General features: G+C 39.8%; 1 protein-coding gene across 2 annotated transcripts; it reads left to right on the top strand.

Moving 5' to 3' along the window:
• The first annotated feature begins 27,333 nt into the window (after positions 1–27,333).
• SLC25A36 (solute carrier family 25 member 36) lies at positions 27,334–60,675 on the top strand. 2 transcript variants are annotated; one of them, XM_084528687.1, is made up of 8 exons: positions 27,334–27,444; positions 35,841–36,011; positions 40,786–40,863; positions 44,155–44,255; positions 50,975–51,019; positions 51,879–51,945; positions 55,258–55,547; positions 56,396–60,675. In XM_084528687.1, exons 1-8 carry the CDS (start codon positions 27,404–27,406, stop codon positions 56,587–56,589), a joined length of 987 nt encoding a protein of 328 aa, XP_084384813.1. In that variant the 5' UTR covers positions 27,334–27,403; the 3' UTR covers positions 56,590–60,675. The 2 variants fall into 2 exon arrangements, with proteins under 2 accessions (XP_084384813.1, XP_084384814.1); XM_084528688.1 differs by lacking the exon at positions 50,975–51,019.
• Positions 60,676–60,948: the final 273 nt, after the last annotated feature.

Below are 60,948 nucleotides of genomic sequence, written 5' to 3' on the forward strand. Positions count from 1 at the left end.
ATACCTTAAACCCTGAGAGACTAAGATAGCCATGATTAATATCATCATGTGGAACCTGTATCTTTGGAAAGTAGGAAGAGAAACAAGGATCAGTCTTCTGGATTAGCATCAAGAATTTGGAAGTGAAGCCAGACTTTATTTAATGGAGAAATGCCATGATCTCTGTTCACCAGAAAGCAGCCTTGAACAGATACAAACACTCCCTTGTGTCTTCGCTAGGCAGTCAACTTGTGTAAAAGGGGAATATGGACTGGTGAGAGTTCAGGGAAAAAATAAAAATAAAAAAAAAAATAAAAAATCAGAAAGCACCTACTCTTAAAGGTGAAAGGGACAGATATCACAGAAGAAATATAGAATAAACCGTAAAAAATAAGGAGAACCTGAAAAATGCAAGAATAAAGTACGAAGTGTGTTCAAACACAGACATTAGGTGGAAGATGGAAAGTAATAAGAAGGCTCACAATATGTATGACCTACATTTTCTGGAAGGGAAAGCAGGAGAGTAGTCAAAGGATTAGTGAATATGAAGTAGCACATTTTTAGCCATACCAATGACAAAGGTAAATCAAATACCTGAAAAATACAGCACTTTGATGAGAAAAACCAAATGTCTTTCTGCTTATTGCAGGGATTTATTATACTAGACAAAGCAGTCCCTTTGAGGCTGAAAGTTTTTCTAGGTTTTAGATGTACCAGGAATTTTTCTACATGACTGCAGGGGGAGCAGGAAGGAAGGACGCCTTGTGCTAGGGGTAATGACGTGAGCATGCCAGGATGCTGCGATGGATCAATGAACAGAAGAGGAGCAGAAGCCTTCCTGCATGATGGCAAGAGAAGGTAGAAACATAGTTGTTATTCTGTGCTGTCGCAGCCTTCCAGACCATTGAATAAGACAGGGTTGGCTCTACATGTTCATAAGTTTGGCAGTGAGTCATTTCTTTAAGTCTTTAAAGCATAAGGTGGATGTGTCTAATATAATTCACTGTCTGCACAGGAAAATAAATTTTGTCCTCCAGACTCTCTCTTTTCCTCAATGGTGTTGGTTTCTAGTGAAGGTTTTGTATTCCTAGAGTACAAAAGGGGTATTTTCCCTGTTTTGGTTATAAGAGATTCTCCGTCACACAGTCCACCTATTGGTGTTAAAGTCCAAAGTATGCAATGAAAATGCCTGGCAGAAGATGTTTTAATTATGAATTAGCATGAAGTTTTAAGATCCTTAGTCTTAAAGACTGTGAAACTGAGTCAGAGAGGGAATACAAAGGTGTTCAAAGAATCAGAACATAACGACTTTGTGCATTATACCAAGCCCTTCCATTTAGACCTCATGTGAACATCGAAAGGAGATGCTGTTCCAAAACTGGTGCTGGCAGAGCAGACAGAACTGTGCTGCAGACAGAAGATACCACACTGAGATCTTCAGAAAGATTGAAGTATAAGCCCAACAAAAACTTGCTTCCCTGAGAAATCAAGATTATGACAAGACAAACAAGCTTATGTCAATAGCTCAGGATTAAGAAAAATCATAAAACTTCAAATTAAGAATATTTTTTTTCTAATGTTCTGTTTGAAGAAGACACGGGAAAGATATTTTACAGAAGACTGGAATAAACAAACCTGCTTTTACTCTAGCATCTAATGATGAGGAAATCAGACTCCAGAGATTGCGGAGCTCCGGAATAAAGCTAAGGACTGCTGGTGAATTCGAATGAAGTTTTAGGCACAGGCAATACATATAGAAGGATGACTGGATTGAGATGAAATCCTATTTAATCCTACTTAGTAAAGTTTTCCATTTAAATTGCTTTCCTTTAACAATGGTAAAGGAAAAACAAAACAACCATGACAATAAGATATACATTACCCCTTTGAAAGGGTTCAACATTTTTCAGAAGCTGCTAAACAACAGGCCCTGCATTAGTAAGAATAAATGGGATAATTTTTTTTGTCTTTAAAAAGCAGTTCCCAAAATAATTCCTCTACCAGTGTTTTTTGAGTGGTACTCTGAACAAACTGGTCTTAACAGGCTTTCACTCATTCAGATAGCCTGCCTCAAGCTTCTCTGGCTATGAGATGGAATAAATCTTTTAATTAAACATTTCTGTTGTTGTTGTTTTGTTTTTATAATTCAGACAGATTTCTCAGTAACTGAGGGTAACAAGCCCTTTCTTGTATCTTATTTATACCTTGATCAGAGAGATTATTGATCCTCACCCCCATCAAGAGGGACTGTGCAAACAGGGATGACTTACAGCTTTAATTGTCCAGAGTACAGTTCTTTGCCATGAGAGCTGGATGCTACTGCAACACCACAAAACAGCCATAAAAGTAAATTTCCTGTTTACATGGGATACTTTCACCAAATAGCATCTATTATTTTTCAGACACCTTGTCAGATGCATGTCTTGAAAGCAAACAGTGAGACAGAAGACATCTCACCACTACCACTCAAGGAATAAGACACTTCAAGAACAGCTGCTATTTCATCTCCTCCTGCCAATTACTGATGTAAGGGGCTATGATACAAGAGGCATAACTGCTGTCTAATTCAATCTGAGTAAATCATTACTGCATCTGAAGTGCATTTTTACTTCCTGTATCTGAATCAAAGGAAAAAAAGCTGTGCAAATAACTGCTTTTCTAGGACTGATTTTGAAATGGAATATAAAGGGAGATAAGATGCAAAGTTTTTTTTTTTTTTTTAAATAAGAGAACCACCTGAAAAGTATCATTTTGCTGCTACATGAATCCTTGTTTTGCCCACATCTTAAGTACAATATTGCAGTTCTGATGTCTGCATCTCAAAGCCATAAGGAAATAAAAAGGAAATCCAATATTGGTTGGATTTTTAAGGGATTAGGCAGGGATGTATGCACTGATATCCCCAATGAAGCAACTGTGGCTGCTGAAGGCATACAAGGGCATGGCTTGCAGCAAGTGGACGGGCTGGTGTGGTCTCCCTAAAAAGGATCTCTTTGCTCCACAGTGAGACAGAAAGCACTGGGCTACATGGACCAGTAAAGTCCAGTTAGTCTGACCAAGCAGGGCATTCTCCTATATTTTTAAGTGTTTTGTTACAGTTAAACAACATTGACAGGAGTGCTGGCTTATCACACTTCCTAACACTGTGAAACATTCAAAATACGTAGCATTTGAAAATACCAGAATGACATCCTTTAGTCCTCGATCTTCAGATTTCTTCCTTCCTGGATCAGAGTCTGGAAATTCAATACAGCAGCAGATTTACCAGCAGAGTTGGATATTGCCTAGATACGTCTGAGACGGTTGCAAGGCCTTCCCAGTGCCTCACGCTTGCATCACTGCCAGCTGCTGTTCCCATTCTTCCACACTGCACACAAGAAGTATGGCTCTTCTCAGAGCTGGCATGAACCCTTCACTGATGAATATTTTCAAAGAAGGGATTGGTTTTGCTGAAGTTCCAACCTTTCTTAAAAATCTATTTCACTATAAGAAATTACAAGAAAGTTTCTGAGATCCACAGGCCAGGTAGCTTCTGCAGGTGATGCAGCTGACTTTCCTCAGGCAGAAGTGATGACTACAATAAATTATCTAAAGTTTTGAGGACTGTACCGATGCAACACGAAAACAAAATGTTGGAAAGCTGCCGTGTGAGTTGTCCAGAGATTCTCCAGCCAGGACTGCATTTATGAACAGCAGAGGAAATTCACCTGTCCCTTAGGCAACAGCTCAAGTGCAAGAAGTGAGATATGAAATCTAATTACCCTGAGCTTGCAGGCCCCATAGCATTAGTCATGAAATTATCCTGCTTTTTGAATATTCATCCTCCTAACTGGATTAATTCCAGTGACCTCACTTTTAAGTTGCTTGTTCAACAGTAACCCAAATTCATATGTACAACTAATGTATTAAATAAGTACGCCAAATTCACCCCTGTGAATTGGGCATCACTCTTTGAAAGTTAGGGGAGATCTACGACTGCTGAAAACAGCTCACTTAACTCCCCCCCCCCCCCCCCCCCATGTTAGCTAGCTTCCTTGCTCTTTCTCCTCTTTATGCAAAGAGGTTCAACAGCGACCTTTGAGATGAAAGTGTTTCCATACAAAGAACTGGGCACCACACCTCAATTAAGCAATAACTCCAATGAGCATCACTGCACAGAGTGCTGAATGGACACTGGCTACTCGGCTGCTCTGGTGTAGCATTCAGCACTAAGCCACTGAGCCACAACTCTGCTAACAGGACTTCACTGCTTCTGATACCCACATTGACTTGCTATCTGCCAAGAGCTGCTATACACACTTATCCAAAAGCATAGCATAGGCTACCTTCATTTATTTTTTTCTCAGTTTCTCAACAGAAATTTCAAAAAAAAAATATCTAATTAGCAGTACCCTGAAATCAATTTCAGCACGGTAGCAGAACATCCCACCCTCAGCATGTGGGGACACTGAAAACTTGCAAATCAAGAAAGTTCAGGGGTTGCACACACATCTTATTTGTCCTAAGTCTAGTGGTTGTTTTCATTCATGTTTTTTATGCCACTGTATCTACTCTGGAAGGAGACTTGTTAATCAGAGCAAGCGAAAACAGAACTTGTCTCCCAGACTAAGCACACTGATTTCTAGTGTTACTGAGCCAGCAATTAAAGTTAAAAGAAAAAAAAAAAAAAAAAAAGAGACTGAAAAAATACAACTGAAAAAGTACCGTTCTCTCCATACATACTTTCTATCAGAGGTTGCTTTCTTTCCAATCTGCTGACTAGGTAACATCATCACAGTAGCACATTTTGCGCAGAAGGTGCTTTTGTGACACGAATAAAACTAGGTAGCAAGGAGAGTAGATTACACCGGGAAGCAGAACTGCTGTTGTCAGAGGAACGGGTGCCCCTGGCTATCAATGAAGCACCAGTGTTTTTCTGTCAACACTCACAGCCAGCTACACTGGTACATTTCCTTCCCTTTTCCATCAAAGAGCACTACCATATACACCTGGGACATTTTCACTGCCTACATAGATCAACAACATAAACTACCTATCCCTCTTTACTTATTCCTCCCAGAACAGAAGGAAAATAACACAACAACTGCAGATCTCTGAATCACCAAAATGGATTTTTTTTTTTTTTTTAACCTTGCCTGCTATTAACTTGTTCCAAGATCTGAGCAAGTCAGATCTGAGTCAAAGGAAGTGTTTGAGTCTGCCTTGGTTCCCATACCTTTGGTTAAACACCTGCAGGAACACCAGTCTTGTAAATGGTGGCATTAATCCTAGAGAAGGCAAAAAATTTGTTCATGTAGTTTTGCTTTGTTTTCAGATGTTTGAAGACTTTCATGCTGTGAGGCATGTTTTGAGTCACAAATTTATGAATATAATGTCTATGAATATAAATTATTTCAAATGACACTTCTAGACTGTCCTGTTTTGCAGAAAGCGGAGGGACAAAGATAAGTTCTTGTAATCAGTTCAGAGTAATTTGTTACACATAGTTGCATTTATCTTCTATAACAGGCTGAACAAACAGTTACAGCTTATAATTTAAATAACAGTCTTATAATTTAATACCAAAGTATTTTTGATCCATTTAACTGTGACCATGGCTGACCTGTTCAAATATAGTATCACGTAGAGTACTGTAAGGCTGCACCATGAGGTAGTGCAGGGCATGGCACATGCATTTTTATATTTCATGTACTTCCTCCGGTGTATGTGCAGCCCTCCCTGGTGATGGAGCTCAATGAGCCTCAATCCTATCTCCACCTCCAGAGATGCAACAAAAAGCTATATCATTAATGCTGGCTTCTCCAGAATGCTGTCACTGGGATTTCTGCTCAGTCCACATTTTCCAGAGACTAGTGACTCTTCTGCTTCCCAAATCTTATTGTAAAATTATTCTGTTCTTCATGATTGGTTTTAGAACAGACTATGAACTACCATCTCTAGTGAAAATGCTTCACGTTCAATGTTGATTATTCTGAAAGCTCTCTTAGATCTAGATTTTAAAAGTGCATACTTATTTATTGCAGCTAACTGGAAAGTTCTCATGATAAGCTGAGCACTACTGCATTGGGTGCAACACAAGACCTAGTCCCTTTCAGCTATGTTTCATGTTCAAACAAGTTTGTTCATTATCATATTATCTTTTCAAATAAGATGAAATGCTAAAGGAGGAGAACAGAAGAGCCATTAAGGTTACACTCAGTGCTACCGATCAATTTTTGTCTACATGTCCGTTATCACAGGGAAATATCTGAGACATTTCAGCTGCAAAGGCAAAGAATCAGGCAAACTAGAAACCTTGTACATACAGCATAAAAATCTGTATTTGTCTCACTAGCTTATGAACTGAATTAAAAAAAAAAAAAAAAAACAACCAACAACAAACAAAAAGCACAACACAAACAAAAAAACTCTCCCACTGATGAAGCACTCCAGAAACCATAGTTTAATTAAACAGAATGTGAGCAACTACAACTACAGCTGCTTGGGTGACTGTGGATTTGGCACCCTGGCAGTCAGTATCAGACAGCTACTCCAGAGCCCTGTGCCAGCACACCTCGCCATTAGGACACAGTGATCACGCTGCTGTCGTCATGCTCTCTGCTGCGCTGGATAAAGACAAGTCAAACAGTCCAATGAGTTGGTTGGGACCCAAATAGGATGCAATTCAAACCCTGGAAATATGAACCAGGCCTAGGCTTCAGAAAAATCATCCATAAAGCTGCACAGCACTCCTTTGTCTTTTTTTTTTTTTCTTGCCAAAACATATTTCATCCCATCTTAACCATTACTGAATCTAGTGGATGTTTAAAGCTCCATGACATCCGATTATTCTGACATCAAGTTAACATTGTGAAAAAATCTGTAGAAAAATATGGGCAGCATGTGAATAGAAGCTTTCTAAACAGGCATTATTTGGAAAATGACAACTCTGGCCCAGATTTCTTTATGACTCACACGACAGGGTTATATAAGTTGTTACTAATATTAGAAATGAACTGTGGCATTATTAAAACAAAACAAAAAAAAACCCTGCCTGTTTCCATCTTTATATAAACAATCATTTAGACTAGACTAATAGAGGGCACATACTTTTTCAAATTCCTTGTAGAGCTAATTCTGTCTAAAGCTTATAAATACACAAACTCCATTTCATATCTGCTGTTACATCAAAGCTCCACAAAGGCAGCAGAAATAATCTTGTCAACTACATGGGCTCCAGCTGGACTTCCGAGAGCAGAGTTTAAGCTGTTTCAAAGGTACCTTGGCTGAAGCAAAGAAGGAAGCTAAAAAGTACTGTTAGAGAGCTTTGGCAAATACCTGCCCAGCAGGTACCTTATGCACCTATCTCAGTGGTGGCGGTGCTTTACACACCGAGTTGCTGAGGACATTGTGCTTTTACACTGCTGCTAGTAAAAGACCTGATTTTCACTAAATGACTGCTAATTGCATTACTGCTTTTAAAAGGGCTCCAGTTCTCAGCTCTGTCTTGCTGGAAAGCAGCATGAGAGCCTAACACTTCCTTGTCTGCTTCTGCTCTTACGTGTCTCTGCTACAACAAATCAGTCCCAGGCCCTTCCTACCCGAGGCTGGGGCTGCTTCCAGCTGAAGCTGGGCCCAAAGGAAGTTGATAAGCACAGATCAAAATGTGGCAGGTAGCAGCTTGAGAGATGGGAGATGAGGATGGGAAATGTTCATAACAATTACATAACAGTGCTAGCCAAAAAGATCAGGATGTCTTTATGCTGATTGCTTTTTAAGCACTTAGGACTACTGCAGGTTAATGACCACGTTCAATACATGTTGTTGTGGGTTTGCTTGTTTTGATGGGAAGCTGCAAGGACTTTGATAACTGGCTGGAAAAGGGAACGTTTTCAGTACAAGTTCCCCTTTGCCTTATCACGAGTTGTCGACACAACAACTTCCTCTGAGCTGTAGCACGTCAGATAGGACGCAGAGCATAAAGGCCAGATCCAAATTCTGCCGGGTGTTAAAAGGAAAGGAAGCCTATGTTATGGCTAATAGTAATTCTGGCCTAGAAGCAATCAGACTCTTAAGGGAACTCATTACCACACCGCAGGGCAATCAAATCCAAGTGCTCAGTCTTAGCCTCAGCTTCATCCATATCAGACTCACACTGCTTCCTTCATCTGCTGTTCTTCTAGTCAGATCATGCTAACTTTCTCTTTCTTCTTCCATTCACAGCAGTGATGTTTTCAGAACAGCTTTTGCCAACCCAGAAGAACACACTGGGCTCATTTTGCACTGCTACCAAGGACTTTCCTCTCAAGGATAACCAGCAGGCTGCTAGTATTCACAAATCCACGTAACTGTCTCTATTGCATTACACACTTAGTTCTCCATAAATTCCTGTTCATTGCTGAAATCAGGCAAGCTAACCAGAACAAAGCCCCCAGCCACTCACTGCATTGGAGAGTTCTCCATTTTCTGAATTTTACTTGTTCTTGAAATTTTTAGCTAAGAAAAGTACTTCAATATATAATCTCTCACATTAGCCATATCTACATAAAACAATTTATACATGTGTGTATATATATATATAATATAAATATATGTAACTTCACCCATTGATTCCCATAAAAATACTTTGTATCTCACATAAGGCAAACAGTGCAAAAATCATTTGCCAATAAGACTAAACTACTGGAAGACAATGCTCATGAACAACAGCAACAAGAAAACAGCATCTTGGGTTTCATGCTGTCTGGCCTTCCACCCATCCACTACTTGACATTTTCACTCTCCCTGTCTGTGTTGCAGAGGCTACTTAAGTTTAGCCAAGCTAGCATCTTCCTTATCATGTGTTTATTACAAGTGACTCTGAACAAGAAAAGTTCAGGCCTCTCAGAAGAGGTAGAACTTGCATAGAAAAAAAATACTGCCTCTTTGAAAAGTGAGGCAGCACAGGCAGCATATAATAAATCTGCAGTGACATCAAGGCAATGACTGTGCATGGCTAAAAGAGGGGAAAGTGGCAAGAGGAGGGAAAATAAATACAGAAGAACTAATCTTTTGTCCATGTCTTGCTGAAAAACTAGCAAGTTTGTTGCCTTCTTTCTCTGAATAAATATAGGGCTAAACTTGTCTAAACTACTTGTCCAGTGGAACAGTACAGAGACTGCTCCTGTGTTGCCGCACACTCTTCCCCCCAAAGCCAGGAAGAAACTGTCTGGCAGGTGTGGGGACAGTCACCCACCACCCACCTGCCCTCGCTCCCTTCCTGCTCAAAGGCTCACCATGGAGGCTGGCTGGTGAGTCACAGCACAGCCGGTCAGCAGCTACACAGGAGAACAAGGCAACAGGGAGGAGAAAAGTCTCACCTCATCTCTCTCACCTTCCTGGAAGTGGAAGCTGGATTCCTTCTTTAAGAGCTTTAAATATCTTTTGGGAAAGCAGGATTTTTAAATCAAACCCAAGCCTCTTGTATTTTGCTGATAAGAACAGCTTTTTACCTTATTAAGTCTTCAAAGTACACCTCAACACAATGGTATAGCACTAATCCTCCTCTCTCAGCACTCATACCCATCAGAGATTTGTTGACAGTGTATTTACATTCAGTACTGCACTACTAAATACAGTAAATTGAAGTACAAACTTGGATTTAGCGTTTTAACATTTTTTATAATCCTATAAGAACCATCATAAGAATACCTGCTTTTAGATTTAAATGTCCCAGTATCAGACTAGCAATTTCAATAGCATGATTATAGATCACTAAGGATTTGTTCTGCTTGGTTTATAAATATATATAATATACATATCACAAATTCAAGCATACTGGATGCAAATGCATGCCTGCAAAAATAAAAGTTTATCACAACCCAGTTGAAAAGCTAGTCTTGGATATTTAGCTGAAAGTTTAGAGACATGCATGGCCATGTCAGTGCCCACAGCACATCTCAGGGAAGGTACAAACTGTCTGCGTCTGCTCTAAGTCTTCAGGAATACCTCACCAAACCTTCCCCAAAAGCATCTACATAGCAATGGCTTTGGGGTCAGCAGGTGAGTTTGAACCACTTCCTTCAAGTTTACTACCAGGAACATTTTAAAAATTAAAAATGGGAAAAATTATCTCTGCTGTTCTCTTCCAATATAGTCACACATTGATACTGCTTTTGCAAGATGCAAATTTCTACTTCTACAGACAATAGCTTAAGCAAACAAATACTATAATTAAAAAACAAAACAACAACAAAAAAAACTCATTCAGTGATTGAATAAGGAGCAGTAGGAGAAGAATCATTTCCAAATTTCACTGAGGCTTTCTCCATAGTCTTGGTTGCAGCTAAGATAGAGCTGAAACCTGGAGCGTGGACAGAGCTCCAAAGACTAGAAAGCCAGCTTGCACTGGTAATTCATTTGGAGGCTTTTCCTCAGGAACAGTTCCATCTTCTGCCATAATATGTTAATATAAATGGATGTGTCAGACATTCAATGCAATCTGCACACTTGCTGTAGGCAGTTCCAGTTCCAAGGCTCTGACAGAAATGCTATTGCAGTGGGACTCCATTTGCTCCAAACCTTTCCTCAGTGCCACTGACTAAACATTGGAACAAGAAGCCTTCTTACTTTGCATACTTGGTGTGAGTTTGGAGGAATGGACAAAGAAACATGGGCATGGAGATCGGAAAGCTTTTATCAGCTTACCACTAATAAAAACAAAGCTGCTTTGCTCCTGCCAGAAGATGGGAAGAAGAGCTACTGCTAACCCCTGCACAGGCAGTATGTTTCCACTCTCTAGCAGCACGGATGTGTTTTTGCCTCCAGGAGGAATGCAAGAGCATCATGTGAATAAGGAGTGGTGCAGAGTCCAAAGGGCTCCAGCAGAGAAACAACCACTGATATTGACAAGAGCAACATACCTAGATACACAAAAAAACATCTTTGAAAGGAAAAGGATTTTGTTATCAAGGCAAACAGGAGGAACAGAACTGTTGTCAAATATAACTGCTCCAGTTCCAGGTCATGGAAGCACTCAGCACTGAGCCACTCCTTGAATCCAGATGGGCTTATCTGAGAACAAACGACAAGAAAGGAGGACAGGCAGTGCCAGGCCTGAACTTAGCTGATTTATTTATTTTTTGTAAACATAGAACCTCTTAAAAAACTGTCATTCTTCTCATATATAACGTGTAGTAACTTCTTTGCTCTTTTATATGGCAAAAGTGGAACTTTAACTGGTTAGGCTCCTAGCACAATATCAAGTCCTCAGTAGCTTTTTGTTGTTATAGCTTCGTGAGAATGATATGAAATGGTTTTGGCAGCCAGCCACTGCAGCCTGTCTCAAACCAGTTATAGATTCGCAATTTCCTACACTGCAGTTCCAATAGGACCAAGAAATTTTCAGCAATACCAGACCAGCAAACACAAAATCTTGCCCAGCAAAACAATCTTGTGCTCAACCAGCCCCCACTATGCAGGTGTATATAGATGTGGCAAATTATATAATCCATATACAAAGGCCAAATTCATTTTTGGGTGATAAGTGACTTATTCCAAAGGTTACTGGTCATTTCCTTCTGATGTTAATATTCAATATTCAATAGCATTAGCAATACCATCCTAACCTGCTGGTCTGAAGCACCGCTAGCAGCTTTACCTCTATGGGCGTCCCTGATGCCCACACTGAACCGCTACCATAGTATTGCAATAAAGCAGTTTGGGTCTTGTTTCTTGAATAAACCATTAGTAACTGAAGATAAGTAATTGTGCATTCCAGTGGTGATTTGAAAGCCTCTCAGCCTTCAGTGCTTTGCCCCAGTGGTGTCACTGACTTTACTAGTCACAGTAAATGCCATCAGACTTGACCAATGACACTCCTGTTTTTAGAGACCCTGTGGTTAAGCTGCAGAGCAAGATCTTTGTGGCAATGTCAAGTTTCACGTAGGTCACTAACTCAATCTAGACGGTTCAGCATCTCACCAGCACGCTCTTGCACAGGCAGCACAGCAAGTTGGCTAAGGTTCAGTTCAGTGGAGATTAAAGTATATTTTTTGGTGTATTGAAAGCTCTATCAAGAGCAGCAGTGTTCTCACAGCTACTAGAGTGTACTAACACAGTGCCTCCTTCCCTCTGTATGTAACATGAAGACTATAAAAGCTCCTGTTTGTTCTGGGCTTTGCCCTAGTTATCTGTAATCAAAAACTGAAGAGCTGCTGGTCAGAGTGGGGTGAGAGTGCACGTATTGAAAACTGTGGGTGGTGACAAGCCAAAGAGACAGTCTGCAGAGAGTTGAGGAGCACACAACATCATGTTACTGGCGTTCTTTGTTGTCAGTGTCTGCACACAAAAAGGACGGATTGATTTCCAAAGTATAGAACTAGATTCTCACACGACATTCAAAAAGTTTGACCACTTAGTTGGCCTTCAAAGCATGGCTCTGTTGAATGCATTTCTGCTGAAGCACTCAAAGCATACCACAGATGACTGCTGATTGGACATCTCCAAGTTGCTTGAATTCAGCTATGTCTTTAAACTCAGTTAAAAGCTCCCAGGACATTGGAGCAAATCAATTGCAACAGAGTTAAGCTGAAATATATTGTTTGGTATTTTGAAGATGTTACTGTGCATCTGGTAGCTCTAGTTCCTCTGCCTTTCCCATCCTTCTGGGCAGGGTACCACCATGAGGACAGCTCAGCGCAGCTACCGTGAAGGCCAAGCAGGAACAAAGGGCAGGTCTTCTAGCTCCTGCTGTCATGGTAAGAGCAGTAACAGAAATGAAGCTCAAAGGGTAGAAACCAAGAACAGAGGTGCCAAAATATCAGATGTTAGTCCCACTACTGTTTTCTTGTGACAAACCAGAATAAAGGAAATCACATATTTCAGGTGAGCAGCTTTTATCTGCTCTTCCTGAAGTAGGCAGAACTTTATGTATCTAGAGAACTTGTAGTGAAATGCCTATCTAATATTCAGTAATTTAAATAGTGTTTGACATATTCTGATCAGAAACCAAGTGAGTTAATCTACTGTAGCAGTAACGCTGTGCTTGTGATACCCACTGAACGATTAAGTACGGTCTCATCCTCAGAATTTGTTAATAAACCATTTTACAGGATACAGCAGAAAAACAAACAAACAAAAAGTCTGGTTATCTAGGACAACACCATAGTAGGAAGCAGGATTTCTACACGTCCCAAGTCATCCAGTACCCAGTGTAACATCACACAGCAGAAACTGTGTTCTCATATTCATTCCTGGGTTGTTGTTTCTAGTACAGCTATGGCTGGAAGGGAACACACAAGTAAACTGGGACACCATAACCTAATTCATCTTCCTGACTTGTCCCCCCATTTTTATTTTTTTTAAACAATGACTCCATAAAAGGCTACATGTGCTGATATTCATGTCCTACCCAAAATCATAGGAATGGAAGCTTCACATGTATGATTACTGACAACATTTGGCTTTGTAACCTTAACTGTCTTCTCACTTATCTGAAGTTCTCCATACTTACTTTACTGTCAATGGTCATTTTTCTTAATTAAAAAAAGGAAGAAATGGCTGTCCGGTACCTTTGACTGGCTGTGAGAGGAAAGGGGGATTTGTCAGGAACATCCAGGTCTTTCTCTGCGAGCTACCTTTGGTGCATTCATTCGGTTCTCCACAGTTCAAGTGCATGCGCTCTGGGAACTTAGCCCTCTATATCATTGTTCTGATTTTATGCTGACATAACAGGCTGTTAATAAGGCTGAAACATGGACTTTAAGTCCTGTTATCTCCAAAATAAAAGATTAAAGGAGGAAGTGATAACAGAGCACAAAAATCTGAATCCTTACTCAAACTTCTTTTGATCTCACACTGAAGGCAGCACTCCTTTCATACATGTTGGGTATATCTGCCTGCATATAGCCTTGACCAGTGCCAAGGGTTATTGCTGACCTGAGATCAAAACACTTGAATAAAGTTTCGTCCCTCTCCATGAGGGTACAGCAAGCAGGCAGGTGCCTGGCTGGAGTTCTGTTTTCCTGCCTCTGGAGCTCTTTCATGCCCTGGCTCACTGATCTATGGGAGAAAAGGTAGCCCCCAAAATAAACAACTCATCTTCACATCCAGCCAGTCCTGAAGGCTCAGCATAGCAGCATCTCTGACCTCATTTTGCAGACATTTTCAGCGGTACAGCAAGAGAGAAAATAGAAGACCACGGCATTGCTCTTCTCACCAGACCTTTTTAGTTAGTGGTGGCAAGGCGCCACTGGTTTTTGGGAGATGGAAGGTCCAGCCACCCCCAGATCCGGATGCACAAGGAATACAACAGTCTTTAATTTGGATTGCTGTCATCACTTCCTAGTACTTCTCCACTCTACTGTTCTATGGACTTCAATGCAAGAAACTATTATAGTCAGAAAGTTAACACAAAAGCCATCATCACCCATACCAAACTGAATTTATCTACAAGTTCAGGCATCTCAGTACGAATGCCCTTTTGTATCATTCACTCAGCCTTATTCCTGATTGTACTTCTGTATGCAAGCCTCCCTCTTGGGTGTGGAAACATATGCAGCTCCATCTGTCTCACAGCTGCCTATACCCTCCTGCATGCTAATCATGCAGTGTCAAAAGCAATGTAAAAAAATCACCGTCAACTACCACAGTGCTGTATTTTGGCTCACTTTTCTGACCAATTGCCTGTAAATGTTCTGAGCCATAACCAAATGACTTTACGTGTTACAGAGCAACACACAACCCCATCAAACCCCCCACGTACCTCTCTCTGCTGCACAAGCCCGAGACTGCAGGCCACTAGAATCAGAAGAGCCAGCTTACTTTCTAGTTTCGTGGACAAACACTGCCAAACCACTTCCATCTCAGACATCCTGACTCAGCAGACACTGTACCTGTTTAACAACAACCTCGTTGATCGCACCTGACTACTGGAGGCATCATTATTTGGGGCCTATAAAACAAGGCTGTGCAAAACAAAATATCCCCCTGCCCTGAATAAAAACAAACAAAACCGAAAAACACCACATAGCAAAAACACATCACGTGGAGGATGACACCATGGTATCTACCAAGTCTACAGAACTACAGGTGGTGGGGGAAAAGGATATTTGCATGAAACAACCTGGATAATAAGAGTGGATAAATACGGTATTTTCACCCCACGGAAGTTACCATTGTTGGCACAGATATTTAGGTGATAGCATACTTGAGTTTGATTTAGAGGCCAAGGAACTTGAATTGTCACACTGTTTGACAATTGCTATGTTTTATTCAAGCAATTATTCCTTCACACACATCCATGCATTGCAACCAACTTTCACTCTGAACGTTGATGACTCCCTGGTAATTAGAACAAAAACTGAAAATAGAGTTTGAAAAAGCCCTGCTTTCTGTAAAGAAGGTTTGGACATGGATGTTTTCACTCAAAATCTACCCTCCGGTTTCTATTAAACAAGTTTGAATGCTGACGTTTTCACTGGCCACGTCTGTGATATTGGATAGAAACATACCCAGTGATTTGGCAGCTGACTCTAAAGCTAAACGCACACTCCCCATTAAGAAAGGAAAAGGCTGTTGCACTGGAAGTCGTCTGATATTTATCCTGCTTTTAATTGATGTCTCTATTATCTGAGCTCTCAAAAAGACTACAAAAGCAAACATCACAGTAAGCATTTCTGACTTTGCTAATCTCTCCTTGTCTAGGTTGATTTATTGATTTCAGCTGAAGATTAGCCAACACTGAACTCTTCACTGATTACATTCACTATGAATTTGAGAAGTTGCTTGGTGTAGTCTAAATCTGTGATGCTTAGTGCCTGGCCAAAGATCATTAAAGTCAATTAAGTCAAGCCTCTGAGACTGCAGCCCAAATCCCAACTACTGAAGTTCTCAAACTGTAATCACAGTGGTAGACATACTTATCTGATCATGTGAAACAAACCTGTCACTTGGTCACCTTTCTTTTTTTCTTTTACACTGCCTATTGTTGCCATCATGGTACACACTTCTTTGAGGCATTATACAGCGTTGCCTAAATGTATGCAAGCAACATATTGCTTAGCCAAAAAAAAAGAAAAAAAAAAAATCTGTCTTCTAAGCAGTGATGTAAATGGGGAAAAATTCAATCTTGTTTTAAGCTATTATTTGTTTCCAGAACTAGACTGAGATTGAAAACTAGCTTCCAAAGCAACCTATTCTGGTATCACACACACACAAAAAAAAATAGCATGTCTCTTAAACGAAATCAGCATAAGGCAGCACTGGAAAATTATTCATATATGGAAGTTTCAGGCTACATTTGCTATCTGATTTTGAAAACACAGGTCCTCCTTTCAGAAGTCTCACTAATAACTAAAAGCAGGAGAACACAGAAAATGGAGAAGAGAATGGTTTTCAAAAGGTACTTGTTAGTTACACTTTGTTAGTTCCTCTATTTGCTGTCTTTCAAAAGAAACACAAGTCTATTTTCATCAATCATCAGTAATCCAGCAGTCTTCATTATTTTCTACCCTTTTTCATTCTGTTTATAGAATTAGGTTCCATATGCATAGCAGATAACTTATTTGTCTTCGATGAAATTTCTGAAGGAATAAATTATAAGAATGTCCTTGAATATCCAGTCCTTCCTAACATGCAACTAGCCACAGGAAGAAAAAAAAAAAAAAAAAAAAAAAAAAAAGTGTCGTGGGCACAATCTAGGGTGAAATTTTGAAAGGCAACTCAAAGGATTAGGAAACAAAAATCCCATCTGTTTGCACTAAATATAAATGAAATTGGAAGTCTCACTTCTAACACTTAACATATGTTCAGATTTCATGATTCCTCCCACCTTACACCCCCTACCTCCCCCACCCAAACAGTTTAAGTGCATCACTGCAATTGGTTTCTTGTATAAAAATGGAATAGCTGTTTCCTGTAAATGCCACCTACCTTTTCTTGCTTTTAATTCTTCCCAGCATATTCTGAACTGCTGTCCACAAATATGTCAAAAAGTGGTTCAGACATGCTCTTTATGAGGTTTATATTAATAGTTCTTTTGCAGGGTTTCAGCCCAATAACTACATGGGAGTTAGATGACAACCTAGAGGTTAGTTGTTTATGTTGTTTTTTGTTGTTGTTCTTTTTAAATGAGAGGCAGTCAATATTCATAACGTGATAAATCCTTGTTACTTACCAAGCTCTGAGAAGAATACATTCTTAAATTAAGTACATTTACCTTAAGGAAGCAGCAGGTGCCACAAACTTAGATCCAACTCACCATTAGCTTATTGCTTTGGAAACAGCTGTTGCAGAACGGCTAGCAATTTGTCTTCTAAACACTATGAATTCAGTTTTGTAAGAAGAAAGAGACAAGTACTTGAGTACTGCTTTTCATTGTAACACAGCAGCAGTACCTGTTTTTAAAATCTTGGTATCACGTACTACTGCAGTATTCCCACATGCTATCTCATTCTAGGGATGATTAGTCTCAGATATGCCTTATACGCAGATCCATGCCACCTCTTCCAGAACCTAATGTTGAAAACTCAAACTCATACTGGATTCTCCACAGCTTTTGTCTTTACCCTGACATTCTCTCCCACCTTCAAAGAAAAAGTTGCAATAGAAAGGCTCTTCTCATTCTCTCTCAGTTACCTCACACTGTTACTACGCTCTGGCTATCCTTTTTTTTTTTCTTTACAATGACAGATGGTGGCTAATAACTAGGGCTTGATTCATAATAACTGTTCCTTATCAAAAATAATTCAAAAGCATCTACCCTAACAGAAGCAAGAGATAAGTCTCAAGTTACACAAACCTTTCAGCAGACTCCATTTCATGTAAAAATGTGGACAGACATCTCAGAACTTTAACCTTGCACTCTAGTCTAGATAAAACACAGGAACAGACAACGCATTCAGCTTCTACTGTTCCGTACTCAGAGCTTGAAGGATAACAGGAAACAAAGTCAGTACAGTACAGCAAAATTGGATTTCAGAACATGTGATTTTCATTTGGAGATACTTAAAGCACATGCAAATTGCATAGCCACACAGATTTGGCTTTGTAAACACATAATAGACTGCTGCTTTGCTCATATGACAAACTTAAGTTGAGATTCAAATGTAACTGGAAGAACATTGTGGGAAAGAATTAAGAATATGTTAGTCAGAAATTCTTGTTTTTTAAAAGATAGAAATTCAAAAGAGTCTTTTTAAAAAGAGATGGAAAATTTTATAGTGTGGTTAAAATAATGGTTTTGAAATGTAGGTCACCAACCACACTGGTTACAGAATTTCTATACATTCACGGGTTGTTAGACATATGTTTCATCACAAAAATCAAGATTATCAGTGAAATCTCATTTTACATCAGATAAAAAATTAAACATAGCTCTTCCCAGCACTTACTAACAACCTAACTTCCAAAGAAAGAATTTTTCAAAACTATCTCCATCAGCTCTCACCCATAATCGCATCAAAACCCAGCGCGGTTTCCAAAGGGCTGATAAGATCAAACTAACCCAAGTGGTGACTTAACCAAGGTTAAGGAACTTATAGCATGGTACGAATCCTTGAGGTTCATTGTGCCTAAGCTTACAGAAAACATGCAAAAGATTTTCCAGAGTATATTCAAAAAACTAAGGGAAGATAACCCATTTAACTGGATTGCATTTAATTAGACAACGGGCTAAAGAAAGTGAGATTGTGCTGCACAGGAGAGGAACCAAGCACCCACAGAAGAGTTATTGGAGCTCTGTACTTGGGGCTGTGATATAACCTCCGAACACTCATGAGCTTGTGTGTACTACAGAAACTACTCCACAACAGGTTGAGGTTTCATCTGTCTGACTTAATGACCTGTCACATAGCTACCAGTAATTGCTCACCATAGTCTTCTTAAGATGTTGCCAAAAGTTGACTTAATCAGTACTCCAAAGTCTTACTTACTTAAGCACATTAACTTAAAAGTTTCCATTTTCCCATTGTTAACCATCTTTCAAACTGGCATCACTTACACTGCAGGCAGGTGCACTCCATTTCTTATAAGTGCCTTTTCTAGGCAAAGGTAGTTCTTCGGATGGGGGAGAAGTCAACTATCATTTTTATGGCCCTTTAAGAAAATATCAGCTTTTTTTTTTTTTTTTTTTTAATTAAAAAAATCTGAAAGTAATGGAAGAGACTTCCAGAAGAATCTGGAACATAGTAAGCAGTTTCCACAGCCTACTGAAAGTAATCAAAGACTTGATAGATTTAAAAAAAATTGGAAACATTTGCCTCATTAGGATAAACAACATATTAATGCTTGACATCCTCCACTCATGGCAGCAGCTTATCCAGCAGTTTCCATTTTAGCTACAGCTGTTACATTTCAAAAGGGAGGCTGAGCATTGTCACATGTGTAACATCCAGGGTACAATCCAGGAAACAAGAACTATACCATACTGCTAGGTATCAAAATTTCGTGTATTATTGGTTGAAAAAAAGCAAAGTTTTCTTTCTATACTTCCTCAAGTGCTTCATTAGCAGTAATGAAGCTTAGCTCCCTAATGTACAGCTGAGTCAGCAAATTCTTTGTCTAGGCTTAGACAAACTAGAGAAGTAACGTCTCCTCCAGATGGAAATTAATTATTTAGCCACATTTATCAAGTGAGAGCAGCAACGTGGCTGACTTCCTAGGCAACTGCTAGTGGCCTGAGAGTACTTCTGGAGTTCACCTGGACATCTAAGATGGCTGGATTTGCTCAATTGTCCAAATTCGGCTGCTTACATTAAACCTGAAAGGCCAGGACACCACAGAGCAGTATGTGTTGCTGTGATCCCTCCCCTCATTTATTCCCAGTCTTCCAAAAGCAACACTGAGGTGCAGTAACTGCAGTTGACAGCAGTCTCAAGCTCTGTGTTTTTGCTTACTCCAGCTGTGCAAAACCAACACAGTCACACATTCACCTTTTCTAAGTAAGGCACTCTTCTTTCTGCCTTTTGATGAAAAGATTTCAAAGAGGTTCTGTTTCATTAAGAAGTGAACAAATTACTGAAATCCTTTAAGTTTTCCACATCAGCAAACTCATTTATGATCCATGGGATATTTTGTTTACCCACAGCTCTCAAAGTAAACTAAGGACAAAAGTCCAGGGTTTAGAGAGTGCCTGAAACAGAACTGCATGACGGATTCATATTTGAGACACCCATCCGACAGCAGGGTGCATTCAGGACTTCAATATTCCATTCCAGACTCCAGGTACTGTAGAAAATAACACCAGAATCACTTTTCACTTCTTTTTTCCCCTCACTTTTTCTTCAACTTGAACTTACTCACAGTCCCTCTGCTAATATTGACCTTAAGCTTAGTGTTTTACTTTCCTGGTCTCTGTTGTTTATTCCCTTGACATATTAGTAAGCAGCAATCGTAACTTGTCTTATCTACCCAGTCTAAACAAAATCTTTTAAGTGTTCTCTGATATGATAAGCTATCTGTTTTCCAGATAACCTGGGAAGCTATTCTGTACAACTGATAGAGTTTGAACACACCTTTCTTGAAAACTGACAGCCTAAGTCATGAAAAGTGTTCTCTGCAGTTCTTAAAAAGGCCATGAAATTGACTACATTCACCTCTCTCCATTAAATATATGGGGGTTTGCAACTCTGAAATCAATTTTTCAACAAGTAGGGCTTTTACTCCTTCTAACAAGGACCCCAGTTATTGATATGACTGACCCTGTCTTCATTCTCATTTCTGTCTGCAAACCATCCTGCCTTCTGTTCTTCCTCAGTGTTACATATACCACTGTCCTCATCTTCCACTCTACTGACCTCTGATCTTATTAAAAAAAAATACACACACAAAAAAAGAAGAAAGCTGCTTTTCTTCTTTCCCTACTTACTATCCTTCTCCACTGTTCTCTTCTACTAGATCTTCTGTGTATCTCCTAAGAGATTCTGTAAGCTACAAAACAGTTCCCTCAAGGAACAAGAAAATAAAAAGCCTACTAAATACATAGAGAAACCTGTTTGACACAGTCTCCCTGCTGTTTTTTTTTTGGTCAAACAGCTTCTAAATCTCTCAATGATCTGTTCAATGGCTCCAGCTAAACATCTGACTTGTCTCATTCTGCTTCACTATTTGTGAGATGTAGTTACATATATTTTTATCCAGACTGATAGAAGAATATTAACAAAACCACAGCATTTATTTTTTCAGAGTTAATTGGACAGCTTTTTGACAGGATAGGGGTCTTCCAACTATCGTGCATTATGCTGTTACACACAAATTCAGTAGTGCCGCATCAACAGAGCAATAAAAGCATACTCATTTATTCATTTCCATAATAATTACACTTGACAAGCTAAAAAAAACAAAAAACAAAAAACAAAAAACCAAAACATTAATTGTAATGGCCTTGCTATGATTCCAGATCTGCAAATGAAAATACACCCAACTTATAGCCACAAAAACCTAAGCCAATCATTTATGATGGTGTATTTACCACAGAAGTCTGACGTGCAGAAGCCAGAAAACAATGGCTATTTATGGGCCAACCCCAAGATTTTGATGTTTAAGTCTAATGTTGTTATTCCCTTCATTAGGAAGGTATATATGAAATCAGAACTGTCATCTCCTCCAGTTTTAAACAGCCTATAGAAGCAAGCTAGGCAAAACAGCAAAAAAAAAAATAAAAACAGTATTTAAAAAAAAATAAAATAAAATCCCTAAATCCTCTCTTTACCTAATATGGTATGTATTAAAGAAACCCAGACACTTTCTTCCCAGGGGCTTACATCTAAATTTAACCCTTCTGTCAGATCTTCGTTAGTAGTAACAAGCAGTTCAATTCTTCAGTGTCATTAACACTCATTTCTCAGGCAGACATACAGGGAAATAAATGCTGGCTGTTCAATGAGCTGTACACCATCTCCTCCCAAATGCTGAATCAAATGACTTTAAAGTGCATTTTCTTATAGAAAACAAAAGAAACTAGGACACTTAAGTCACATACTACTCCTTTTCCAAAGCACAGAAGTTGTAATTTAAAATCTCCTTTCCAGCATGCTCGTGAGAGCAACTCACTGTTTTCCCCCCTGGAGTAACACCCCAGTTACATATTGCTGCTGCTAAGTCCTAGGGCCATATCCCACTTCCTGGGGCTTGTAACAAGACCTCATCTGAGGCAGCTGACCCTACAGTATCAGCTACCTTTAACCTTACTCACCTCCCACCATTCCTCCCACCAGTTCCCTAGCTCGTCTCTAAGTGATGCCTGCTGTTTAGCATTTCACCACACAGGACAGCCTACAGTATCTGCCACCCTATACAAACCTGTTAAACTGTCTCCCACATCTCCCTCTTCTCTTTGATCTAGGACTTACACACTCAAAGTTTACACTTAGTTTAGGCTAGACCCTTCCTCCACCAAGGAGCTGCTTAATTTGTTCTGATACAAAACTGATAGAGCCTTTATAGAAGATGATTAAAAAAACAAACAAAAAACAAACAAACAAACAAAAAACAACATACTGCTCAAAAGACCTCAATAGAAAATACCTGGACACATTTCGTATCTTCCATCTTGTGCCTGTAGTTAGTTTATCCTGTAATCTTTACTATGTGCTTTGCAGTTCTTTACCTGCTAATCGGTTTAATTGGGAATTGACACCGGGAATTGACAGCTGTTAATATGCAAGCATGAAGGGACCCCATCAGCCGAAGGATCCATTGGAAACTAGCTCCTAAGCTACACAAAGGTTGTGCAACAAGCCCACAGTGTAGCAAAATGAGACTTGAATGTAATATTTCTAGCCCATCGTAGTTCTCACTGATACATGCATTTTGCTTTGACTAGCTGATCTAAAGAATAGTTGGAGGAAACAGATCGCTAAGTGAGGTGCTGGCACATACCTTTGGGATATGCCTGCTGTGTTATGGCAAACGGAGAATAACGTTGGGCCCAGAAATACTACCATGACTCACTGAAACTAAAAATTAGAGGAATAAAATATTAGGAAACGGTACTTCCTGAGAATAAATAAAGAATAAATAGAGCATACCATAACAACAGCTCTTGCTGCGTTTTGGGTCACACCTGTGAAGACTGCCTTGGTCACAGAGAAATTAGTTTCTTCCATCTCACTACCCAGCAGGTTGATAACAAACTTTGTGCTTCATGAGCCCTTAAGTGTACAGTGGGCCTCTACCTCCAGATCACAGGCAGGGAAGAGATTCCGCAAGCCAGAGTCATGGGTCAGCTGCCTTCTGCCCTTCAAACTTAGTTCTGCACCCACCAACATGTAGTTTTTTTTGTTTTGTTTTGTTTTGGTTTTTTTTGTTTGCTTTTTCTTTAGCACCAATTTAAAGAATTTGTCAGAAACTAAAGGATTCCTCCTACTTTTAATGTCTTTTAAAACATTAGAGAGAGGGATACAAGGTTCCCTCTCCCCACATCAGCATGTAATGGATACAAATCATTAATCTGGTATCAGTAAATAATTTTATCCCAACAGCAGGAGAATTTCATGTAAAGAAAAAAAAAATGATTAAAACTTCAGAATCAAGATTTCCAACTGAATATACCTTGTTTTCACATTTTTTGAAGTGAGAAAATATATTGTGTGGTCAGGAGATGGAATAATATACCTAACAGAGCACATAAGCACGTAAAATATTTTTAATAGGTTATTTAGTACAAATATTTCACAGGGAAATTGTATTATATTGTTTTATGAGGGCTAACTTGTCACTGGCAAAAGATAGCAAGTGCTTGTTTAAAGAATACTGAAAGGCAAAGCCGTATCTACACTAAACCTGTATCTCCTGTCTGCAGTTCTGTCTTCATGTGTTCTTTATTGCCGGTACATTTTCAACTTGTGTAATGTGGTCATAAAAATATTAGAGAAATAGGGAGTCATAATTTGAGCCATAAGAGCAAGAGTCCAACAAAGTAGTTCAGAATAGAAAGGCAATTGCAATTTTTAGAAACCCAATTGAAAGTCAGCAGCAGAAATTCCATAGAGTGAAAAAAAAAAAAAATATTATCGCACCTTAGGCTGTCACGAGCAGGAAAAAGTAGGTGTTATCAGGAATTTTTTTATTACTCTTTTACCACAAAAAGCCATCAATGAAATTTAAGACACCAGGAGGAAAAGTGAAGAACATGGTATATGGAAGGCAAATTGAAAAAAAATATACATATATCAGAGCTAGGAAATGTAGAAACATGGTCTTAAATTTTGGCATGTGTTTTTCCCACTGAAACTCTGTTGAGTCCTATCACATGCTTGAGTTACACCCAGCAGATAGGAAAAGTAAGTCTGAAGCCCAACAGAATGCTTTTAATTTCTGGAGAATCAAGAAATAAGAACAACAGAGACAACAATAGGAGAGTTACTCAGATTTTGAAAAAAAAAATAAAAATGAAAAAAATAGAATCTTACAAGACCCAAATAACATCTTTTAAAAGTGGGATAGGAGATTTGAATGATTTTATTTGTGTAATGGGGCTCTCAAAAGTGATCCTATGTGGCAATTCGAGTTGACACTTGCCTCTCCCTGCTGGGATGAAAGGGGAAATGCACTGTAAGAACTCACATCCATCAGTCACTGGAGATGTAGTACTACCAGAAAACTCAGCCTGGCCAGTAGAAGAGAATAAAAAGTAATATTAAAGACAGCCCACAGGAAATGCTGCAACAACATTTGGAATCAGAGTGCTTTAGACTATTATTAAAAATTGAAAATATTTCAGATTGGGTCTTTTTAATGTGTCAGTGGAATATCATTAAGTTTCTATAAAAAGATAGACTTAAAAACACTTTGAAAGCATCTAATAATGAATATCAAATGTTTTGATAGGTGTACTTATACTTACTATTCAATAAACATTCAGAAAAATTAATTTACAGCTTTTCAATTGTCACAGGGTAAACCATAAGTGCAAGATGAAGTTAATAGCTCCCAGGTGAGGAGTTCACCCACAAAGATGGAATAAAGCAGAGTCTTTGTCAAACTCTTCTCATATTGAACTTGCTTGTTTACTGACATGTGCTCACTGGAAGGCATTGTATGGTCTACAGAAAACTCATCTTCTGTTCCCTCTTAAGCTACAGAGGGAATTGGAAAAAAATGGACTTGTGGCTTCCAACTATTTGGCATAAGACCCTTCATTTTCCATGCACCATTTAATAAATTCACTTGTAGAGTTTTCAAGTACTCTTAGATTAACTCTTCTAATTAAGCCAAATATTTGCCTGTGCGATGTCTTTCGCCAAGCTGCATATGATCCTTTCTCACTTTTTCATAGAATGGCCTGGGTTGAAAAGGCCCTTAAAGATCGTCTAGTTCCAACCCACCTGCTCTGGGTAGGGTTGCCAACGTGAGCAGGCTGCCCAGACCTGCATCCAGCCTGGCCTTCAATGCCTCCAGGGATGGGACATCCACAGCTTCTCTGGGCAACCAGTTCCAATGCCTCACCACCTTCTGAGTGAAAACTTTTCTCCTAATATCTAATATAAATCTCCTCTGTCTCAGTTTAAAACCATTCCCCTCATCCTGTCACTATCAACACACATAAACAGGCGTTCCCCCTCCTGTTTATATGCTACCTTCAAGTACTGGAAGGCCACAATGAGGTCTCCCCGGAGCCTTCTCTTCTCTAAGCTAAACAAGCTCAGTTCCCTCAACCTTTCTGCGTAGGAGAGGTGCTCCAGCCCTCTGATCATCTTAGTGGCCCTCCTCTGGACCCATTCCAAGAGCTCCACAGCCTTCTTGTGCTGGGGGCCCCAAGCCTGCACACAGTGTACCAGGTGGGGTCTCACAAGAGCAGAGCAGAGAGGGACAATCACCTCCCTCTCCCTGCTGGCCACCCCTTTTTTGATGCAGCCCAGGACAGAGTTGGCCTTCTGGGCTTCAAGCTCGCACTGCTGGCTCATGTCCAGGTTCTCGTCCATCAGGACCCCCAGGTCCTTCTCTGCAGGGCTGCTCTCAAGTTTCTTGCAGCTGGCCTTGTTGAACCTCATTAGGTTCTCATGGGCCCACTTCTCCAGCCTGTCCAGGTCCCTCTGGATGGCATCCCTTTCCTCTATTGTACCGACTGCACCGCTCAGCTTGGTGTCAGCTGCAAACTTGCTGAGGATGCACTTGATTCCTATAATCCTATAACCTATGTCATTGATAAAGGTGTTGAAGAGCACAGATCCCAAGACCGACCCCTGAGGGACACCACTTGTGACTGGCCTCCACCCAGACATAGAGCCATTGACCACAACCCTTTGGCTGCGACCAACCAATCAATCCTTTATCCACCTAACAGTGCATCCCTCAAATCCATACCTCTCCAATTTGGAGAGAAGAATGTGGTGAGCGACCATATCAAAAACTTTGCTCAAGTTCAGGTAGACAAATTGGTGGATTTTTGAATAAGTTTAATACATCTCACATATGTATACTACAGGTTAGTAAAGTGTGTGCTGCTATTTTGGAATAATTTGTTTTTAATGAACTATTTCAAGTCTCACTCGTTGGTTCACTAGCTTCAACAACATGCTGTGTGGGGGATACCAATGCAAAATGCTGACTGAAATCATCACCCCGCTTGTCTCAGTTTACCATTAACCACGTCCCCCTGCCTCGGCACCTCCCCATCTCACACATCCCTCCAGCCTTTCTCCCACCCCACCTCCTCCTCTTGCAAACCTCTGGATTGCATTTCTAGCTTATTGGTTTCTTTCACCTCAGTTCACCTTCTGATGGATTTTTAGGTTAAGAAATTGCTGCATTAGAGTGCACTTTCACTTCTTTTGAGCTAAAAAAAATGTTGCATTTCTACAAAATAGTAATACAATCCTCATACTTAGGAAGACCTTGATGTTAATTCTTTAGATAGCACTGCATTCATGAAGATTGTAGGTTGCCATTTATCTGCTTGAAGGTGCTCGGGCTCTGAGAACACTGACTCAGCCAACTTTATGTGCCACGCTAATACCTTCCCCGTGGGGCACCATTTTTGATTTCGTACAACGTAACGCCTGCTCTTGAGGAACAGCGGCGCGGAACCGCGCTGATGACTCACAACGCCCCACACGGAAAAACCCCAAGGATGCAACACCGGGGAGCCCCCAGCAGCCGAGCCTGCAACACAAAAAAACAAGGGGCAGGGGCCGAGGGCGCTGTGAGGGAGCGGGGCGTTCACCCAGGACTGGGGCACCACAAACACGGGGACTCCGAGACGTGACTGACAAAAGCCGGGCGGCATTATAGCAGAGCACCCGCCACGGCCCCGCTTATATAGTGCGGAGCGCGGCGGTGACGTCACCCCCCAGCCAATAGCCGCTTCTGTTTACCTCCGCCCCCTCTCCGCGCCGTAGCGGCCCGGGAGGGGGCGGGGCCCGGCCGCTGGCTCCGCCCCCTCCCCAGCCCCGTCCCCAGCCCCGTCCCCGTCCGCGCCGGAAGCGGCGCAGCGGCGGGCGCGGGCCGGAAGCGGCCGTTGCCGAGGATGAGCCAGCGGGACACCCTGGTGCACCTCTTCGCCGGCGGGTGCGGGGCGCGGGGGGACCTCGGGGCCCGGGCGGGGGCTGAGGGGGGGTAACGGAGCCCGTGAGGCGGTGGGGAGCGGGGGCAGCGCCCCCAGGCCCGCCCGGTGCGGTGCGGTGCGGGGGCCGGCAGCCCGCGGTTGGGGTGCCCCGAGGGGAGGCCGCACGCTGAGGGCCCGGCTGCGGGTGCGCGGCCTGCTCGGGGGCACGGAGCGGGGAGGGGGGCGCGGTGCAGCTTCCGCCCCCGTCTGCAGCGGGCGGGGTGACCGGGAGCGGCCCCGCGCCTGCTGTGAGCGGAGCCCGGCCAAGCTGGCAGCGTGCTCTGGCCGTGCTGGGCAGGGGGGGAGCTGTGCGGGGTCACCGCCAGGCGCCTCTGCTGCCGTGGGGGGCTGCGGATCGGTCTGCTGGAGCCCTCGTCAGTCCTCGGGGGGACCTGAAAAGGAAGGAAGCTCTGTTTCCCTTCGGGCTGCAGGGGAGGTTGCATGCAGCCAGCACTGATGTCTTAATCTGCTGACCCTTGCTGTAACATCTACGTTAAGTCTTTAATTCCCGTTTTCATTACTGAAGCTCTAAGTGATGACATTGCTGTTTTAGCGACGTAGGTGGGGCCATTCTAGGATTTTTTGGTAGCTGCCTAGCTTGCTTCATGACAATTCAACATCAGCTGTCAAACTGCAGTACTTCTGGGCTATTACCGGTTCATGTGGAAGTTGACATTGTATTTCTAATAATCTCTCCTCCCTCTTTTTCTATATCTTTCTGTATCCGTATCCCCACCCAACAGGTTTGGTTGACCATTTTAGCAGTACTGGGCAGGGGTACAGGAGCGGAAGAAAATTGCTCACCAATTTCTACCTGATTTGATTTCTTAAAAGTAATTTTACTCTGTTAGTTTTTTTTTTTGAGAATCTCACCTTTCTCTGCCTCGTAACTGCATGTCAGTTGTAAATGTGGCTGGTATTGTGTAACAGAAATACTAATCCTGTGTTAAAAATAACTAATTCAGTACTTATTTTGGAATGGTGGGCATATGACGTCTAGCACCATCAATGAGTTGAAATGGTGCTTCTTTATTTCTTTAGAAAAGGAAGCTCTTCTAAGTGATTTTGCTGGACTGGTTCATGCATCAGCCAATACATCAACAAAGTACTATTTTCACATGCAGTCCCCACCCAATGCACATCTTAGACTTTCTTGACTTTAAATAGATTCTCTGAAGGTGTACGTGTAAGCATAACAGCAGTCCCATTCAGAAGCAGAAAATACATAGCATGGGAAGAACATCACTCTTGTTGGAAATAAGGTGGAAAAATAAGAATTCCATGTTAATAAAAGAAAAAGTGTTACAGCCTTTTACTAACATGTTCCAAAAAAGGCAGTTGTAACTGCTACAATTTGTAAGCAATTAGTTCCATGCACTAACTTTAGGACATGTCTTAGGACATTTAAACATAGTTTTCTAGGCTGTTTGCAAAACCACCATCGTGCACTCCTTCTAACTGTACAGTGATTGCAGGGAGCCTTCCAGAACGGATCAGCAGTGGACCTGGAGTTCAGTTTCATGCTGTGACACATTTGCAGCCACTTACTTAGCTCATATTTTATCCCAATGAACTTATTTGTCAGGATCTCTTTCCACAAACTGTGTAGCTACCACCCAGCTCCATCTGCTAATCGTATCTCATCCTTGTGGGGCCATAGCTGGGATGCCTGTAATGTTGGATCCTGACACAAAATCATATTTCATGGGAAGCTCAACTTTCCGCTGAGGTACTCGGTTGCATCGCTCCGAACTCACCCTTTTCAGGAGTCAAGCTGTTGATTGTATTTATGTTGTCTGTTTTTCCATTTGGTAGTCAGATAACCACTGTTGTCACTGTAGACAACGCGTTGGCCGTGTAAACTCAGGTGCTTTTATTGCAGAATCCCTGTAGTGGTTAAAATAGTCAAAATTCAAATAATCCACTTAAGATAGTTAGAATTCTTTAGAAAGATAGATACTGTACATGTGAAAGACTCCTGGATTTTTCTTTATTTCAGTTAGGAAGATATTAGTTAATAACTTAGAGTGTAGGATGGTGATTGGTGGTGTTTTTTTGCCTTTCTAACTGCCTGTCAGAAAATAGGCACTTGACCTGTAATTGAGTTACCAAGCACCTGGACTCCCTCCTTCCTTAAAATACATTCCTGGCATAACCCTGAATGTCTTTGAGAACTAGTTCTTCCTGTTGTGAGGCATAGGAGAAGGTTAGTGCCTTTCTGCCTCAACTTTAGGTTAATTTTGTGTTTAGGTACTCTACTGCAGGGGGGGAAAAAAAAGGCAATTCTTTCTTGAAGCATTGAGTAGCTTGGCTTTTGCTCCGTGGTATGACCAAATTGCATGAAAATAGCTATATCTGAAGAATTGTGAAGCTAATGTTTCTCATATGTCCTTCTAGTTGAGTGATGTTTTCAGCTGTCAAGCTGTTTTACTTGATACAAATGTCACGTTGTAAGTATTTATTTGTCCTAGGTCCTAATTGAAGCTATGCTCTCGGCGTTAGTGTTTGTTTTGGATAATGGAAAGCAGTGATGCTTGTTCCCCTCATGTTATTTTTTCCAATTTTCACTTGTATGTTTTTGTATGTCAGCACATCAGGGGGATTTCATTTTTACATTGTTAATTAGAAACAGGTTTGATTAATATTTCTTAGTTTAAGGAAGTTAAGTTAAAATTGTTATTTTTTAAAACTTCAGCAAAAAGTATAATCTGTGAACAAGGGCGCTGTGGGCTGCTGGTACTCCTAGCCAGTGTATTAATGAGAAAGATACGTAATGTACAAGTGTAGCAGTATAATAATCGGAAACCCCTGGAACTTGCAGATTAGCGAGATGCATTCTTGCTGGTTCTGAAAATTTTATTTCCCAAAGGTCTTAAATTCCTTCTCAACAGAGGGATACTGTAGGTTTGATATTCAGACCTGCAACTTACCTGTTGATGTGCACGCCCATTACTCTTGTGCTGTAAGATGGGTCTGTGAACTTGCTGGCAGTCTGGGGACCTGAATTCGTGGTAGGTGGTAAAGAGATTAGAAAGCATTCTGCTTGCAAGTGGCTCGGTGTTTTCCTGATGGCTTTTTGAGATCAGTTTTCTCACTGTTTATCTTGTCAGTCAGTATTTGCAGGGAACTCTTTCGTAGAGGAAAGAGAAGCAGCAGGTAAAGTACATGAATGAATGTAGACCCAAGATAACGGGGTCGAGGGTTATCTCCGAGTCTTTGAGGCCGCAGTGCCAAATACAGTGAAAGGTGAATCTAAGGTAAGTGCTATGCAGCCTCATCCTGGGCTTGTGTAAAATAAGCAATTACCTAAAGGAAGAGAAGCTGGTGGATCTTAAACAGCGCTAGTTACAATTATAGGTCAGCTGTACCAGCGCTACTGGGAATATTAATCCTCTTGGGAGCGTTTGCAGACAGTCCAGTGGCTGTAATGCTGAGACCCTCATCCACACCAGAGCTGTCCCTGCTTTCACTGCAGGGGTGTCCACACGTAGCAGCAGACTGCAGCCCACAATTCTGCACAAGGGCAGCGACTTCTAAGCAGGTACTCCCAACCTGAAACACCAAAAGGTTTTCTTGTCCAGCTGTCCCTGGAAATAAATCCCTTGATTTGAATGCTGGGCAGGATTAGCTTATGGAGCATATGCGTATTTCTTTCCTTGCATATCGTCACAGTAAGAGAGGTTGATCTGGGACAAAGGGTTGACTTGTTCTGGGGATCTGTGCTGAAGTGCTAGCAGAGCGTAAAGCCAAAATATGTCCAAATACATTAATCAGGTGAGGTGATGGTCTTCTAAATACACATTTGGAATCAAATGCACTTTTTTTTTTTTTTTTCCATGGGTGCTCTCTGGATTAGGCTTGTGTTGCAGTCTTCCGAAATTCTTCTGTCCAAGAAATAGCAAGTAGAGACAACTGTTCTTGGTTTTGCTGTAAATCTGTTTTGAGTTTGTTTGGTAGCTATGTGTCTACCTGTTTTGCTGAGTGCATCGGCTCTTGTGCTGTCTTGCACGTTTCAAGCTGAATATTTAATTTTCTGACTTGTCTGGGTTAGTAATGGTCTTTTAATCTTCTTTTTTTCCCCATGTGTTTTTTTGTTGTGTTGTTGTTGTTGTTGTTTTTTTTTTGTGGATTTACTTTAAGTTAATTAGTACCTACAGGGAGATTATCATGCCCTTATACAATCAGGTGTTTCTGATAAAAGTCAGCTTTCTTATAAGCACTTGGCAAAGCTCACAAAGGCTTGTAGTAAACACTGATTAGAGACAAATGTCAAGTTTGGGATAGGTAAGATAACTAGGGTCTTTCATGACATTCATTAGAAATCAGTTTTTACAAAATGATTTTTTTTTTTCCAGTTTGGAAGCTTTGGGATTAAGGGCTGGGTCTGTGTCCTGGCTTACACGTTAGCAAAGTGCCTTGCCTTGCTTCAGGAGTTAGCACTGTGCCCTGTGTTGCAGCACAGTGCAGAACTTCAGGTGACTCTCACTTGCCGACTGGCCACCTTTGGGCAGGGACGCCTCACGCTCTGCCCTTTCCACTTGCAGTTTGTGCTCCGTCAGCAGGAGAGTAGTTGCTTACCCACTTTCTCTGGTGAAACTCAGCTAATCTTGAAGAAAAAAAGTTACATATTTGTAACTGTTTTTACAAGTCACAGTTAGTAGGGCCCAGCACTGGAGATGCTGAAGCTCTGGTATTGTTAGGTAACAGATTTCTGGAGTAGTTTACAAAATCCCACGTGTGGTAATCAGAAGAGAAATAAATGTCACTATTTTCTAATTTTTGGGAAATGTTTTTCTGAACTGTGCTACTCCCTAAATTGTGTTAAACTACAAATAACAAAAAAAAAAAAAAAAAAAAGCCTGAACCAACCAAGCAAAAAACCTAGATTTGATCCTGGGAGGAGGGCAGCAGGAGCGATAGTGATGATCTGCTGGCAATTTATAGAGCACTCCTAAGCTGGAGCTGGAGGCTGCCTGTGCCCGGCATGCCAGGGTGAGGAGCACAAAGAAATAGCTGTGTCTTTCACAGTACTTCCATTAGTATGTCAAATAAGCAAGGCTTGAAACATATTTTTAAGTAAAATACTGCTGGTGGCAGAACACCTGGCATGTTCCTCAACAGTTGCTTATTTTTACGGGTCACATAGTTACTGAGTTGTCTCTCTTTGTTTATCTACAGGCTGCTCACTGAGGTTTCTCATGAACAGATTATTTTGCCAAGCCTTGCAGTATTTACCTTAAAATTCAAGTCAGCTATGTAAGTCGGTGTGGTTCCCGGATTATCCTTGCACTTAGTGGATCAGTTCTAACTTGGATCTTGGTACTACTAAGCAAGGCTGGTTCCTCGGTGTTGCGGGGGGGGAAGGGGAGGGTTCTTCTACTTCTTAGACTTCAGGTGCCGTCTCTGTTGCATGAGGGTTTTTGAGGGCTGGGGAAGTGAGGTATCACATTTTGCCAGGAGTGGAGATTCGGGACTTTGCAAAGACATGTGAATGATATGGATCCGCGCAGTTCTTCACAGAACTTCTCCGCTTTCTTCATTTGGAAGTTGCCATTTGAGATCTTGAAAATGGGGAGGGAAGAGAATTATAATCCAGCCTAGCACTACTGACAAGTTCATCTGAGACATTTTATCTTGTTTAAAGAAAGAAAGCCAACCCCTCGGTAAGAAGCAGTGCCCAGAGTGCTGATCACTGGAAATCATGATGTGAACGGCAGCAATCGGGGCAGGCAGCGAGTGCCCAGCTCTCCCAAGGAAGCAGGTGGTCAGCTGCTCCTCTTCCCTGGGGGTAAATGGCTCCTTGTCACGGAGCAATGCTTCAGAAGGCAGGCTTGAGAAGAGCAAGCATGGAGTAGCTGCATGTCTGCCCTCTTCCCTACCAGTCTCATAATCCACTGCTGGGGGCCTGCTCGTAACGCAGCTGCAGGGAGCGCCTGACAAGAGCTGCTGCAGTCAGCCAGCCTTCGGGGTGGCTTGGGTGTGCTGCAGGGGAGCGTGCAGCTTGCAAGCTCAGTGTTAATCTTCAACTTCGGAAAAATTTTCCAGTGAGGAGTAGCTGGAGCCAGAGGCATTAAAGGCTCCAAATTCCAGGCCCCGTTGCTGAATGGGGGCCGAGTTTTCTCCTGCTCGTTTCTTTCCCCTTCCGTAGTATTTATCATCACACAAATATAAACCCTACCACGTGCTTTCGCTTGAAAACAAGTCCTCATGTAACCTGCCTGAAATCAAATGCGGAAAGATCTTAGTGGCAGCAGGCTCCGGGGGATCAGAAGCAGAGGGGTTGCAAGAAAGGAAACAAACCCTGAAGCCGGCTGCCTGTGTTGCCTGCACACTCACATTGCCAGGCAGCACTGGCTGCTGTGGAATCGCAGGAAGAGCAGTGACTTGCTCAGTCTTGAAGACACACTTGAGACTATAAAAGCTCTGTCAGGCTGTACCGAGGGCTGGCCTGCCAGTGGCTCTCACATGGTATTGCATGTCATCAACCCAAACGTGTCAGGGGTTTCTACTGCTTGCAACACTGGCTAAAATATTTTGCTCCCCTAGTCTGTGTATTCCTACAACTCCTGTTTTAAAAATTTATTTGTAGCTGAATATTAGGAGAGCAGGCAAGCAAAATGCTTGTTCAGTGATGCTTTAAAGATACTACTCTGAAAGCTGTGTCGGTCTGTTACTGGACAGCATGCCAGGACCAGACCTCCATCTACCCGTGAGACTGCACTTCTTCAGACTCGCAAACTTAATTTCTTTCCTCAGACCTTGAAAGAGGGCAAACTTCAGTGTAATGTTGGAGTTAGGGGTGGGACGAGATGCCTTCATATTCTAGAAGTAGGCTCTCTCTAGGTTGCTAATTCAAACAGACCATTAAGAGAACATCATCAAACATAATTCTTAGCAGTTGCTTGGTACTATCAGTTCAATTCATACAAACATCAGCCTTTTAGGATGTGACACTGTACTAACAACTGCCATTTCTGGTGTTGTTTGCAGCAGAAAAGAGCTGTACTTGACAGACTCTGAAAGCTCCTTTTCCATGAAAGCCTGCAGAAGTTCTTGAGTCCCAGCTATTCCTTCTAATTTGTACTGAACTCTCCTTTGCATTTAGGAAGACGTTGTTTAAAAAATACTGATGAACAAATCTTGCAGCATTTAAAAGTTTGTTTCAACAAGCTAGCTGATAGTTATCTTATTCTCAGTGCTTGTCAGGGTCATACACCAGCTCTTCTTACTCCTTCAGAGGAGTGAATACTGAGCCCTTTGAGTTCAGTGCAAAGTATATTTCTGTGGTTGTTAGTGGATTTCAGACTGAGTTGTAACAAATGAACACCCTAATATAAATCTGTTGTTTAAAAAACAAAACAGAAAACCAATGAGTGCATACCATGTCTAGGTCGTAATTTTAAGAAGTGTATTTGGCAAAGTCAAGAGAACATGGGAAAAGGTTCAAGGGTAGCATTTATTTTCATTAACAGTGAAGTCCAAGAATTTGGGGTTATCTTTGGAATCAAAATTTGTGGATTTGATATTTTTCCCTCAGAGGCTGATGTGGTCGTAGTTAAACAGGAGTGTGGGTAATTATTAATTAGCCTGTGAACAAGCACCAGAGAAGCCCTCTGAAGAAAGCTGCTAAAAGGCAGCGTGTCCCTGGCTGTGCTCTCCTTGAGCAGGCTGGGAATAACGCCGCTGGTAGCGTAAGGCACGCACAGCTTCCTGTGGCCTTCTTACAGAAACAAGCGGCAGACTTCTGGCTTCCCAGATTGAGCCCTACAGGGAGCTGTTCTTGGAACCAAGTGTGCCTTGCTGTACGGGGCAGGAGTTGGGAAGCACTCACAATCATTGCTGTTGTGGTACCACGTCCAAAAATACGAAGGGAGTTTGTTAATTTCAGTGGTATAAAATTGCCACGTTACAGTTTTTAGCAGCTTCCCTGTGTGTGTGGTGCATAAATCTGTTCTACCCTTAAGGATTTTTGGCACCTCTGTTGTGGTTGGGAGCATGCTGAACATTCAAAAGAAGTTAAAATTTACCACAGGAAGTTAAACATTGGAGATGCTGAGCTAGTTTCCCAAAGTGATTTGAACAGCATGTGATGAAGACTGTGCACCTTCACTACTTCAGAAACTCTTTTTGTCTGTTCAAATTTTCACTACACATTAAGCGATTAACAAACTGACTGAAGTGTGCTTGCGTTCAAGGGCAAGTAACCACAGTTATCACGCACATTACAGTTATTACGCACATTACAGTTATTTCTTCCCATTTTGCAATTCAGCTGTGTTCAGTATAACATTAATTATACATTATTGTATTCTCTTTTTTTTTTCAGTTTAGAATACGCTGATCCTCTTTCTCTTTGCAGATGTGGAGGTACAGTTGGTGCAATTCTGACATGTCCACTGGAAGTTGTGAAAACACGGTTGCAATCCTCCTCTGTGACTCTATACATCTCCGAAGTCCATCTCAACACGGTGAATGGTCCCAGTGTCAATCGAGTAACTAGAGTTTCTCCTGGACCTCTCCATTGTTTGAAGTGAGTGTGCATGGGTAGTAGGTTTCTGGTTGGGCTTTTGGGGAAGGATTCACACTCTTATGCCTATTATGATGTTACTATGAGATGACTGCACATTTTGCTGTTCAACTGTATCACATTCTGTTTTTCCAAATGTCTTTCATGTGTCAGTTTGCACCGTGAATTAGTCAGAACATACATCCCCTGTAGGACTCACGGACCCAAACTATATCCTAAAAACTCACTGGGAGCAATGTAATGCTTAAAATTAGAATAGTTCATTTGGAAGAGACCTACAAAATCATCAGGTCCAACTCCCTGACCACTTCAGGGCTAAACAAAAGTTAAAGCATATTATTGAGGGCATTATCTAAGTGCCTTGTCAACACTGACAGGTATGGGGCACCCCCTGCTAGGAAGCCGCCTGCAGTGTTTGACCACTCTCATGATAAAGGCGTTTTTCCTAATGTCTGCAGAACAGAGGCAAGATTCCCTTCACTCTGGGCGACTCCATCTTGCCAGTGACGGGAAGGTGGCTTCAGCATTTGGGTATAGGAGGAAAATTTCCTTCCAGGAAAGATGTGCTCCTGCTTTTTGCATTAGGCAGACTCAGACAAGTGTAAGAAGCTACTGTTATCTGTAATGAATCAGTGAGAAGTAGTTTGTAGGCAACCCCTTCTGGCAGTTGCAGTGAAGGATTTAAGGGTTTATCAGGTTAGAGCACAGCATTTATTTAAATGGAGCTTGTACCTAAATAGCATGTTAGACAGAAGGTTTTTCTTAGTCTGGAAGTCTTGATTGAGAGTTTTTTGTTTGTTCATTTGTTTTTTTTGCAGGTAAGTGTCTGATGGGTGAACATGTTGGGAACAAGTATGTGAGTGGGTAGGGCTCAGGTTGTGACAAGGAAGGAGAGCTCCATCTGAAACACTGGCATTTGCCTTACTAACTTTCTCATGGTGGAAGCTGAGCAATTCAGCTTCTTTCCTGAATGTTCTGGATTTTCTGCCTTCTACTTAGAAATGAGTCCAAATAAATTGCAGGAGGATCAGATGTTTTTCATATGCTCCTCTGATAGAAGCCCTAAAATGCCTAAAATAGGTTGTTTTTCTATCCGTCTTTGCAGGAAACAAATTCAGAGTGCGGTAGAGGTAGTTCATGATGAACTTCATTGCTAGGGCTGGCTTTTTTTTTTTTTTTTTTTTTTAAATTGCTACTACACGTTAATTCTTGATCCTTCGTATGAGAATATGTATCTGCTGTTCCTTTTGTTCTTTGCTTAGATGTGTTTTATTCCTTGTAAGTATCAAATTACTGAAATGCCAAGTAACTTCTGTAGGTTTCAAGTTCTTTGAATACAACAAATATGAAAAAAAATAAAAATCCCAGATGACATGGCAATGTGCTGTGTCTGTAGAAATATGTAGTTGTAGAACATAATTATTTTAGGCCTCTGCTTTAAGATACTAGGGATTTCAGTGGATTTAGTGGGGAACTCAGTTTGGACCTCCGTCACTTATGCCTTTATCGATATTTGATGTTTTCTGATTTGTAGGTTAGGGTTTGGTTGTATTTTCTCACACCAAATTCAGTGCAGTGTTCCAAGGCTCTCATGAGTGAGCTTAAAGTACTCATCAAAAAGCGAGTTGAATTAGGCAAACGCTGTCAGAATTCCAGTTAGCTAACTGTTGTGGAATCACTTCTGCATCCTTAGTGTCAACAGAGGTGACTTAAAAGGCATCTGTGCCAGGAAACAAACTGAGAAGAGCTAGTGCAGGTGACTGCATTCTCTGGCAACAGAAGCAAATTCCGTTATTCCTAAATATCTGTTGGGCATATCATGTTGCTGATGCCTGTTATATCTAACCTCGACTGAGTTTAAACCAGAGGTCTTAATAATGGAAATCTGACCGACCTTGCAATGTGGATTGCCCCACATAACACTGGCAGGTCAGTTGAGGCCGTATGGAACATTTGTACTGCTCTCCCAGCTGTGGGTTTGCCGTTCTCTGATTTCACTAAACAGTGCAGGCTCTGAGATCTGATCTTTAATGCAAAAAGATTGTGTCTTATTTTCAGAGTAGAATTTAACTCGTGCAGCTGGTATCTGGGAATGCAGAAGAGCATCGATAACTACAACCATTATAGTCCTTTCTGCCTGCTGTTAGGGGAAATTCTGCTGTGACTTCTCTTGGATTCTTAGTTACTCCAGCAAGTCTTGGGACACTGTAGATCTAGAGGAAACAAAAAAGAGACTTTACTCATAAATTTCTCTGAGACACTGTGGTTCCTGCTGCTTTGTATGCATTCATATTTGTGCATACATGCATGTATTTGCAACACTTCATATTGTTGTGTAAGGTGATGTTCAATTAGTAGTGCGTTATGTGGGCACAGATCACGTGTTAATTGGGTACAGCTTTGCTATCATCTGATGCTGCAACCATGCTCAGCTTTATGGAATATGCTAAGATTATCTCAAAGAGTTCATTCCAAAAGCATTAGAATTGCTTTTAGGATAACACACTTGTCTAATTAATGAGGATTTCCAAAGTGCTTTTGAATACTCTAATTATTGCTGTGAAGCAACTTTACTTACTCAGTGGATTCATATTAATTGTTGTGGCTATGAAGCTACGGCATTGCTGGACACATGATATGCTGATTTTCCTAAACAGTCATGGTGACTATTTCACACTGATGCAACAGTTCACAAACACTGCTTTATTTTTGATTACTGAGAACAAACTTTGTAAACTTTTGTTTTGATTTGACAGCAAAACTGTGGTAAAATAGACAATCTCAGCTGCTGGAAATCAGAATGGATTTGGAATCTCTTTCAGTGCGATGGATGACTTTCATCTGTTTGTTCTGATAGTAAATTGCAAGCAAAATGGCCATTTATACAATGGTAGTTTGCTTTATTGAGCAATTGACTTGTCATTAACCTGCACGTCTCTTTGAAGAAGAAATATTTGTGTGTATTGGCCCGTGTTTCTAAATAAATAAGCACTGAGTTTTATGTTGCAATGTCCAGTGAAGCAGTTAATTCCTAACTTAAAAGCTGTGCCTAACTGAATTGCTAGAGTAGTTTGCAGTGATAGGGACGCAGGTAGTCCTTGTTTCTCCTCCTTCAGTCTCCCATATCTTGCTGTACTTCTTAAAATACTGTGTCTGATTAGCATCTAGTTTGTTGGACAGATTGGTTTCGCTGAAACTGGATATTAATGGGTATCCTCGTAAAGTACCAAGATAACTTGTTGCATAATGGTCTTCAACCTGGTCTCATTGTTTTAAAAAAACGTAGTTTTGTGCAAAAGATATTCCAAACACTGACATATGAGTAACACCTTGCTTGATGTCTCAGTTGACTAGTTACCCCTCTGTTTCTCTGTAAGTCCCACAAAGGTGGGAGGTCATATCTTACCTACAGAGGTGGGGATTGTCTTTTCAGGAATGAGTTAAAGAAAACCCATTTGATGCATGGCCAGCGGCAGTGCTTGGCCAGGAGCACACAGGCAGCGGTTCAGAACTGATAAGCGGTTGCTGATGGATGGATGGAGGAGGGAATACCTCCTAGCCTTAAGGGAGGGCCACTTCTCACATCGGGGGGGGGGGGTCTGTTTCCTTATATTTCAGCAGAGTCAAAATAACCACTGTAACTTACAGAAAGAGTAAAGCTAAGAATGGTTTCTAGTGGAACACTTTGTAGAGTATCTTATATACCCTGATTACCACCAATTTTTCTCCTAATCACTAGAAAAAAGATCTCAAAGACGTTGGGCACTTCTGGCATAGAAGGAGCTACATTGTGGTGCTGCAACTGACACGGATGCCTGTAGGTTTGTGAAGCAGTGCCCGGTGTAAGGGGAAACTCTGGGGGAATAGGGAGGGCAGAGCAAGAGGTAGGGGGCTGTAGAAGGCTCCCTGACACTGAAACAGTTCACATACCACTAGAGGTCACATGTAGTGTAGTTTGAATCTTGCAGTGCAAAGGTAAATCTTTCAAAATCATGTGAATGACACAGCACGTTTTGAAACGTGCCGATTTAAATCATATGATTTATAGGGACAGCGGAGGCAGCACTTCTCATCCCAATGGCTGCTTTACATTGAACTTTTGACATGTACCTTACTGTACTGAGTCTTGTTGAATCAAACCAGGGTAGCACATGCAAAACCATGTTGAGGTTGCTGTCTTTTTGAGAAGAGTGGGTGATAGCTTGCAAAAGATGTGCTTGGCTGGGCATCAGAGTGAACGTCTCCTTAAACTGCTCTTAGGAGGCACCCAACTGTTCCTGTAGTTGAATCTTTATAAATTTTCCTGTTTTCCCTTTCACTCCCTGCCCCTCTCATCCAAAGAAAGTTCCCAAATTAGGAGCTAAAGGGTGATGAATATAGAGCAGAAACTAATATTTTTTCTCTAAAGCAATTTAGAAGAGCTTACGGGAACATGAAATTTCAGTGTTTAGTATTTTCTCTCTAATATAAGGACACTTTAACTGCTTAACAATAGGTAGCATCATATGTGCTTGATCTTTAGGGAGAGTCTGTATAGATGTCATAAGCCATTACTTCTGTCTTTATTTCCTGGATTTTTATGGTATGTCAAGCAGCCATTGAATTTATATTATGCCAGTTCTGGGAAATGATCCATCTTTTGTGGTGAACATTGCATTGTCAAGGTTATTAATGGATGTGTACACAAGGATTAGAGCTTAAAATGATTTTGTAATGGTTGTTAGTGCATTCCTTAATTTTGATGTGAATATTAAAGTATGTCACTTTTGTTTTCTAGGATGATCTTGCAAAAAGAAGGTCCTCGTTCTCTGTTTAGAGGGCTGGGTCCTAATTTGGTAGGCGTTGCTCCTTCCAGGTAAATACAAACAGACATTCAGTAAGCAAAATAATTTCAGTGAAATTTTGGTTGCTGTATATTTTTCAAGGGATTTAGGGTTAATTTCAAGTGTGTTATTGCATCTGTAGTGTAAACAGTAAATATGTAGTAAATAGAAAAAATTGTTTCAGGGTTAGTTTGTCTGAGTCACTCATGCTGCACAGCTCTAGTCCCACATCTCTGCACCAGCTACCTGAGCATTTACTAACGCCTCTTTCTGAATGTTATTTGTTATTGAGCTTCTTCCAGTTAAGAAGGAGAATATTTCAGGAGTTGCACATGTAAGCAGAAGTTTGTGCCTTATGCACAGGTAGATTTAGCCTTCAGTTAATCCATCATCTTCAGGAAGCAGTTGTGTGACCAGCTTCAAAACACCGTGTCTTTCTCCCCTCCTGAATTCTGTTGAAGCACAGACCACTGGCCTAATGCAGTGGGAAGTCTGTTTTGAAAAAGAGCAAGAATGAGTTGAGTGAGACACAGCTGTCACAGATGAGGCTGATCCAGCAGTGGGCTGGACTCCAAAAAGTAGTGGGGCAGTGGCAGAGAGTGCAGCAAACCAGATTGTAAATCTGGTCCGACTGGCAGTGGTGTTGTGGCTGTCAGTTGTTCTGCCCCAGCCTAAATGCTCTAGCTGCTGCTGTTAGCAGAGTGAGGTTTATTCAGATCTCAGTTACGCCAGTTTGAATTGATTCTTGCGTACAAGTGTTAGCTGAAGTTCATTCCAAAAATAGAATAGCTAAGGAAGAGTATGAAGGCCAAGATGTGTAAAACTACTTAGTCCTAATGAGGCTAGCTATCTTTTGGCCTATTTTTGTTCCTTTCTCTTCTGTTTTTAAGGGAAATGTCTTTTTGCAGCAGGAATATATATTCACAATGGTTTTATTCCTCCACTGACTTAGTGCACTGCTTCCCTTTACCTCTTGGTCTGAACAGAAGATTATTCCTTTTTCCTGCATGCCCAGTTGAGGAATATTTTAATGATAGTGGTTCAAGGGTCTTGGATGCTTCTGGAAAATATTATTCAAATACGTTTTCTATTCAGCATTGCTCTGTCTGCTGCTTGAATCTGACAGATAAGATGTTGCTATGTAGGTTCCCTGTATGAAGAGAAAAGCATGATTCAGCAGTTGGAATACTTTTATTTTAGCAGTTTTTTTTGAAGTATTAGGAATCCTTGAGGTATTTTCTGATCATTAAGTTAGAATTGATATGTGGAGAAGCTGAAATAATTCTAGTAGCTGTGTTCTTGATCTCAGCATATAATATTTCATCATTCTGAATATAATCCCCTCAAAAAGGAAATGAGTGTAAGGAAAATCTAGGGTCATGTTCTCTTAATCTGCTGTTGGGAAATTAGCATTTGAAGACTTTGCCACATGCAATGCTACTTGTATTTCAAAACCAGGAACCACCAACAAAAAACATAGGTCATAGGTAAGGAATTATTTTCACATTTTCTAAGCCAGATAGTTCCTGAATTGAAGAACGCAACTCTGCTCGGTAGTCCAGTCTGGTTCTAAATGTTCATTATGGATGCTTTCTCTCATTCCAACTGTTGCCATTGCTAGGAAGTTTTCTCTTCCTGTCCCTTTAATCTCTTCAGTTATGTTCTGTGTTCTCCTTCTATAATAAAGCAATGCATGATTGCAGTTTATATCTTTAGTACCTGCAGCTTTATTCACCCTGCACTAAAAGCATGCAAATGCACACCATGTGTGGACCGCATGCTTGCTCTGCCAGCTCTCACTTTATCCTTCTGCACAAAAAAAAAATAATTTTTACATGTAATTTATCAACCCATAAAGGCCCATTGATCTCTGCATCATCATTCAGGGAAAGTAAGCTCTTGGAACTTAGCACTCTTTTTTTCATAAACATTCATAAAACTTTTCTTTTTACTTTGTCAAGAGACTTAAAAGATGCATTGCAACCATCATTCTTAACTCGTGATCATTCTTAGCACCACTGAATTCCATTCTGTGATTACCCTCAATGAAAAAATCCTCAATTGCAAAAAAAACAAAAACAAAAACAAAAAAACAACAACAACAACCCATCAATCAGACTCTTCAGTAAATTGCTTTTCAGTAAATCTTGTTTAGTTTCCTTTCCCATCTTCCCTCACATAAAATAGTTAGCTTGCTTTTTTCAGTGTTCATACTAAAAATGTCTACTTGCTGTAATGCCTTACAAATAAGCACATCTCCCTTGCCCTCTGGCAGACTGTTTTCATCCTGTACTTCATTTCAATTTGGTACTAGCTAAGTGGACTTAACAGCAGGTCTTTGTTTAAATAAGCTGTAGAGAAGCATGTTTCATAACACATCCAGTATACTTAACTGGGTTCAGATTCTATTTTAGAAATTACAGCCATTGAGCAAACACTTTATCATTTTTTATAATAAAGAAAAACATGTTTGTACTGCTAATGAGGTTAATGGTCTGTTCATGAAAGCTTGGATTTTTTTCCTTTTGTAGGGAGGTGTCTAAGTTGTTGAAAAACAACAGTTGCAAATTCAAAATGTATTTTCTGTGTACTTAAAATCAATGTAATGGCTCTAATGAATGAAAACAAGTATCTTCATCATATTACATTGACATGCTAACTTTTTTGCCTAGCTTTGTCTTGATAGCAGGTTACAAACTTGAAAGTAGTACAAGTTTAGAAATATTTTCTATGTAGTGTATTCGGGGGGGGGGAGGGGGGGGAGAACATACAAAGTGCCCGATCAAAATACAGAACTATAGAAAGCAAGTGTGGTTCCCATCTTCAGAGTTGCTGAAGCTTTTAAAATATAAATGTAATTATAAATATGTAATGTTTCTTTTAAATAAACAAGTCCTATATATTTTTTATTTCTTCTCAAATCATAATGTTGAAAGGAGCTTACGCCTTTAGAAGGAAGTCTGTTAAAGAAATACCAAACAATGTAACTCCAGTTCTCACTTCAACAGTGTTTCGCTTTCTGGGCTAAGCTTCCTAGTGTCACAGAAACTGTTGCTGTACTTCTATTTATAATTAGGTATTCTTCCCCTCCCTGAGTGTTAACTGGAGCTGTTGTGTAAGAAATAACATTGTAAAGTGTGCTCATTTTCTTCATTCCTAAAACAGTCCCAATGCTTTGCAGGAATTATAACGTTGAGTGTTTTTTTTACTTAAGAAATAAGGCTTGAGAGAAGATGAGCTTGAGTTAGCGAAGTTAGTGGCACTGCTAGTAAGGGCACCAACGCATAAAACATAGCATAACTCAGATCTTGTTCTAATTTTAGAGCGATATATTTTGCTGCTTACTCAAACTGCAAGGAAAAGTTGAACAATATTTTCAATCCAGATTCTACCCAGGTACACATGATTTCAGCTGGTGTGGCAGGTAAGGATCTGTAGCTTTTTAGCTTCTTCATTCTAGATTCTACAGACAAGTGAGAGGTGGCATTAAATGTGGAAAAAATAAAACAAAGTGTTCAGTGGTTGAATGACTTCTTTCTGCAATGGTTACCTTTTCTGGCCTCTGGTTAAACAAGCCACCTGGAGACTGTGTGCATGAAACTTTGCACTTGATGTTAATTGAAGTCTTTAACCATGTGTGTGAATAGCATTTTCCAGGAAAACTTGCATGTCTGCTTCCTCAATTCTAAATTTGTGAAATGAAAAATGAGTGCTTTAAACACAGTAACTATCTGCTCTGCAAACTATAAACAACACAGTGTGCACTGAACTCTGGCTAAATAGTTTGGAATCTATTTTTTACCCTTACTTTTTCTGTTACAGCTTTGTATATCTGACTTGTTTTTGCCTTTCTGAGATATACTTGCACATATTTGTGTAACTGTGTAACAGCCTCCTCCTCCCCTCCAAATCCTTTGCTCAGACACTAGTCTACATGAAGTTTGCTCAACCACTCAAGTGGCATAGAAGAGCAGATTTCTAGCATATTCATATATTTTCAAGTCTGGAAATGAATTCCTACTTCAATCTGCAGTGTAACTTTGTTATACATGTATTTCAGCAATTGCCACTGTTTGTTGCTTGATTTGTGTGTTCTGTGCTTTGGGATTGTTAACAAGGGGGAGTTAAAGGCAACTGAGCTGGTTTCTGATAAAGGACTTGTCCTGGGAAAACTAAAATGAGCTGGCAACAATTTGTTGCCTGTCTTTTCTACGTAGAAACAAATATTTCAAAGTTTTTATTTTTTTTCAGTATAGGTCATAGATGTTTCACAGATGAATTCTGACATTATGATAGCCTCTTGAACCTTATAATTTATGTCAAATTTTGCAATCAATCTAAAATGGACTGTCGAAGGTGATGTCAGAAAGATGAGTAGGGTAACTTTTCTGTTGAATACTTGCTAATAATCTGCTACAAAGAAAATGTTAGATAGCATAGTAAATTTAAGGGACATTAGCTTTTTAGTTAAATAACACACTAATGCTTATCTCTATCACATGAGAAATGTGATGGCTGTATTTAACCTTCTGACAGACATAAAGACATCTATTTTATCTTAAATGGGCAAATTAGGGTGCTCAAAACCACAGTGTTTTTATCACCTGCCAGTGTATGTTCTGTTTGTAGGTGAGCAGCACGGGGAATGTGCTGGGAAAGGGTTTTCATGGAAAAGTTCATCCTAATCAGTTAATCTCCTCAGAAACCCTAATTATATAATTTTATTTTTTTTTTTTTGTCTTCAACTGTTTGTTAATAGGAGAAAACATAAAAATAAAATACAGGGGGGAGGGGGAATGTATGGGCAATAGGGGAAAAAAATTAAGTGTATCGTCAATTGAAGACAAATTGTTTAACTTGTGCATTGCTGCAGAGAATTGAAGCTTCAGAGTGTTCCTTATTTTTCAAGTTACTGTCCTGATTCCATCGTAAAAATAAGTTTTATGTAGATATGATGTAGTGGCCTTTCCCAAGCACTTGCAGATGCAGACTGTAGCTTGTCCAGGAGTTCTGTATCTGCTTACTGACTTGCTTCCCTTTCAGAAGGTTGGTATTACGCATTTGCACTTACAACTTCTGGAGACTGTGGTAAATCTATTTTACCTTAACTGCTGTTTGCCTTTTTTGCATTTCTATACCAACTTTCATATTGAACGCTTCTGTGACTGTTACGTTTCTCACACTTCCCTAGTACTGCAGCTGTATTGCTGAACCATGTAGCTGATGAAACTGAGGGCAGAGCGTAGGTTCACACTACAGGTTGTGGATTTTTTTGTTTGCTTCTTTGTGACCAGCTTGGCACTGTATATTCCAGGCATTCTCTGGAAGACCTGTAGAAGAAGGTTCTTTGACAAACGATTTCTTGATATTCAGCACTGGCAGTGTACTGATATACATGGACTGTAGTTAACAGTGCTTTCCTGGGAACATGCTAACCATGTTTTTGCAATTCTAATATATTTCAGAAAATGCACTTAAAGCAGCCATTAAGTTTTACCTGCAAGGTTTGTATTGCTCTGTGATGCAAAACATCTCAAGGAAATGGCAAAAGAACAGGGGCAAGATCAAATGGGAATTTGTAATTGGTTGACTTAAACAGGTTAACGCAAGATCACCATAACGTGTTTTGGATATTAAAATTTCAAAATTGGCAAGGTGGATAAACTTGCAACAACTAGCAAAAATAATCAGTTTTGGTTTTTTCTTTTGCAGCTGCCATGGGTTTCAGTAAGGAATTGAGTACCTGAGTGTTAAATAAGTGATATTTTTTTTTCTTTGGATAGACCTTTCTCTCACATAAAGGCTTCTGATACCTGATGAGCATGAGATGATGTTTGCATTTATGAAGTTTTTCGTGTAGGTTGCAAAATACAGTAATGCAAAAATGTAATTATAAAAAAACAAAACAAAACAAACAAACAAAAAAAACTAAGTTATCCATGGCTTTATCTCATGCATATATGAAAGTACTTTAAATAGTGAACTTCAGACAACTTTAAATACTGTTTGCATGTATCATAGGTTAATACATAAGTATCCCAGGCTAGACTGATGCTATATTAAATAAGGATTTATTTATGCACACAGCTTTTTTGGGTGCAAGAAGCTGAGGTACAGTTTTTTAAGACTTTTTGGTTTTTAGGCCTGATTCTTCCTTCTCAAGATAAATATACATTCTTAGTTTTATTAACACTTCTTTATTAAGTTTGTTTTATCCGAAGGAGGACAAATTACGCTACATATTAATAAACTGATGCCTTATGCAATTCGAAATTGTTTTCCTTTTTCTGTGTGCTAGCTTCCAGCATATAATTCACATTACCATAATTCCTAAAATACCTTTATATCCCATAAAGGAATACTCAGCAATCCTTTTTGCTCACCACCTGGTTTATCACACGATTCTTGCATGCTTGCACAGTGAAGAGATTCAAAGCATACTACAAGAATGAGTGTTTGCTTTTGTGAAGATGGTTTCTCTGTACATTGCAAACTTAGGCTAAATTCTCAGATTCACTCCAAACTCTGCCTTCTCATTGTACCTACTCAACCTCTCTTACCACAACAGAGAATAAAATCTTACGTAGGGAACTGAATGAGATGGTGACTTCCTGTTTGGCTTTCTGAATTGCCTTTTTAGTGATTTATAGCATTATTCAGGCAATGCAGATGCAAATCTGCTGCAGAACTACTTTGCCTAGTATACTATTGCTGCTGGTTTTGGAACTCTACTGTAAAACCAACCCAAGTGTAACTTTTTTTTAAAATTTGGGACCACTTTATTACCTATTAAGGTAATACACTTTTTGTAGCCTTTTAGTATACACACAGATAACTTGAATACCAAGTATGAGGCACATGTAATTCATGGATTATTGACATTAGAAAGCTTGATTTCATAAGGCATCCATTTTTTTCCGTCCTAAGATGACTTTACTTTTTTTTAAAGATATTTGGGAGGTAGTGGGAAAGGAGAAGGGCTCACTTGTAAATCTCATACATAGGTAAGTATTTGGAGATGTAAAATTGAACTGCTGCAAATGAGCAGAAATTTCAGTACTCAGTGCATTTTACACAACTATTTTAATACCTGTGGCCTGTTCTGATTATTTTTCTTGCGTTTTTTCCTAAACTTTTACCTGAAAAAAGTTAGATCTCACAATAACTAATTCACAAATCCTTCCAATGGGATTCGATTTGTACACATGTGTCTGATGAGGTCACTGCTTGTTGTTATGATACAGAAAAGCCTGTGTCTATTTTAGGCATTTACTGTACATTTCTCCCGTGAAAAGAGTGAGATCGTGTCATCTCATGCTCCCCATCCGCAGGTCACTTCCTGCAGAAATATGGACTAACTTAAACCTCGTGAGTACTGAACTGAGCGTCTCTTGCAGCCTCTAGTGTAAGAACCACACATTGGGTTTGTAATATCTATTAAATAAACAAAATAAGGGGAATTCACTTTCATTATCTTGAATTCACATTATGTGCATTGTGCAAAGACATCACGTCTCCTGAACTCTGTTAAGAGTTAACTTTGTGCAGTTCAGGGAAAGGTGGAAAATACCTTTCACTGATGGCTGCTACTTTTACTTAGCTCTGTTGGCTAATTCCAAGTCCCTTGCTGAGTTAAACAAGTTTTTTTTGTTTTCTTTTTTTTTGTGTGTCCCCAAGCTGCCTTTAAAATGTTGCAGCTGTTGTCACGTTATTTCAAATACCTCTTTTTTTCTTTTTCTTTTTTGTTTTTAATATGTATACAATCTCCTTTCTGTCTCTTTCTCTTTTCTCTTTTGGTTTGTTTTTATTTTACCACTTTGGATTTCCAATTCAGCATTCCATATTCACATGTGTCTATCAATTACATTGGCTTACAGATTAAAAAAAAAAACACTTCTGAAATATGATGCATAATAGGAATACCTGGGATCTTACCTGTCATTAGCTCGTATAGCTCAAAAAGTAGATTGCGATATTTTCTGTCTGAAGTTTGGATATAATTTCATAGAACAAACTAAAATACAGACAATACAGGAATTTCTTGTATTGCCAGATTGATTTTAAAATTAATCTGGAATCTTAATCTTTTGAGAATACAACACGTTGATAAGCATTGTAAACCATTATAAAGTTTAGTTTTAAGACTTCAAAACAAAAAAAAGAGGAATAAAAAGGAAATGATAGAGCTTAATAGTTGTTGAAAGCCCTGCACCTATGTTTTAACTAGTACTTTTGCTATAGACTTACTTTATTTAAAAACAAAAGCTTATCTTATCAAAGATCCCCAAATTATGGATATTTCTTGTTTTGGAGCCTCTTCCTTGAGGTCAGCATCACTCAACTCTTTGTTTTTCTTCTTGCACTGGCTATTTACTATATTACCTGTAAGAATTGAGCTGTAGTCATTTCATCTTGAAACCTGAATTATTGAAGGCTCTTTGATTTGAAAGCTTTGATACAAACTGTTGTGCTACGAAGGCTTATGGCAGCCCTGGGGGCAAGAATGCCTGTTGCTAAGTGTCTGAGCATACTGTTAGGAGTGCTACGCTTAAATAATGCTTAGAGCAACCTAGGGAGAGGAAGTTTAGACAGAATAAGCCTGTGCCAACCACTATTTGCTGGCAGTTTCCAATATACTCTCCTCAGAAGTATGTGGCTGCCCCTGCGGGCAAATGTTGCTTCTTAGATAACATTTGGACAGCAAAAGTTGCCTCTTGTTGCCTCTGATTTCACCTCTGTTTCCTGTTACAGATTTAGCATCTTCAGAGACCAGTTCTACGACTTGGATAGGAAAGAGAAAGGGCCCAGCAGATAATGCTGCCAAGTACAGGCTAGCAGTAAGAACATTTCAGAGCATGTAACTCCAGATAAATAAGAAGCAAAAACATTTTGTTCTTGTTTGACTCATTAAACACTCTCTAAGAGCTAGGAGGCACTTTAGAACTTATCTTGGCTTTTTTGAGAGAAGCCTTTTCTGGAATACGTGTGTTTGTAGGGGAATTGAGTTACTTTTTTTGCCACCTTATTTCAAAGCCTTTCTTTCAGTCCTGTTAATTACTAGTGCCTTTCATGCGCTGTAGGTGTGGAAAGATTCTGATTTTAAGGTAAGAAAATTAAAGCTTTGCTAGTGCTAGTATAGAGGAATATAAAGTGTGCATTTAGTTCAATTTAGTTCAGTGGAATTCCTGTACCATAAAGCCTTAGATAGGTCAGAAGGGCTCAGACTAGTTGAATTGCAGAGCTTTTTTGCAGATGTTTAAAAAACATCCAGTGCCTTGTTAAGGCAGAGTAGGTCGCTGATGCTTTGAGTTTTTTACGTAATAATTTGACTGTGTGGAATGCAGGTATGAAAACATTTTAGGCTTGCTAGTATTTCACTCCATCATATGAAGGGCTATTTATTTACCTAGACGTAGAAAAAAATAAGTAGCGTATCAAAAAGCAACCCCAAACCTTTATGACCAGTGAGTTCACAGGAAGTTTTTTAGTTAAGAGGTTTGAGACAGTTTAAAAATCTATTTAATCAAAAGATTAAACTGAAATCCCTTAAGTGTTCTTGCTGTTTTGGCACAGAAGTATAGCTAAATCCTAGTACCTGCTAAACCTCATAGTTTGTCTGGAGAACTGTAACTGAAAATCCTAATAACCTATTTAAGACTTGGGGGTGGGGAGGGCAGAACAAACCTTAGAACAGTTAAGATCCCCTGGCATTTCTCAGAGTATTGCAGTCATTTGTGTGCAATGTAAACATAGATTATGATTAAACAGAAGTAACTGGTATGCAAGCAGTTCTGCTAAATATTTATATTTATGTAAGCTGTTAATGATCTCCATAAACAAGCTCATCAATAGCCTGTTCGTTGTATAAGTATCGTGCACCAGATATGCACTGAACGAGATAACTCCTCGTTGCTTTCCTGCAAGCCCCGTCCCTTCCCTCGCAGGAGGGCAGCATGTCTCTGTAGTGATATATCAGTGATGTGTGTCACTTAGAAAGCAAGTGTCTAAATTTATCATCTTTTGCCTGGCCATGTTCCAGCTCTTCCCTTTTCCTTTCCTCTCCTGCAGACATGTCACCTCATTAATGGTGCACGTGTGGTATTATGACTCGAGATGGTTTTTTATTTTGATTTTTTTTTTCAGAGCTGCCTTTCACTCTGCTCTTTTTCTCTCCACGGTTGTGCAGAAGTAAGAATGATTCTTACTTCTTTTCTTTCTTTCTTCTTTTTTTTTTTTTTTTTTTTTAATTTGTTTCCTTCTTTCTCTTCCTTTTCTTTTTCTTCAGTGGACTGAAAATCAAAGCTTTAACCCATAGTCCTGATGCAAGCCTGAATAGTTGCTGTCTGTCTGGATAGTTAGAAGTCATACTATTTACTTTAACAATTTAAACACTCATACGCTTGTAAAAGTATTCCTGGGCCAACCAACAATCTCTGCTTTGAATACTAAATAAAATATTACCTGTTAAATTTAACTGCTCTTCCTAGTTCAGTATTAAAGGTCTCTTAACTGACAGTAACACACGCCTTTTAACTGCACCAAAAGTAGTATTTATTCAGTTTGCATGCTTGTAAACTCGGATTGTATTTCAGGTAGCAAATTAAATTGACACAATTGTTTAAGTTATATTAAATGCTGTAGCTGTATCTGCAACCTGTTCGTACTGAATTTTCCAAATTGATTGGCTGATACTAGTCTAGCTAGCTTTGTTTATCTGTGCTGTCAAAAAAACAAAAAGGGTTGGTATGATTATATAGACAGAAGTATACATAATTGGGCTTATTTAATATGTGGGGAAACCCTTGCTAAGAGTAAACTTAAAATCTTAATGTGAAATTAATTAAAATCTTAATGTGAAATTAAAAAAAGCTAGATGATTATTAGCTGTATGGGTTCATAAAATGTCAGTAAAAGGCTACAATGGGAACTTTGTAAAAATCAGTATAGTCCGAGTTTTTGCATCCTACCTTTCTGTGCGTGTTTCAAACTTAGCTGCAGTTGCCTTTATGATACTATCACATCTAACTTTTTCTTTTTTAAATATTAGGTTTTACTGCAATCACAACAACCAATCCCATTTGGCTAGTAAAGACACGATTACAGCTTGATGCAAGGTAAGAATCTACTGGTGACAACTGGAAATCTCACTGCTGTTAGATTTAAACTTTGCGTAAGAGTTCTGAACAGAAGTATTTGGATCGACTCTTTCAATATCCAAAACTTTGAATTAAGAAGTTGGTACTGATCTATCTGAAAGTTACACTTGTCGTTATAATAATTTTTCTTTATTAATCTCTCTGTTCTAAGGCATGCTTGAGACACTGTAGTACACTGGCCAACAAATTTGGAACGAATTACAGGGTTAACAGTCTTATATTCTACCAACATGTGCTTACATTTCCCTTCAGTAATGCAGTCTTTTTGTTGTTAGTTGTTGAGCTAAAAGTTCCTGAAATAAGAATTTTAAGTGTTTTAAATCAGGATTTAAATATTTTAGTGAAAGTTTAGTAAAATGATGAAACCCCAGTCTGCTCTTAGTTTTTCACGAATAGTGAGCCTACAAAAAGCAGAAGCCTGCTTTTATTGATCCAAACACAGGAATTTCCCTAATGTGCAACAGGCAATAGAAGTTGTCTGAATTTATTACAGAAATTGATTACACAAAGTGTTTATTGGTACAGTACTTATAATGACGTAGAACCTTATGCAAATGGAGAGGAAGACTGACCTCTATTGTCATCTATTTAAAACTAGGGAGAGACTGATGAGATGCAAATGTCTAAATACAACCGTCCTGTTCATTTTATAAACTTTCTGTAAAAGAGTGCAATATCCAGTTCTCTTTGCAGCCATACTAAATCCGTTAATGAGCCACAAAACTTGGTAGCTTATCCGTTTCTGGTTGTAAAGCATGAAAGCATTGCTTCAGAAAACAATATTGCTCTGTGATAATTCTTCAAAGGAAAAACAAAACCAAAACAACCTACCAAACTGACGTTGTCAGTTCTGAGTGACATTGTCAAATGAGATTCATTTCTGGGAACAAACTGTAACTTTCAAGCGTAGGCAACACTGATCTTACATGTTTAAGAGTTTATTAAATAATTAATAGAATTAAAAAACTAAATATAAACACAGTGAAATCAACTTAATTTCTTCCTTATAAAACAAAGAAAACTGAAAAACCTCTGAAGGTTGCTGGGGCAGAATGTACTAATTAATGTAAAGAGGGTTGAAATACACCAACCCTAAGCCCTAATAAATGGTTTAAAACTATAACCTTGATTGTTCTTTTAAAGTGCTTCTGTTACAGTCTGTGCCAGCATACTGTGTGATAGCATTTGTTTGGGAGGATAGGTGTCTGTGACAAGTGGTAATTTCTGATGTACATGTAACAACCTTAGATGTGCAGATCTTGTAACTACTTTAGTGCAGTGGTGTTCTCCTGAATCTTAGTCACGACCATGTGTATCCTAAGGAGTATCTGGGCATCAAAATGTCATTAAAACAAAATAGATTATTGCGAGCTCTTCTTGCTGTACAGCCTGCAGTTCAAACCTTAGCATGTTTTTGTATTGCTTTCAAACTAACGAGTGCACATTATTTCTGTATGTAGTAACAAACCCGTTGCTCATATGGGAGCTTCCTTCTAGAACAAGGAAATCTATCTTTAAGTGTAGAACACAGCAGTTATACAGGCTAATCTAACACACGCTGCGTTTTCAGCTTAAAAGAGTTTTAGTTTTTAATATTTCAGGTTTTAGAGGCATAAAACACTTGGCCTGTATGATTATTTACAGGTTGGACTAGATGATCTTGGAGGTCTTTTCCAACCTGGTTGATTCTATGATTATACTCACTTGGTTTTGTTTATGCTGAGGTTCTCTTCAAAACTCCCACTGGTCCCAGTAAAAATGGGGAGAAGGCATGTTTTGTTTCCAGAGTGAAATTGTTATAGACTTTGAGGCAATGCTAGGGCTCTTAAATGTCAGAACAATTTCTTGCAGCAGTCCTGTAAGAAAGGTAAGACAGGTTTACCTGTCCAGGTGTAGAGGAGACATATAGATTGGACTGCTCTTGGAGTTGCAGCTTCTAGGTTTAGCTGTTCCTCTTGCTAACTGTTCTTCATCTCTGTTCTCCTGTCCTACCAGCAGCACTACCCACCACTCCACAGCATCTGCCACCTAGCTCAGTCAAGTTCTGATTCACATCTATGTGTACACAAGGACCACTTAAAATAGTACCTGATACCTTGCTTCAGTGCTTTCTGCTGCAGAGTCAAGCCATCAGGATTGAAATTCTGCCATCTAGTGATGCCTTATTCTACTTGCATCCTGTCTGTCCTGATTTGACACTATGCGTATGATTTAACGTAACTTCTTAAAAGCTTATTTGCTGTTTTAATCTGTGCAATTTGCTCACTCAGGAGACCTCTGCTGGCAGAATCTGTATGCTTCAAGTGCCTGTGGTCCCTGCTGCAATGAAGCAGATTTTATGTAGTGTCATAAGGGTCATGCATAGTTGTGTACAGTGTGTTAGATCTTTCAGTATGCAGAACTCAATTCAGTAAGTAAGCTAAAAATGGGAATTAGATTTTCTTTACCCAAATATTTTTTGATAATGTCTAATGTAATTTGGCTTGGGTTTGTGAAGTTCGTTCTGACATCAGAAAATAAATAGCAAGAGGCTGAGGACAAGTATTTTGATGTCCTTCAAGTCCAGTGTGCATATTGCAAAGTGTAAGGAGCATATGCCTTGACATCAGCTGTGGCTTTGCTGAATCAAATAAAAGCTGCCTATGTTGTGTTGGTTGTCATGCTCTCTTCAGATGTTTGCTGATACCCAGCTGTTTGCTGATACCTCTGATGCTCTGAGACCTGTTGGAACCCTAGCTCTCCTCTGTTTCTTTCATGTTTATGAGCCTCTCACCCAATTCATCCTAAAGGCTGTACTGCAAGACATACGCTTCTGGAATGGGATGGGTAATTTCTGTAGGAGCTGTTTATTTGAGGCAGAATTTAGGGGAGAATCCACTCAATATGCAGAAGAAAATTATATTATTTTTTTCTCCCACAAGCCTTAACTTATAAAGTCTGCTTGGGAGTCTGTTTTTAGGCAATTTAGTCCTTTGTTCCACAAGACACTGGGAGGCCTAGAGCTGGTTGATTTGTCTCTGTAATATTTTACTTTAATCATACTATAAAAAGTTTGGCTTGGAATCAATGTAGTACTTTACTTGTGTTCAGTGCTGAAGGTATTTAGGACATTCACTTCCAAATTCTGTGTTCCCGTAAGTATTTGAATTAGGGACCCTTAGCATCAGTGTGAGATGTTTCCTAAATCTTCTTGTCACTCAAGAAAAATTGCTTAATTATTTTCTAATCTCAATTTGCACTATCTTGATGTCTGTCTTGTTTTCTTCTTAGGAATCGTGGAGAAAAACGAATGAGTGCGTTTGAATGTGTCCAAAAAGTTTATCGATCAGATGGTATTAAAGGCTTTTACAGAGGAATGTCAGCATCCTATGCAGGCATATCTGAGACTGTAATTCATTTTGTTATTTATGAGAGTATTAAGAGAAAACTACTGGAGTATAAGACTGCTTCTGCCATGGACAATGAGGATGAGTCGGCAAAAGAAGCTTCGGACTTTGTTGGAATGATGATGGCTGCTGCCACTTCCAAAACTTGTGCAACATCAATAGCATATCCCCATGGTAAGTGGGGCTTGTGTAGCTGAGATCCTGAATCAACGTGATCAAATAGAGTTTTTCCAGCAATTTGTAGCTGACTTGGACTTGCTTGCTCAATAACAGTTCCTTTATCTAATGCTTTTCACATTCAGCTAGTCAAAATGAGTATAGTATTCAGAAATGAAAATATTTTAAAATGGATATCTCTCATGGCTATTTTTTGTCAATGTTTATTTCTACAAGGGAATTGCCAGGCTGTGGCCCAAAGTACTTAGGGAGAAGGTACTTTGTTACTTGGAATCTACATAGCCAGCAATTTCACATAACTCACTAGTGGACTGTGGTGGTTTACCACCAGTAGATAGTTAACCACCACCACACTGCTGTCTTACTCCTCCCCACTCAGGACATGGAGAAAATACAATGGAAGAAGCTCATGGGTTGAGATAAGACTGTGTCAACCCAATGCAGAGAGAAGAACTTTCTGGTGTGTAAGAAAATAGGCAGCCTAGTTTGGTTTTCAGTGGCATTTGCTTTTTTCCAGCCAAGTAGTTGTGTATACATTAAGCTTGATGGATTGAGTACTTCATTCATGGCAACTTTGAAGTTAAAACATAAGCCCAAACAGTTCTCTTCTGGATTTTAACTGAGCAAAGTCTTGCTTATCGATTTAGTAGACAATACATAAACATTTAACTTGTTTTCCTCTTACATGTACCTGCTTTGCTTCTCTGTTGTTTATTTTTTTTTAGAGTTTTTCTGTTATTAAGAACCTGAGGAAGGGGATTGGTTGTCTTTTAATGTAAAATTACTAGTTGGTTGCTGAGAAAGATAAGTGGCAAACATAATCATGTGTGGTTTTCCTTATACAGAGGTTGTACGAACAAGACTAAGAGAAGAGGGAACAAAATATAGATCTTTCTTCCAGACGCTATCTTTGCTTGTGCGAGAAGAAGGGTATGGATCCCTTTACCGAGGTTTAACTACACATCTGATCAGACAGATTCCAAACACAGCTATCATGATGTCAACCTATGAAGTGGTAGTCTACTTGCTCGATGGATAGCAGCGTGTCAAGGCTTTCTAGAGGAAGCTGGAAGATTGAAAGACTGAAGTGGACCATTGAATGTCAATGCCAAATGCGGTGGGCAAAAGGAAAGTTATATCAGGAACATGCAGCTATGGACAAAATAGAAGGTTGTGGGCAACTGAATAATTTTGCTGCCTTATTGTATGGTCTCAGAAATGTGGCAAATGGGAGCTGCCCCTTAGGGAATGCATTTATACATCTCTTAATTCTAAATTGCTACTTTATTTTCATCTGTTAATCTAGACAACGCTATTCAGTTTTCAGAGACCTGATGAGTGAGAGAGGGGGTGTAAAACATTCTCGGGCAGCCTTATTTCCACTTAGTGATTGCTCTCAACTCCATCCTTTTTTGTTCTGTTTTACTGCACAGTAACCTGTTGGAAGAATGGGGAAGATGATACTTTAATACCTTTCCATACCTGAAATTTCCATTAGGTTGCTCTGAAGTTTCATATAGAGACTGAGGTAGTAGTCAGTGTGTAAAGTTTTCAGTGTTGCTACCTCGAGATAGGATATGGCGCAGGGACCCAGAACTGAATTATTTCTTCACTTTAAAAAGGTGATGCTTGTTGGCTGTGGTTTTTTTTTGTTTTTTTTTTTTTTTAAGTTTGAGCAGTGTTCTAGGTTAGTGAGAGAGGATCTGATTGCTGAACTCTTCAGGTTATCCATCTCTTAATATTGGTGTATGTGGATTTCTAGTTCTGCTGCATCACTGTTTTTAATTTCTGAAAATTTCCCTCCTTTTTAGAAGAAAGAGACCTATGAAACATTCTTCTGTATCATCCGGTTTCCTTGCCAACTTGTCAGGTCACTCGCACAGCTATGGTAGTAGCTGAATGCTGCTACTTAGCCTTTTAAAGGATACTTACTGTGATAGGAAATCTTACCTAGTCCAGCCTAACATTTGTGAAGACAGGATTTATTCAAAAAGCTCAATGCTACCTAATAACAAGGTGTTTTATCCTAAAACTTCGGGCAAAGCCTGACCTAGCTTACTAGTATCTGTATTGGTGTAGAGGGGAAGAACATGCATCACCATGGCTAGGGTGACCAGAAAGCAGAAAATGTTGAAGCTGAGATAAATCTCTTCAGTGCAGACAGCCTCCGTACAGAATGATGGAGAAAAGAGTAAATTAGATTTTTTTGGTCAGCATTCCCCTTGATAATTGGTGTATCACTTCTTCCAACTTGAGCCTGTGTGCAGAATTGCAGTTGACAGTATAACCTTGTCCTCCAGATTGTTTGAATTTTCAGGAATTGTTTTTTGTTCTATTAACCAGTTGCAAAACCATGAGTTGCATTCAGCAGCAAGGCTTAGCTAGTTAACTCTTGTCATAACTTAGAGCACTTTCCAAAATCATACAGTCGGAGTGTCAAAACCTGAAGTTTACTGTTACAAGAACTCGTGTATGTTTCCAAACAGAAATCTTCTGTCTGCACCTAGAATATTTATCAATATGCATCCATGATCCTTATGAAGAAGATGGCCATTGTAATTTGGGGGCAATAGCTTTCTACATATAAATGCCACTACACTGGTATGACAGAACTGTGCTATCAGCTCTTCCAGTGTGGTGCTTCAGTGTACTTAAACTGTGCATTGTGTGCAATGGCTTTCTTATAAATGACTCCTTATGCACTTTGTGGCCTTCTGGCTTGTGACTTTTCTTCCTCTTATCGATTATCTGTAGTCAAACTGTGGTTAGTACATGCTGTTTGGTTTTAAACAAGGCATGTGGTTTGATTTCCATATAACTGCAGGATAAAGCATTTCATGCTGTAGATGTGTAGGATCTCTGTTGCAGTAGTTCTGTAGGCTTTATGTGAAAACTTGAAGCTTACAGAGCAAGCAGTCTGTTTTTTTTTCATTCCCTTTCCTTTATTTTGATCTTGTCATGTTCTCCATGCTGCCAAAATTTTTAATACTTCATGTAACTACTGATTGCCACCTATAGCACACGCAGTGACCTTGGAGTGGAAGCTTGGCTGTACTGACTTCTTTGTCCTTGGAAAATCATGTTTTACCTTTTTAAAGACAAATACTGTGGTCTGTGATCTGTCTGCGAAGGTGAACTTGGTTGATTTAAAGAAGTGAAGGGAGTGCTTATATGTGTGCTCTAAATAAAATGCACCTTTTTCTAGTGATTTCTAGGAAAAATTGGAAGTATTATTCATGACTCTAAAGTCTTGCTGTGATGCCATTATTCAGATAACTAAACTAAGTGCAGGCATAGCTGCTTATTGTAGCTTTAAATCTATAGAAAGCAGATTACTCTTCAGGCTATCCAAGTTATTTGGTCACAGACAAACTTTAACTTGGCAAGACAACATTCAGCTGTGGAGTTTGTGAGTATAGCTGACATTAAGCCTTGCATTAGCCTAGGCTTCATGCAAGTTGCTCTCCTTTGTTTATTGGAAACAGTCTCCCTTGATTACACATACATCTCTTCCATTAATTCACGGGGTACCTCCTGTGTGCCTTCTCTGGGTGAGATCCAACCCCTGCAGTTGCTTTCAAAACAAAAGTTGAAGTAGAGAATTTTGACAAGGCCAACTGAGTATGGGAGACAGCAGCTAGAAGTAGACAATCAGCTTATGGTTCCACCTTCTTCAGGGGGGTTTAAGCAATGTTTTTGCCTTCAGGGGGTGATCATGTTTTTTGGCTTACTTTATATAATATAAACCCAAAGTTTTTTGGCTTTTTCATTAAAGTACAGTACATACAAAGTTACCTCTGAAATATTTCCCAAAGATCTTTAAATTATTTATGTAGTTTTCCTGATTATTTATTCCAAAAGCTCAAAGGGAATTAGAAGATGCTACACTCTGTACTATTCTTCTACAGAACCAAAAGGAGTGCATTTAAACTTTCTTGTAATTTAAATGGTCATCCTAATTTCTATTTGAATGTAGCTTATTTACGTCACTTTTTTTTTTTTTTTTTCCCTGCTAAAGAGGCAAATTGTTTTTTGGATGTTTAAAACAAGCCTCAGTAATTAGTTTCTTTCCACAACTTCCCTTGCCTAGATAAACCCTTACTAGCTACCAGTTTTGACTCAGCAAAAGGTTAGGTTTGGGAAGCACTGAGCCTGCACTTTGCAGAACCAGCCCAAAGATGGCAGTGGAGCCTGCATTGCTCAGAGGGAAAAGGGGCTGCCTGGCTGCCTGTGTGGCTGTGCTGCTTGTCACCCAGCTGCTGTAGCATCCTGGGGGTGACGTGCCAAGGGTGGCCTGAGTTTGGAAAGACAGAAAAAATCGATTTCGGCGAGTGCCGTCACATTTCACTGCCCCTCTAATTGCCCTACAGTCCCTGTAGTGCTGCGTGCTGACAGGTGAGTTGTGGTGTGTCGCAGGGGGCTGAGCCTGGCCTTTAAAATGACCGATAGATCTGCTGTTTGTCTGAATTACTCATCTGCTAGACTATGTTGTTTTAAGTAGTTTTACACTAGGGTTTTATGGAGTTTTTGTTTATTTTAATTGTAACTGAAACATCAGCCTGTCCACTAGTACATTGACATTGCACCTATCTAGTTCCCTGTTTACATAATGCACTCCATTTATTTCCTTTCTAATTGAGATGTTTGTTAATGACAGCTTCTGCTGTTACGTTTTTGTTCTTATAATTACATTTGTAACATTCCTCAGACTGTAGCATTTGAGAAGAATACTTCCAGATCCAAAATATTGGAGAGCCTCTGTAAATGTTGCTTCCTGTTTGAACTGTTTAAATTCAGAAAACAAGCTGAACACTGAAGTGTGCCTAGGTAAATGTAATCCCTTTTCAACTTTTGTCTGTAAAGATTTAGTTAAGTAAGTTTTCAGTTCTTCTATTTAAGTGAGTCTGCCTACCCTGCATATGTGAACTTAATTATGCCCTAGGAGTCATAGCTAAACACTCACAAATGACAGTTCCAGAATACTTTCATGCTCATGTGAGGTTTGCTATTATTCTTGCATACATGTAGTTGGCTGTAAACTATGTGCATTTACTCTGTATTTATATAGTTAACTCTTTTGTTTGGATTGCTTTAAACTTCAAAGCAAATTAAAATGATGTGCTTCTACTCAAATGTTGCCTTCTGTGCTCAACTGTACACTACTTTGAACCTTTTTGATTTCTTATTTTTGATACATACCAGTGCCTGGACAGTTGTGATTAAAAACGAGCATTTTAGTAGGAGACCATGGTGAATCATTTGATCTTGTGTCTTTTTATAATAACTGCACGTAATGGATCTGTGTTGTACCTATGTTTTTTTTTGTTGGGGTTCATGGGTGCTTTATATTACAGTCTGTGTTCTTGCAGTTGAATCTGAATACCCATGTTACTGTTGG

The sequence above is a fragment of the Aythya ferina genome (assembly GCF_964211825.1).
Source record: "Aythya ferina genome assembly, chromosome: 9".
Lineage (NCBI taxonomy): Eukaryota > Metazoa > Chordata > Aves > Anseriformes > Anatidae > Aythya > Aythya ferina.

Bases quoted from the DNA above. Each gene is read 5' to 3' on its own strand.
- SLC25A36 (XM_084528687.1), top strand. From the start codon at position 27,404: ATGAGCCAGCGGGACACCCTGGTGCACCTCTTCGCCGGCGG. The intron at 44,256-50,974 runs GTAAGGATCTGT...TTTTTTTTTCAG, and splicing joins GATTTCAGCTGGTGTGGCAG to AGCTGCCTTTCACTCTGCTC. The intron at 55,548-56,395 runs GTAAGTGGGGCT...TTCCTTATACAG, and splicing joins ATCAATAGCATATCCCCATG to AGGTTGTACGAACAAGACTA.